This window comes from Anser anser (assembly GCF_964211835.1).
Source record: "Anser anser genome assembly, chromosome: 2".
NCBI classification, from domain to species: Eukaryota; Metazoa; Chordata; class Aves; order Anseriformes; family Anatidae; genus Anser; species Anser anser.
The window spans coordinates 32,942,656-33,014,744 of NC_139721.1; the positions used below are offsets into that span (position 1 = coordinate 32,942,656).

At 36.5% G+C, this 72,089-nt stretch overlaps 1 protein-coding gene across 3 annotated transcripts; it reads right to left on the bottom strand.

Annotated features, from left to right (window-relative positions):
- Positions 1-3,301: 3,301 nt before the first annotated feature.
- CRISPLD1 (cysteine rich secretory protein LCCL domain containing 1) lies at positions 3,302-46,812 on the bottom strand. 3 transcript variants are annotated; one of them, XM_083823850.1, is made up of 15 exons: positions 46,613-46,812; positions 45,085-45,407; positions 24,618-24,736; positions 24,352-24,484; positions 22,576-22,691; positions 21,875-21,975; positions 20,573-20,752; positions 20,420-20,480; positions 20,201-20,267; positions 19,376-19,506; positions 16,114-16,157; positions 15,947-16,019; positions 13,756-13,831; positions 6,716-6,846; positions 3,302-4,889 (listed from the first exon to the last, which is right to left on the bottom strand). In XM_083823850.1, exons 2-15 carry the CDS (start codon positions 45,340-45,342, stop codon positions 4,838-4,840), a joined length of 1,542 nt encoding a protein of 513 aa, XP_083679976.1. In that variant the 5' UTR covers positions 45,343-45,407; positions 46,613-46,812; the 3' UTR covers positions 3,302-4,837. The 3 variants fall into 3 exon arrangements, with proteins under 3 accessions (XP_083679976.1, XP_083679975.1, XP_083679977.1); XM_083823849.1 differs by lacking the exon at positions 46,613-46,812 and adding an exon at positions 46,304-46,535; XM_083823851.1 differs by lacking the exon at positions 46,613-46,812 and having other exon boundaries at positions 45,213-45,356.
- Positions 46,813-72,089: the final 25,277 nt, after the last annotated feature.

Genomic DNA, 72,089 nt, shown 5'->3' on the forward strand with positions numbered 1-72,089 from the left:
GAGCAGGAATCACATTTGATTTCGTTTTCACAGTCCCATAGTACATGGCAAGGACTTGTCATTTAATAAAGGTAATATAAAAATATAAATAGTGACCATATTTAAAATACTAATCATTTATTCCTGACTGCAAAGACAAGCTAAATCTAAGGCTGACAGTATGAGTACTTTTCCCATACGCACAATGTATATCTTTATAAAATCATCATAGAAGCACAGTATCATCACAGAATGGTGATGCATAAAAAAATCATATGCAACTTTCTAAAAACTAAAGAATGCTATCATCTGTATATCTAAAGCCTTGTAAGATGCATATTATACAGTGAATGAAACAAAACTCTCCAGGCTTTTCATTCTTTGTTTAATTCCCTGGAGTTCCACAGATGCTATGAAAAGCCTTAAGACAGAAAGCATGACAGTACAGTATTTCATACAGTATTTATATAAATTTACAAGCAGAATATTGCACTGTATGAATAATCCTTATAACTTCCAAATATTTACATTTCTAAATCTGACCCTTTATATGCCTACAGAAATTGCAGGAAATAAGCCTTCCCTTGTGTATGAACAGGAAGGTGGCTTATCTGAGTTTTAAGTCAAATTCATAACATACTTCAAATGCAATTGCCACACAGAAGACCTTGTTTATATGAGTAACTTGGTTACATATCTGCTATAGGAAATAGTGTGTCGTGCATTTTGCTGAGCATATGCGCCAAAACAGGCAAAAAAAGCAGATGTTATTTTTTCTTCTTTTAAATCAGCTGATAATCCATACACAGCTCTCAGTCTAGCATTGACATAAAACTTGTAACTTTTTATGTTAAGAAAGCACAAACTTAGATAACAAATTATCCTAGCCTGTGTTTCAGGCTTAATTCCAAAAATACTTCATGTATAATTTCTAGATCAGACTGTCTCCTGCACAGAAATAGGACACAGGTAAGTCTGTAAACTCACTAAAATTCTTCACTATCCATAATGTTTAGGAAATGTTTCTTAGTTTCCTCAGTTTATGTCCAGCTAGTACCATGAGCTGTCTGTTGGCATGAGTATGGGTTCCAACTTCCCTTAAACTGAAGTATTCTCATACATCTATCAGAAAGATAAAACTCTTAAAGAATTTTAAATAATTACCTGTTTGGGTTTTTCATACCACCTTGCTTTCATACTAACTGTTGTTTAGTTATGAAATTAGCTACTCCATCCAGAAGTGATGCAGCATAGCAGAGAAATGCCTCAATTGATGCTTACAGAGGTCATCAGACACTTAGCAGGTTTACATTTCTTAATATTTTAGCTCTTTCAAAATCATAAATGGCAGATATCAATGTACTAAAACAGCTTCTTATTTATGTATTTATTTAGTGGTAGAGGATTGTTATGAATCAGTTGTAATTATTCCTGTTGGCTACTTACTTGTCTTTTCTGGGAAGCAAGCTAAAAATTATGAATAGCATGAATTAGGCACTACTTTCTTATAGATTACGCCCTTTTTAAATTTTGATACCATCCTTTTCTAAGTTTCTGATTAACCAATCAATTCTTCAGCATTTAAAATTTTACTTTCTTCTACATTTTTTCATTATGCTATAATGTGTTCTTTAATACTGCTAGTTCCTCATTTGAGCTTTCTGTGAATTAGCTGTGACCATCTGGCATGTAGTTGGTTTGGTGCAGACAAAAATAATGTGCAGCTCTCACTCACTGTACAACTGCTTCAGAATATCTACTTCTTGACCCATTATTTATAGTTCACTTAGTAGAGAATTTCTCAAGAAGCTGGAGTTATCTGGGGATTTATATTTGGATACGTTAGAATCATTGCATGTGGAAAAGTAACAGGGCTCCCAAGTATGTGCAACAGATGTGAGGAGAAAGAATTACTCACCTCCCTTTCTTCTTGTGACTGTGTTTGTTAGCAGAGCTGCTCACAGCAACCACTTACATACACTAAAAGCAGCCCCCAATTCACCAAGTGCTGACTTTGTTGTTTTGGTGTCAAGGGTCCACTCCTGTCCCCCTTGCAAAGAAATTCCGAGCAAATGCAGGTTAGACTTTAAAGATGAGAGAGAGGACAAAAAGCAAAGACATGCAGAAGAGCAAAAAAGACATGAAGAACAAAAAAAGTCTAGGCAAACAAATGGAGGAAAAAAGGCAGAAATTTGGTATGGTAGCCATGTTTCCACCTAGGACCCCCTTCACCCATATACCAAAAGGGAGAAAGCTTTGGTTATGACTGAAAATGTGACTGTTGTCTTTCCCCAGCACCAGGCACTGCTCTGTTCAAAGAAAGAGAAGCATCTTATTTGCCTGATCAGAGAGCAGGGAGCTGGCTTACCACAGAGGCTCTGCAGCACCCAACAGACTTCCCAAGGCATCCTAAGGCAACTGGTGGGGACCATGGACCCCACCAGTAGGAGCTGCTGGCCTGCAAAGCCAAGCCAAGAAAGTGTCCTGCCTGTGAGGAAAGGTTTTTTGAGGAAAACAAAGGATGAGTGTTTTCAGATTATTTTGTTTCAACTGTCTTTCTCAGACGCTTCCCCTTAATTTCAGAAGTGGCCTTATTCCACTTTATGTTCTGATAACTCCAACAGTGTTATTATTTTGCTGTTTTTAATCTCACGGTGGTGCAAGCTTTTGAGTGACTTGGAATCCTAACACAGTCATAGTCTACTTATACTACGTTTTCATTTCTGAACAGTGGTTAATGATAGTACTGCTCAATCTATACAAAACTTCTTACAATGGCTCTCTTCCCTGTCACCACCTTAAAAAAAAAAAAGCGGGGTTTACACAAAGACTTTTTGTCTCCCTCACCAATTAAACGTATATCCCAACCGGAACTTCCAAATTGACCATTAGTCTTATGAGGCAAAATAGGAATGAGCAATATGATAAAGTGCTTGCTTCCAACAAATGTAACTAGAAACACTTTACACTATAAACATTTACCAGAAGAGGAAAGAGCTATATTGAACTGGAAAAAGGTGGCATTTTTTGTTTGTTTGTTTTTTCACAGTCACCTTCTGACAGAGTTGCCCATTAAAATGACAAAGCAATCTGCTCCCAGATACCGTGGCCAGAACTTGAAAAATGACTGGAAGACTTCATAAAACTCCCAATGTAATTAATTGAAGTTGTGTACCTATGCTGCCTCTACAGCTTTCAAAACTTCAGATTATGTCTACTGCTTGGTCCTACAACTTGCAACATTTAATTCGGCAAAAAAGAAAACTTTGTGTTTGCTATTTTTAATTCTTGAGGCAGAGCAAACAATAATGGCTGTCAAATATACTCTTACTATGTAAATTAATTTTATTCAAAACAGATTAAAAAACTAACAGAGCTTGCCTAACTACATGAGGTAGTACATGTAGCAAAACAGAAGGCAGAATATAATATTCTGAAATATGAAGAATATGAATCAGTTTACAAGTTGAAAGGAAATAAATTCAACAACAGAAATAAAAAATAACAAAAATAGTTTAACAGCTTTTCAGTCTTAAAGCACAATACACTTTTCATAGAAAGAAACATAGTATCACCGTTACATGTTCTTCATATACCATAATATGGTAAAATTAATGCACAAGGCTGTTCACCATAAATGAATTTTTAAAAATGGTGAAGCAACAAATGACATTATTGTCACTGGGCTCCGTACCACTATACTTCCTGGCCTGCAGGAGTATTTGCCAGGTCATGAGGAGCAAGGTTACCCTTTGTTACCATTTTCGTTTTCTTAAACATTTACCCTCACAATTTTGTATAGTATACGGATACCATGTACATCTTAAGCCCTCAAGCTTACAAATCATTAAACGTGTGTATAAATCTGTGGTTTTACTGAAACCCAATTTTGGTAAATTGAATGAGTCACATGGTAGAAGTAAAGCACATATGTGCGCAGAACTGTACTGCAGATCTGATGGTTTATTCTTTAATTTCAGGTAACTTGACTTCTCAATATGAAAATTCTCTTTTAGACTCAGATCCTCCAAGGTTATACATGCCTCACTCAATCTCCCATCTCAAGGTAGGTGAATACATGTGAAGGACTGGGTCATAAATGAATTGGGTACTTGAACTAAAGAGCTTACCAGCATCCAATAAATGTTTTATTTAAAGTATTTAAGAAATAACAAACATGAATGGCCCACTCTCATAGAAATATTTCTTTAGAGGAAAACATACTAATATGACCCAGGACTTCTCCATATTTTCTATTTTATTTTAAAATAGGTATTTGTACTTGTTACGATTAGTGTGAAATTGAAAACAGTCTAGCTCTTCATTTAAGCTTGCATGGCTAATGCTACTGTAAATCATCAAAAAGTTATATATATTTTCATTTCACTTTAAGGCATGATTTATTATATTGAATTACTGGGATGGCTTCTTTTATGTACATTGGAAATAAAAACTCAGGCCTCTCTATGGTATAGTTTTAAGGTTACTGTTAGTGGCATATATAAAGCACCATACAATATCATATTCAGATAAAGAGAACAGAACATTTATGAGCTTTGAATTAACTGTATAGGAGTAACTGCTAAGAAAATATAGCAATAATTAACACAGGATTCAAAATACTGTTATATATCAATATAGATTTTCAAATGAATTTTTCTCCCATGTTTACTTTTACAGATTTTTTTCATTAAGATATATATGTAATTTAAACTTTTTTGGTGGAAAGCAGTATATATATTCTGTACAAGAATGTTACAGCTTTATACAAATTTTAGAAATTATAAGAAATGGCCTCTATTATTCTCTTCCAAGTGCTCTGGTTTCACTTGCCTGTTTTACATTTTTCTCGCTAGACTCAAACAACAGCAAATACTCTGAATGCCTTGCTTCCTGGAGGATTCTGTAAACTGAAACACAAAAAACATTCCTGGAGTTATTTTTAAGACTGACACTACAAAGACTTTTCTTTTAGAATTGTTAAATACAGCTCTAGGGTCCTGCAACATTTCCTGTAGCTACTACCCATAACTTTTCTCATAACTTTTACTACTTTTTTTTTTTTTAAATTACAGAACTTTCAGATTAATTTTTCTTCCAAGAAACTTATTGAGAACAAATTGTAACACAAAAATTTCAAGAAATCCTGAGTTGATTCTAATTAAATGAATAAAGCAAAACTCTTAAAAATTTTTTTGGGGGGAAAAAAGAGAAAGCGTGCATCTTATGTTGGCCATTCTAATAGCTATATTCAGATATAATTTCTAGACCCAGGAGATTACTTGATCACTGGTTGCATGTATTTCTAAAGAGAATTCATATTTTGCAAATCACAGGAAATATATTTAAAATACTGATAGCCTTCTGAATGGCTAAATATCTAGCTTTAAAAGAAATATAACAACAAAAACTGCAAGGAAATTTTGGTAGAATATAGTTTAGTTTATAAGACAAAAATATAACACTTCATATTTAATGGTCTCATTATTTTCTATTTTGCAAAACATATCTGAGACATACCTAAGAAAGGAAAACAGAACAAAAATAAAGAAGTGCATAATGAAATACGATGTCTGCACTGGCATTACAATCTTCATAACAATTTTTCAGCTTCACAGAAAACTTGCATTGAACTGCTCTCCTAACCATTGACTTTGACTTCACTAGAATGGTAAAGTACAAAAAATGATTAAACCTGCAATATTTTTTTCTGATTCCTTTTCTTCTCAGTGAGGAGATTTAGATGGAGAACATAAGTGTCAGTAAGGAACCACTCTTTCTGAGGGAAATGGACATTAATTGGGAAAAGGGGGTTATTAATGAAGAAAATGAAAGATGTATTTTAAAAGATTCCAAATTTACTCAAAGGTTTATGAAGTAAAGGGGTAAGGCCTCCCAAAAAAAAAAAAAAAAATCCTTTTTCTCCTACTTCCAAGTTCTTTAAAGATACTTTTTGAGATTTTTCCTACACAAACTTTTTGGTTTTAGAGGTAACAAACATTCTTAGCTTTGCAGGACAGAAAGAGTGGCACAAGGTTTTTTTTTGTTTTGTTTTGTTTTGTTTTTTTCCAGGCCATTTATTTTCTTCCTATAGAAACTGGAGAGTTCTTTAAAGAATTGGATTTGAATTGCAACATGCAGCCATGTGTTATCATCATAGAAGATGCTAATACACCGAGTATAAGTAAATGAACTTTCACACCACCTCCACGTCTTTCAGAAAAATACTGATTAAAACAGTAAAACCATTAAAAATGTAAAATAAAAAAAAATGTTTAATGTTTTGTGAATATCATTTATGAACCAGGTTCACTGGTTTGATTCTATGTAAATCTGTAATGATCTGTTACTGCAGATCCTCTCAGACGGAATAGATCACTAAAGTTAACGTAAACATTCTTTGGTGTTTTACCAAAGGAACCAGAAGTAGTTTTCTTATCAAATATTAGTTGCAACATAAGCAGAAGAATAAACAAGAGGGCTTTTTTTGATTTGTTTGTTTTTTATAAGAAGCTTTTTAGAGTAAAGATTTACAAGCTTAGAAGAGGCAAACAGTTCTTGTACCACAGCTTCTCCAAAGTCACCACAGCTGTTACACAAGCTCTGTAAATCACCCAAGTTGGCCTATTTGTTGGGTTTCTAGCAGCACCCCAGGTACAAAGAGACATAATATAATACTTTGTAAACCTTATTGAGGTGAAGGGTAAACAGTAATCTTTGAAAATGGGCTCTGTACCTTTCTGAAAATATCCCATTTTGAAAGGAAGCAACGTACACCTTTCTTTTGTCTACAGGCATAACATCAACGTAACCACCTTGGTTGCGGACTACACCAGCATGTACAGCTGCTCGGCAGATACTGGATATCTAAGAAAGAAAGAGGATAAGTTTAGTTTTCATTCATCCTTTTATTTCAAAATTATTTAGAAGAAAACAAATAAGGATGCCTAAACTAAATTATAGCAAATGTAAAACAATTACACTCATCACATGACTGATTTTATTAATGTTTATGGTACTTAAATCAGATTCAAAGACCAGTTTATAGGAATATACCACTGTCTCTTCAATGATCTTCCACAGTGTGATTCAAAAATCATTTATTTCAGCCTATTTCAGTTCAAGGACCTGTTCAAATTCTTGAGCTTTTCAAAATGAAAGGCTTTATCCACCATCACTTCAACAGCAGAGAGGTAGTAAAAACCAAACCTATAAATTATTATAGATCCTATAGATTATTATAGATTCAGTTTAATCTCCAGCCAGAGTCATGTACTGGAACAGCAGAACAGCAAAAGCACACTGCAGTTGTATGTTTCCAGGAAGAGATGTCCTCCCTAAAATTTGACTGTATTAATTCTATCTCCAGCTCGAGAATCTCAAACAGCAGTGAAATGATCCATAATATTCAAGGGAACATTAGAATTTCTTACCGAGACACGGGCCAATATTAAAAGCTAATTATATTTCAATTATTATATTAAAATTATAATGTAAGCATCAGACAAAACAAATAGATCTAAAATAATCCTTAGCTATTATTCCTTAGTTTTACTCAGGCAAAACTCTGTGAAATTAACAGCAGTTTCATCTATATGAAACCTAAAATCTGTCCGCTAATGTCTTGTCATGAAAGCGTGTAGCATAAATAATATTTATAGAAGGATAGTTCAGTGACAATCTTGAGAATGATTAAAATAATTGATTTAAACTTGTAGAGCTCCATTACTCTTTAAGCATGCAAAAAATCAATTGCCAGAAGTATGAAACTTCTTAGTGTAGAATGTATGTCCCAATCTACTTCAATACTCAGCACTACGAAACGTAGCTCCAGCTACAGTGAATGTCCACTTAAAACCAAGTTGTTCTGTGGAAAAAAAAGAAAAGCCTTCACTGCAATAGGTCTCTCCTCTCCTCAAACAACCTTAAAAACTAAGCCAATACAAATATCAATAGCTGGTTACACAGACAGCTATTTAAACAAGAGTTGCATTTCTTCCAGTTATAATTGGAATAATTTATATCTGTTCCTGTAGCTATTTTGTAATCTCAATGCTATATAAAATCAGGAACTTAAAATAGCAATGGTTTTCCTACTCCTACTTCAACCACAGAAGCTGCCAGCTTTGATGTTATATAGTTTGTCTTTTAGTGATACAATATTTCTGGGAGTAATGATTTGAAACTGTTTTATGCAAAGAATCTTTAGCAAAGGCACTTTAGAGTTTTTCCTCTTTATCCTGCTGGCTGCTGCTTTTGAACATGCCAGAAAGGATACCATTTATGCTCCTTTGTACTTTATCTCTTCCTCCCTAATCTGCCAGACTTTCATTATATCCTGAACAGTAGTAGTCACCTTATTTTTAGGATTACAGCATCCTTTATGTACTCATGGGAGTACCTAAAGATAATGTTGCTTGTGTACAATTTCTAATATACAGGGATATAAATAGTCCCTGCAAATAGAGGATTACAGTCTACAGAAACAAAAGACAAGATTTACAAGCAATTAACTACAGTGAAGAACTAGAAGAACACTATTAATTGCTAGTACTATAATATTGTAGCAATTCAGTTTTCAATTCACATTGGAGATATAAAACAAGCTAGAGGTACAATTGAGTAAAATAAAAATCAGAGTTTGTCACCTCTGTAATACTAACCAATAGACTGCACTTGGTGTATATTACTAGAAAGGAGGATACCTTCATAATTACATTTGAGGGTGGCTAAGATAATGACTACTTCAGTGCTATTTGGAAGTTTCTGATCAAGTGAATAAGAAAGTAAAGATAAAACAATGGAAGCAGAATGACAAAAGAGGCTGACTTCTTGTTGGAAACTATTTCCAGTATAGGATGGAGTCATTGCTAGAGTTGGTACCACAATTGATTACTGGATGGTTCGGCTAATGTAAAACATTTTAAACCTAAAGGCAAGATGGTTACACGGGATATGTGAAAAAGATGAGGTCAGAAGAATGGGGTTGAAGAGGTCAAATCAAGAGATGATCATCAGACGAAAAATAAACTGATATTCTAATGCTGCTTTACAGATGAGCCTGGAGCCTGGCTCATCTGCTCATAAGGTATCCACAAACATGCATAACTTATGAATATATGAACAATTAAATGAGTACAAATTCATAAATATGAATTATATGTATACTGATGAATAAATCTATATAGTTTTATCACATTTTTTGAGGAAGTTTTATCTGTTTTGAGCTTTCAAGAACTTTTCATTGACTTGGCGTTCTTCATCTAAATCGAATCAGATCCCAATACTGATGCCATAACATTTCCTACTCAATAATGTTTCACCACCCTGATCACACTTCCCAGAACTGTTAAGGTAAAATTTCTGTTAATTTAAACTCAATAGGATATCAAATCTCTGTCTATCACAAAATTCAGTATATTATTGATAATTTTACATTAGCAGCCTCATAACACTTTCTGGAAGTCTTCTCAGAGATTTGGGTCTGTTTGTATAATTTTCATGAACTCACCCTGAAGGATATGTAAGGCAGTACTTTACGGTAACATAAACATTTCATGCAGCATTATACGACCCTGCTTTATTGCTGTGCTGTGAACCCTCTGACATTCATTAGTATTTAACAGGTCATAGAATCTGAATACCAAGCTGCTTAATTATCTTCCTTCTTAGCTACTCAGCAAAATACCAAATATCTACCACACCATAGCAGTACTCTGCAAACCACAAGCCTTTCTCCCTCACCTTTGAAGAACTATAGGACTATTTAATAGTATTTTTATATCATATTTCACTACAGCAGAGAATTATGAGTTTTCACACAAGAGTTAGGGAAATATTTCCGTATATGGTTATTGAAACCAAAATTCAAAATCCTCAGATGGTATGAGCTGATAAAACTCCATAAATTTTTTTAGATAAGACTTTTGCTGATATGTAACCACCAAATGTAGATTCAATTTTTTTGTAGAATTGCTCAATCGACTCTCATAACACAGAGCTACTGCTACTAGAAAGAGGTTGTCTTTGGGAAAATGCTGCTTACTATGAAAACAGCACAATAAATACATACAATATAAATCTTAACCTCTTAAGAAATTATTGTATGTTTTTTTAAAAATCTACAAGCAAAATAATATATATATATATTTATTTAACTATTACAGCTATTTCAAAAAGCCTCTATTCTTTTGTGTAAAAATATTTTGGTACTTTGTTAGTCTAAGGACTAACAGCAACAAAGGACTTTCTCTTTAAATGTAGGTGCTGCAAGAGCATCTCCAGCAGAGTTTGGACAACTAATATAATCAGTATCAGTCGAGCCTGATATAATTCAGTTCTTGGGAAGGTTTTTATCTTATTTCACAAATGAAGTCAATTGAAAAGTGCTTTAAAAATAAATATTAATAAAATGCTCATTGGCACGACTCTAGTCCAGAAATAAGACTCAAAGTTTTAGAAAAAATGGATTAAACAAAGTTGAAAATTGTAACCAACTCCTCAGCACAAGAGAACAGGAAACTTTTCCCATCTCCCACCATGACAAAGAATTGGTATGTGGAAACTCTTAGGAGTAGGGCCAGGAGGGACACAAGACACAAAGGTGGTGATACGTTTGGGCCATATGAAGAATGAGTAATTTGTACTTCTGTTTGCTAAGAACTAGCCATACTACAGTTCTTATTTATACCATAATAGCACTATTCAGAAGAGAAACTCATTGTACCATAGACATAGAATACGAGATGCTTTTGCTTTAAGGAACTTGCAGACTACCTCAAGAGAAGTGAAAACAAAAGGAGACCATCAAACAAACAAAAAGGTGTAGAACACGGGGGATCAGTATTACATGAAAACTCTTCACACACTTAAGTTATAGACACTGGCTATATAAAACACGGCTGTGATTGATCTGCCACAAAGAGACAAGAGCTAGCACACTGGAAGAAGGGAGGATGAAGTAATGGAGAGTTTTGTTTCAAGCAAGTTAGGAACAATCACTGCAATCTCAAAGCTAAAAGAAAAAGATGGGAGAACCAACAGGGTAAAAGTTCTGTGGGGCACTATTGACAAATCAGAGAACAGAAAAAGGAGTAGCAGGAGTAGCATATTAATGAATATAAGAATGTATGACTGGCCATACCAAAGCTAGAAATGGAAATGCTTAACTAGATTCTCATGAATACTACAGAAATGGTTTTGTAAACATATGTTTTTGATGTGACATCTGTTATTTGTTTTTAATTAATAAATATTCTTGTACATTTACCGAATGCGAGTGGCCTAAGTACTAGTGCAAATAAATAGCCATGTGCATGTTATTTGTACATACATACATATATATGTTGGTTTTTGTTTGTTTTTTAATGAAATAACATCACGAAAAATCCACCATAGATTTTGTGGAATCTACCAAGTAGATCATTGACTGCAATTTGCAATATGCGTGCTATGACAAGTGGGCAAATGAATTCCCTGTATCTGCAGACAAATCTATAAATACATGAAAAGCTGAAAAAGAGGATACATTTGTTAAATATTCTCTATAAACACTTCACCTGAAACTAGTTCAGTCATAAATTAGAATGAACAAAATATACAGTCATATTGCATAGTGAAAATTCCAATAAAAAGTATCTTTAAAATAATTTAAATGGTAGAAACAAAAACTGTAGAAAATCACATAAAGCTATCAATGGGAATATATGTACACATATCAAGAGGATGTGTCTGTCTACATCTTATCTAGATGCCCTAGGACCCTTCTGTAGGAAATGGAAAGAAATTGACAGATCTAGTAGTCTATTCATCCCATACTGAAGGAGACACTCAGAAAAGGTCAAATGAATTCTGCTTTGCCTATTCATCTCTTTCACCACTGCTACTACAAACTGCTATAAACATAACCCAGATGTCCAGCTTCAGTGTGGATATCTACCCTCTCAACATCTGAAGTTAATAGGAAGACTCCCATCCCTCTTTTCTTACCTGTATTTACGTCCATTTTTTTCCTAAAAGCAGTATGGCTGCACACATTTCTATACAATGGACATGAACAATGAGACAGTATATCTAAAATAATTTTAAAGCACAACTCTAATACTAATTAAAGTAAGCTGGGACTTTTCTAGCCAAAGCAAATATATATTCTGAGATTTTTTCCTGTATAAGTTAAACAGAAATGGGTCTTCTTTCTCCCACAACATAATCTCTTCTGTCTCACAGGGAAAATTTGGCTGTTACCTTTCATTGAAACCTCAGAACTGAAATAAAAGTGTGTTTAACAAAATGAACTATCATTAAAACTATTTTCACTCCCCTCTTATGCACATTAAGGACCCAGTCCCAGTTGCACAGGCATAGATCAGTGCTGCTTACTCAACTGGAAGGGCTTCTCATACACGGAGGACAGGGACCCAAATTATACAAGCAATCTACTGAACATTAGTCAGTTTCAAAATAATGATGAACAATTGTTTGCATATTATTTTCACATATTTTGAGGTGGTGAAAAGTAGTGAAAAGCATCATCTGACCCAGCTGGGCACCATACTACTCTGTATGACAGATAAAAGACAGTTACATCATGCAGCTTACTGGTAAAAAATGTGAACTGCTCTCTCTGCCACTACATAGTGGCTTCTCCAAAGAGAGATGACAAAGCAGAGAAAAAGAAAAAAAGAAAAAAAAAATGAATATTCATTTAGCTCTGGCTATCTGTTTGGGAACTAAGCATGATATAGAAAAGACATGGCAGATAAAAAATGTGGACTAGGAATAAGAATGACTGAAAAAAATGCAATATTAGTATCTTACAATAATATAACAATGTGAGATATAATGCGAGATATTTTACTCAAGTATCTCAAAATCCTTCTGCAAATATTTAGCTATCTACAATGATAAGAAATATCCAAAACAATGAGAGTGTTGACATATATTTTCAGAATAATTTTTGGTTAATCAGGAAGAAGCTTTGTTTACATTAGGGTCTAAAAACCAAGGGTTTAAGTCATAGAATGGCTTGGGTTGGAAGGGACCTTAAAGATCATCCAGTTCCAACCCCCTTGCCATAGGCAGGGATGCCACCCACTAGATCAGGTTGCCCAAGGCCCCATCCAGTCTGGCCTTGAACACCTCCAGGGATGGGGCATCCACAACTTCTCTTGGCAACCTGTTCCAGTGCCTCACTACCCTTACAGTGAAGAATTTCCTCCTAATCTCTAATCTAAATCTATCCTCTTTTACTTTAAGACCATTCCCCCTTGTCCTATCATTATCTTCCCCAGTAAAGAGTCCCTCTCCACCCTTTTCATAAGACCCCTTTAAGTATTGAAAGGCTGCAACAAGGTCTCCCTGGAGCCTTCTCTTCTCCAGGCTGAACATCCCCAGCTCTCTCAGTCTTTCTTCATGGGAGAGGTGCTCCAGCCCTCTGATCATTGTATCAGATGGCTGATGAGTATACATTGCCAATACTGAGCAAACCAATGGGAATTTTGATCAAAAATTGAAAACACGTATCCAGAAATTGCTGAAGATTTTTTAATAAAAATTCCATATCATCAGCGGCTGAGTACTTAAATGGAAGCCTCTGACAAAACACTTCATAAAATACACATCTAGAAGATAGCACATCTTTTTTTTTTCTGATATTAGGTCTAAAAAAAAAACTACATGTGGAGGAAAAATGAATATTTATATGATAGTATTATCTTTATAGTTTATCATAGGACTTTATATTTCATTATATAATGCAATGTAAATCACAGTACTTACATCAGAATAAATTCGTGTTCCAATTACTCGAGCATAGTGTGGATTTGCCTGCATACAGTTGCGAGGACAATACACCCTGAAATATTGAAAATAAAGCACACTCAGTTAGGAAAAATGATATTAAAGTATTACTATATATCATATTCAACATCAGCATTATCAATCTATTTGATGACGCATACAGACATACATACTGACATTAAAAGACAATCAGTTTTGGGGCTTTTGTTACTATTGACTGAAAAGCATTGCTGATCCAACTTGTGGTTCACAAAGTGCTTGAAAACATTCTTCAACAGGTCTGGTCTTCTTCCTCCTTTTAGATAAGCAGGTCATCTCTTCATTTAGCATATACGAGGACAGTAGAAAAGCTAATGTATCATTATCTGTTTTGACAGCATTCTATCCAAACAGTACAGCTGAATACCTTCTCAGGAGATGCGTATATGAAAGAAGACCTGGTATGGTGCTGATGAGCTGGTGATTAAAGAAATTTAGCAACTTACAGTGAGGGTGAGCACTTAACAGTTATGGATAAAATGGAAAACCTTGGAAAGTAATGAGATTTTAGGGGATCAGAATGCTACTAAAACACAGACTGCCTTATTCATCTGCATTTTGTTTAACTTTGAGAAAACTTTGTGTTTCATGAATCCTATAGCTTCAATATATACAGGACAACTATGCGGAAAGCTAATAATAGTATAGAAGGTAGCAAGCATTGTGTTTGAAAATTATAATATGCTACAAGGAGGAAATGCTAATAAACCTCAGATCTACTCTGAGAGGGTGTTTTGGTGTTTTATCTAAAATTGGGTCTTGACTTTATAGTTTTAGAGCCTTCCTTTTTGGGGCAGCACTAGGAAAGCATCCTTCACTGGGATACTATCCACACTCTAGTCAATATTTGGCACGTCACAGCCCTTGGGCATGCTATGGTCTTATCAGATGGGTCATTGAAACAAGCTGTTGCAGCTGGAAGGGAGATTTTTGTCTGAAGAAAGCAAGAAAGAAGCTTTAGAAGACTTGATGATTTATGGTTAAGGCATAAGAAGGAAAAAGGAGCTTGTACAATCAGTGCCATTACTGATGATTAGTGCTTGTAGCTCCTTAGACTACATTTTCAGAATTATGTTAAGCACATGCGCAGAATCTTGAACGGATCATTGCTGTTCAGAAGGTTCTTAAATTGATATACCAGAATTAATCATTTTAATGTTATTTTTATTTTTTCTTAAAGACAGACTGTGTTTTTCTCTTAATGAAACTAGTTTTATTTTTCAATTAAGGAAAAAAATAAAGAAGGTAGAAGTATGAGATTTCATCCATCCATTCCTGCATTCCACTCCTTTGCTTGCTTCTCCCCATCTTCCAGCTAGAAAGCTAGGAGTCACAGCCAAACACCAAACAAGTCCATGGACCCAAGTGCTACATGAAGCAATGTTTTCCTAGCAGTTCTGGCTTTGTGCTTACTTCCTGTATTGGCGGTAGGATTGCTATGAAAGTACTCCTGTGGATATCTCCAGCTTAGCTTGTGGTAAATCATGCTACAGTGTATTTACCTTTGACTCATCTATGGTTTTAAGAACTGTTACGGATTTCCTTCCTCAAAATATTGAGGCACAGGCTTCTTTCAATAAGTGAAAACATAAGCTTCAAAGAAATCGTACATATATTTGACTGAAAGCAGTTAACTGACTTGCAGACCACACCTGACCTTAACAATATATACTTCAATCATGTTGCAAATCTATTTGCTCACTCCAAAATTCCCAAACAATTTGATAACTTCTGTGACAAATATTTTTATCAGTTCATTTTATTGTATCTGTTTTACAGGTGAATAAATTGAAATAACATGTATTTTGCTCTAGGTGCATAGATTTAATAGTGGAAAATGAAAAAGATAAATGGATCTTTCTTCACAGTGTTTAGTCTAACCAAATCTTCACTAAGATATGCCAAGAGAGCAAAGAAAGATCGGGAGCTTCTCCTTATGAAAAGAGCCTGAAGATCATCTTCACTTACCTGGCCGTCTGTTTACACCAAAGACAAAAATATCAGTAAAACATTTCTGACTTCACTTTTACAGCTTCTACTGTCACCTTTGTCAATGACAATTACAGACAATTATTATCTGACAGAAGATAAGGCAGCACTTTGTAATAATAAAATATTCAAAGAATTTTACCTTGGACAGTGTGAGGCTGGTTTTTGAAAGGGACACAATTGTTCTACTGTTGTTTCACAAGTGATAGCTTGAACTGAATAAAGTAAAACCAAAAGAAACCAATAAATGTGTGCTATTTAGAAAACCATAATTCAAAGTAACTGAGTTTATAAGAAATAAATACTAACCTGTTACTTTAGAGACTGTGAAGGAATTAGCAGATTGGTATTTTCTAAAGAATAAATAATAGAAATAGTCATTTTTTTATTAGTAAATATAGAAAAAAAAATCAAGACATTGTCTCCAATCAATTTTTACTCACTGTACATGCCCTACCCTGATGTGAATCTGTGTACTGCAATAGCACATTTACTTTGTACTCCCAGTGAATCTGACTGAAAGCCAAGAATGCATATTAAACTCTTTCAGTAATTTGATTTGCTAAGAGATTAAGTGTACTAATAGCAAATTATGCAATCATTGTCCCTCAAAATGCAGTAATCAAAATCTGTGGCTGAGAACTGCACAGAAGCATCCATCTACCAGAAGAAATCATTCACTTCCCCCCAAAAGTTCATTCTTAAAAACAGCTCCAAGCCTGAAGAGTTTCTCTTGACAACCTTTTTGAAAATTTTCATTAAATTTTACTTTTGGATCTTGTGTCTATTTTAAATTATCATTGGTATCACTATAAACCCTGTTTAATACATAAAAGTCTGTTTTTTCAGTAGTTATATGGTAGTCAGATGTATCTGTTTCCTGTTCTTATAGAAACTCAGTATAAACATTCTGTTCCTATATTACAATTCATGAACACTTCTATTTTAGTCCTCTTTACCTCCTATTTTAGTCCTCTTTTACTCCTATTTTAGCCCAGAAGCTATGCCTACGGATTCTAGTGGTTTTATTTGTAACAAAAAAGATGTTGATGGGTTTTGGCATCTATAAAATTATTTAAAATAATAATAATAATAGTGAAGGAAATGACCTTTGTAGCAAATTCCTCCCATGTCACCTACAATTTGTATTTGGAAACTGTTTGCTTGCGTTGGTTCATTCAGTTGCATGGCCCTCCAATTTCACATTTGTTCATTTATTGCCTTCCAATTTGTTCTCACCAAGTTAGCTCATTCTTCTGTTGCCCTAGCACTGTCAAACACTGATGTGAGAATAGTTCACTCTGTTCTATTGTGGCTTAGACAGTAGAGATATTGTTAAAGTTATCTTACACTATGGTGATAAAACAGATAAGAAAATCTGCATTAGCAATCAATAAGTCAAAGCAATCAATAAGTCAAAGGAGAAGATAAGGAAGTTTACTGTATGTTGCATTGAAATTCCATTTTCTCTCTTTTTATGTTTTGGAATATGATCTAGAAATTAGACTGACTTCACTTCCTCTGTTCTTTGAATAGATGTGTAGTTTATGCAAGGCTCCATCTAAAAATGTTGGTGAGAGTCAGGTAGCTGCAAGGTATTCCTTGTCTTTTTGTTTGAAGGTTTCATCTGCTAAGTATAGATATAGACTAGTACAGTAACACTGGCCTTTTGTAGTAAATGTTTTGTAGTAAAAGCACCTTAAAGTCTGAGCAATCAAGAAATAAAGAATTCACACTACAACCTTATAGAAGAGTCATTTACTAGTACTGAAACTTCGGTAAATCTTTATTTATCCCCAAAACTATAATTTATAGACTGGCTTACTAAGCTGATGTTGGAACACAATATTTTCATCACTCTAAAATGTGAAGTCCTAAATATTATATGGACATTAATGAAGAATTATGTACTATAGTGCTACACAGCAGCAGAAGTTTGCTGAAACGTACTTGTTGAAGAGAAGGTATAGGCTTGGTCCTTTAACTGTATTTAATCCATAAGGCCTCTAACACATTTTTTTCCCCAACACCTCAATCACAAAACTAAAACCAAATTAGACATTACTGTTCAGCTGTAATACAATTATTATCTGTGCCCACAGTAAACAAAAATGAGTTTGGATACCTCACTCCTGTGTTCTGATACTCAGAGGATAGTGCCAAACACGCGCTGTAGACCAGACACTTGTATGGCTTTGTCTCAAATGGCACAGAAATAGAGATTTCAAGCGATGGGAAATCAATTCCTTTCACTTTGAAAAATTTCTGTAGTTTAATTACCACTACTTTTGTAAGAAAGTTGACTCCTAATCCATCAGTACTTATTTGCTTATCTCTTTGTCTCAAAGGATTTTAAAAAGAGAAAATCGTATCTTCATTTTAAGGAGGGGTAATTTAAACCTCAATCAAATAATCTGATGACCCAAAGAAACACATTAATTAAAAATTAATTAATTAATCAATTAATGTCAATGCCTTAAACAGTACTTTCTAGGTAACCCAAATTCTAGGCCACTGAACTTAGTCTACCTAGCCAGTGTTTCCTTCTATTCTGAATTACATAAATCTGCTGACAAGAGAAATTATAACAGGTTTTACAGCATGTGAAATCGGTTTGCACAGAACAGAGAGACACAGACACAGCAGAGCCTCTAATGGTTACTCTTACACAAACAAAATACATCATTCAACAAAATTCTGTTTTCTTTCAGTATGGTATTACTCACACCATCTTGCACGTACACTACTATTACACATACGCTAACTACAGACAGCAATGTAGAACTCTCCAGAATACATAAAGATATTGTGAAGTGTAGTTTGCAGATATTAATAATATCGTAGATTCCAACATACGTTATAGTTATCAACGGATAATTATGCATGGTAGCAGTCAAGCAGATAGACTCCACTTCTATGTACTTCTTTTCTGGTTTTGCTTTCAGCATGTATGTGAAAATAGATCCAAATACTCACTGACAAGTCTCTGGACAAATACCTGAACAGTGTAGTACAAAGTCCAAATTAAGTTTCCACAGCATGCAGTATTGTTCTATTATTGGCCAATGCAGAAATTGAGCAAAGTTTTGTGCAAAATATCGTAAGTATATTATGGAATTGTAATGAAACTATCAAAAATGTATGCAGAGATATATTTTTGCTTCTTTCATATTGTTTCTTTGCACAGTACAAGAGGGTCACTTCCAAACACAAACTTGGGAGATTACTGCCTTGTTAGCTGTCATACATTATTGTGTACATGGGCCAACACTGGTTGTATTACCAGCTTTGTAATAACAAATATAATACATGTAAAAACATTTAAAATAATCTAGTTTAATGTCAGTGTGTACTACTTTTTTTTTTACAGTAAATCCATACATTTACAAATTATTATTGTGACACTTTTCTGTACACCATTAAATACTTGCTAAAATTTCGTAATGGATACAATACATGTATTTCCACATGTCCTTTTATGATAGAAGTATGAACAAAATATTATTACTGTGATATATTTTGTATGAAATAACAAAACCTTTCCATACATTTTAATTTTAAGGAAACTTACCCAAGTGACTGAATGCCATTTCTATAAGATTTGATAAAGTAATTTTTCCTTCCTTGCCTAGTGACATCAACCCAACCACCTTCATTGTCTAGGATGCCATAATGTATGGCAGCTTTACAAATACTGGATTGCTGAAAAACAGTGTGAAAAGCAGTTCCATGTCAGACAAAAATCACTATTTTCCATTGTAACTCAATATGAAAAATCCAGTTTTTAATTACAATGTATCATTAATAACTTGGTAGATAGACAACAAACTTAATAGACTATTTAGGTGTTATTTCAAATAAAGAGAACATCCCTTTGCCTTATTCAGAGATAAAATATACTCATTTACAGTATAATTTTTCACAGTATCTGCTTTTTTCCTATACTGTTTTACAGTTCTACATGGTAAATTATATGTTTTCAGCTAGGCATTAAACTTACACAAGTAGAACTGTCTTACTGAAACAGTTCATATGAGTGTACTCACAAATTGCTGTATTTGTCCTTCAGTTGCACCTTAACATCTGGACATGCAAATTTTATTTCTGTGCATGTGTAAGGCATATGAAGTACATATAGACAATACATGCAGAATAGCAGATGCAAACATAGTTTGATGTTACCTTAAATAAAAACCTACATCAAATGTTTATGGTCTTCAAAAATCAAACAATCAGAGAATGGTTTGGCTTGGAAGGGTCCTTAAAGATCATCTAATTCCAACCGCCCTGCCATCCATTCTTAATACAATTTTAATCCATTCTTAATACAATTTTAATTAGCATTCTAATGGAAAATACATTCTATTTGTACAAAATCTGATTTTAAAATGTTTACCATTTCATAATGTACACTTCCAATAACCTTGGCTTTGCTATCCAAACAGCCAGCAGGACATTCATACCTAAGAAAATAAAACACAATTTGGCCTTAGACCCTGGGATTACAAAAAGGGGAAATATTCCAGGTCACACATAAATATGGCCTTTCCTAATAATAATAATAATAATCTGTAACAAAACTGTAGTGTAATGACAATTGTAAAATTTACCTTACCTATTGCAAGTTGTTCCTTTGCACTGGTCTCTTAGACGTACTTCACATGAAACAATCTGAGCTAAAACAAGCAAAAAGCAATTTCACTAGAATGAATTTCATGCTACATAATTCAAATTTGTTGACTACTTGAAAATCAGGTAAATTCCTTACACATTTGCTGTGTGCTTATTACTTCATTTTTCTCACTGTCATCACTGCCTGTAGAGCCTGAAGGTGAATGAGTTCTTGGCCGGCTTTGTGCTGTTGCATCCTGGGCTTTGGACCGTTGCTGTTCAATCTCATTGGTTTCCTCTTCTGGTTCATGGGGAGAATAAGGCCTTTCTGAATCCTCTGTTTCAGAAAATCAAAGAAGATTTCTCAGATTAAATAACTCAGTGTTTGTGGAATGCAACCCCCTTACCATGTTTTGGTAACATGGCTTTGTTTTCATAAAATGGTGGTTGAATATAAATAGGAAAGCAAGGAAAAGTTTCCATTGTTTCATAACAAGAAGAGATCAAGCTTCATAATACAACTCAATTATCTTTCTGATGCTGAAAAAAGCTAGAATTTCTCTAGCAGGAGAAATTTCTCTAGTAGGAAAATGCTCCTAATGCTCCTTTTTTAGTATCTTTTTTTATGCTATCAGGAAACTAAGAGGTTAAAGGTGATATTCTTATTAGATGTTGAAAGAGTTCTACCAGGTTCGTAGATAGCTTGTAATTAAAGAATCCGATTTGGTAAAAAAAAAAAAAATTGACAGCTGAAAATGAGGCCCTTTTACTGATACATAATGTTATTAATTTTGAAATACTCATCAGTAACCTACATTTCTTACTTAAACAAGAAACGTAAGGAATGTACTTGGAAACACTGGTTGTTTCTTTTTTGTACATATGAATAGGTGAGTAACTTTCAAAAGTTATTAACAGAAACAGCTAGGCTACATGCATACAGAGTAAAAAAAGAAATAGCAGTTTCATAATATGTTATGTTCAATGCTATAAAATACAAATAACATTTTGAAAATTTTGAGAAGTTAACAATCAACCTAGCTGTCATTTCGTTTAATTATTAACGTCTTCTTGTCTTGTTCTTGATTTTTCTTACAGTAATGCATATGGCTATGTCACTGAGCTACTGTTTCCCTTTAACAAATCACCGCATAACTTTCACTATAATTTACAGAAAGACCAATAAAAAACATACAGCTGAAGTCTGTATCTTTGTGTACTAAAAGACCTCAGTCAGGACTTAAATTAGCAGGAATTCAGTATACTCCACTCCCTCCTGTGACACTCAGCTTCGCACATCACATAGTACATGATCTCATTTATCACAGTAAAGTAGGTCCCTATCCTGTGTTTGGGTACATGCATAATATATTCTGTTTCACTATGTTACAGCATAATGAGGCAAGAAAGCAAAAGGTTACATTCCAATTATAATTTTAACTGTTGAAATAGTACATACCTCTGTAACAAAGATTTTCTCTGCAACCTCCTCCAAAACTAGGAGGACATGCAGAACAGGGTCGGCCAGGTTTATATGGAGCATGACCCCACCAGTTACCCCTTTAAACAAAAGGAAACAAAAAATTAGAAAAACATGCTATAATGAATTAATGCATTAATATTAAACATCATGTGAAAAAATAAATTATGAAATCCAGCATTCACTTATACCATAGTATTGTTCTGATAAATCAAACACAATGTCATTTAAAAGTACACAAAAATATCAGAAGTACTGCCGTAAACTGCTATAAGATTATTTTATATTGACATAGCATTGTAAGACTAAATTCCTCCTTTACATGAGAACAAGCTCCACTCTCCTAAATGGAATATCCTATAGGATATTAACCATTTACTTACATTCTTTAAGGTCACGATGGGGAGATACATTTCTTTTACAGATCATTATCACAATACAGTGAAGATCTCTGATGTTGTATGCTAAAAGACAGGCCACAAATTTGAAGTCCTACAAAATCACAAGAGTATTTGTGCAGCCAAGGCTGCCTTGGGAACAAAGCTCTATTTAGTAAAAGTACAAAAAAAAAATAGAAAACTCAACTGATTTCCTTTTAGATTATTTCCTGGATTATCATAAAGTATTCACTGCCCCCCCCCCCCCCCCCCAAGATATTTATGGGTGTCAGCCCAACTTACTTAGGAGAATAATTGCATACAAGATAGACTGCTTTTGGCCAAATCTGTCCCCAGATGTTCATGTTATGACACAAATTAATTGCACAACCTATTCTGCTACTTGTTGCCCAAACAACCTATGGAAAAGAAAAGAGAAATGTATGTGAAAACCAAAACTAATTAACATGAAACTAAAACTATCTCCAAACTTCAACATACAGAACTCAAAACAGAAGCAATGCTATATCTATTCCCCTCTGTTATAAAAGTCTTAGCAACCTAATTAAAACTGACAAAAATCCACTAGGTTCTATCCCTATTAGAAAGAGAAGTTTTACATTGATACAAGAGATACGGCTCTCATTTTAAAATATATATATATATATGTATAAATGCTCTAAACATGTATTTGAAATGGCAGCAAATGTTTACAACACATTATCTGAAGAAATAATTCTTGGAATTAAAAAAAATAGAAAACATTGCAGTACAAGATGTCAGGTTCCTGTGTCCTCACTGTGTCCTGAGTTCTCACTAAAACCTAAGAATCCAAAAGGATCTGGATTGCTTGGACTGACAGAATAGGTACTTGTCAGCAGTGAGAGAATGCAACATAAAGCTATTCACAGAACAACTCATACATCGAAATGATTCAAGTCACAGATTTTAAATAAACATGCTTTCATGTCATTGCAATCTAATGTGGCTGTGCTCCTTTATTCATCCATTTAGACAATTTTAATTGCAGATCCCAAAATAATCTGAAAGACAAAGGTGGGGATGTTTAAAGTAGACAAATACAACAGGTGCTAAACTAATTAATACAAGAGAAGCCAACTGTGTAATTCCTTCAGAACTTTAGAAGTTGAAAGGGATAGGGACTGTGAAGAAATAGTAACACAAAGAAGTATATCTATGTATTGTAGGTCTTGCACGTGATAGAGTAGTGTAATTATAGTTATTTTTACAGAAATGGTAATTAAGAATATGGAGGTAGTTCTGTCTTAAAATTTGACACAGTGGTCAATTATGATAGTAAACAAACAGAAAAAAAATCTTTTAAAATAATCATTTTGAATGTTTTTAATAACATATCAAATGTTTTATTATTTTATATGAGTTTTAGTATAAGACCAAGACCAGGCTGGATGAGGCCCTGGCAAACCTGATCTAGTGGGTGGCATCCCTGCCTATGGCAGGGGGGTTGGAACTGGATGATCTTTAAGGTCCCTTCCAACTCAAGCCATTCTATGATAATCTGAAGATTATGTATTTCCCATTCACTGAAAACATGACCGGCTCCCCACAGAAAAAAAATCCAGGTTATATACATAGACTTAAGAAGTACCAAATAAATTAGTACTTATGCGATTTCAAAATCCTGCTGAAGTACAAGCAACATGTTATAACTGCTTAACTGTTGTTTGACTTGACAAATTCAATGAGGAAATTTTTTCTTCTTTTTAAACATGCTGTTTCTTCAACAAATTCCAGAAAGGAGTACCAACATGCCAGCCGGCACAGAGATGAGATTATACAAAGCACACTGAGCAGACACACTCAGTACTGAGTATTGTGAGATTTTTCCTCGATCCTGTTAAGGAACTGATAACTATGTTGTACAGATGTTACATTTCTTCCACAACTCTACTCTATGTCACCAGTACCCAATGCTTTTAACTATGGAGTCTCATAAAAACAAGCCCCTCTCCTGTTTTCCTGTGTCATACAGTCACCTAACTGGAGGTCTTGACTGTTCTTTTCCATAGCTGACAAAACCCAAACCCACCTACATACCTGTGTGTAATGTGTACAAACAGGACCAGAGCATTTGTAAGGACAATATGGGTTGCACTCATGAGGATGTGGATACGTGAAATCTCTCACTTCATCATACCACGCTTGGACATGAAACGTTGGAGGCCTGTACCTATGAAAGCCAGCAGTAGTCTATTAGATCACTAAACAGCTGTAAAGTCTATAATTCTTCCTTAAAGTAACAAGCACATTTTGTTAGATTTCAAAAAAGTGATAATATACTATTAAACAGTGTCTTAAACTACCTTCCCCAGTGTGCCCCCAGATTCTGTCCAATTGACGGAAGAAGGCTTGCAGGTCCATGCTCCCATAGGCAGGTTTCAGCCCATGACTCTGCAGATCTCTCCAGTTCTACATCCCATGTCTGAAATTTGAAATAAAAGAAAGGGACACCTTCTTAAAAATACTTGATGGCTACCTAATACACTTTAAAAACAGAACAAGACAAACAAATTAAAAAAAAAAATAGGAAGATTGTCCATTTTCAAACCATCTGTTTCTGGAGCAGAAGACTAAAGAAAAAAAAGCAACACTTTAGGATTGTATGCCCTATTTTTGTTACATAAGTAATAGAAATGTTTCCACCAAGAGGAAGGAAAAAAAAAAAAAAAGCTTTAATCCCTTCACAGCTTTCCCTTTAGAAAGCATGTGCAGGCATGCTGCAATGAATAAAAGACAAATAGGAAACAGAAAGGCTTAGTTCAGCTTTCCAAGTTAAATCAAGTGCATTTTCTGTCTTGTGAGGTTTCTTTTTAGTAACAAGCACTTTCCTTAGCCAAAAGAGTATTATCCAACACACTTTCAGCATAAGGCTTTATTTCCTCTAAACCAAGTTCATTTGAAATGAAAATGATTTTCTCTCCCTTTTCTGTAATCAGCTTTCGTTGAAATAATACAGTTCAAAGAAAATATAAAAACTAAAGTAACATTGTCAGTTGCTGTTTTTCTGGCTAGGTTGGTAAAAAAAAGGCATTCATGTTAGCAAGAGGCATGTTTAGGATAAGTTAAAGAAAAATACTATGTATGATTGTTTATCACAAATGTTTACCTTTTCTGTTCTTTAGAGGGATATGGAAGAATAAGTTTGTAGCTGAAAGACGGATGCAAGTTTTTCTCTTTCAAAAACATACTAAAATACACTCATCTTGAAAAAAAATTAAACCATACGCTGTATGCTTAACATATTAACCTGGAGTTCACTCAAAGTGGTTCTTGTTAAGCAAAGTAGCCATACTGCGGATTGGCTTTTTAAATCTCTTTATAATTGCAGACAAAGTTTCCAGGTATCTCATTAACTGATACCAATAGTCAGGTTAAGAAACTAAAATAAATGTAAGAAGGAAACATATTGCTTGAAAAAAGCACAGCTATTGCATCATGTGTTCAGACTAAATTTCTTAGCATGAGACTGGGTTATCTAAGTAACAATAATTCAGTATTTCCAAACTGAAAATTCCATGCAGACACTGTAGATCATGTCTACAAATTTTTGGCACAAGTTGAAGGTAAAAAAACTTCCTCTATAAAGAGAAAGAATACAGAAACATAACAGAAATTCCATGTGCTATAGTTTGTTTTTCTACTGATTTTGACAGGCGGTATTCATCTTATTAATTAGGTTACTTATTTAAAAATATATGCTTTTGGTTATGCAATATCACGATTATGGAGAGACTAATATCATTCAAATTAATCCTAGAATATCTATTTTACTGATATATACTCTTCTTCAGAAGTCTCTAATGCAGTGATTTCTCTTTTGCCTGTTATTATTCATAGTAAATGTACTGGGTACATTTTGACTCCCAAAATGCAACATTTATTTTTGACAGAATTCTCTAACAGTATAAAAATGACAGAACAAAGCTTTTAGCCTACATATTGATACAAAATCCACTGACTCTAGCAAACAGTAGAAAACTTCTGTTCACCTTATTGGGCCAGTATTTCAATGTCATAAACTATAGAATTCCAGTCTTAAGTCAGAAAGTTTTATGACAGTTTGTATAAATGTTTTCCCTTTCCTCATCACACCATTGTAAATAGTTCTTTTATCCTATTGTGCCCATTGTTAAAAAAACAAAGATTAAAACATTTCTTCCACATACAGACTTATTTTTAATAAACTGCAGTACAACGGCTTCATGCTGGAATCACGACTCCATAACATTTTAAAATAAACGCCAGTATAGTTTGTCCTTGCTTATATTATACAACATGAAGACAACTCAAAATCTTATATTACTCAAGATTTAGCCCTGTATATGAACAAGTCCAAACATAAAGCTAACATACATCCCAAGTAATTAATTACTGTTAAGAATGGTTTTACCAAATACAGAATTAAGCTAGACCAAAATGTTTGTACCTGCACACTTTTAGAACGTCATGTCTCCAAAGCCAGATAAAATTTTCTTACAGCTTTTATGAGCCTCAGAACTTGAAAATATTTTCTCTTGTAAAGCATCCTCTCACAATTTCAACTCTAAAAGCAGCAGTGACATATACAGGAGTTGTACTGCTTTGTTTACTGCTTTAGGTATTCGTTTGTTTGTTTGTTGTTGTTGTTTTCTCCACGCAAGTTTCAAAATATTTTATGCAGCTATTTTAACTTAAACAATGACTTTTCGGTAGTCAATAGTAGCTGCTTGAAGCAATTCCTCAAGCTTGTGAGCAAGTTATCTTTAAAAAACAAATCTTTTAAAGACTGATGGTAACTACACATGACAGAGCCATCCAAAACTCTGCAAGAAAAGCCTTTTGAAGAAAAACTTAAATTCATCATTAATCCTCCTGACAGATGAACAAGCATACTCCTATATACTTTTGTGATTGGATATTGTCTTCAAAAAGTTTACTCAATATTTTTGTTCTTTTTTGTTAACTGTTTCTTGCCTTCAGCCACAGTATAAAATATTATATATACCTCTGCTTGCCTAGCCAGAGATAGGCACACTTTCCAGTTTCCAGGCCACAACCTTAGCAGCAGCAAAGAAATAATTTTCAAGAATGGGTTCAAAGTGAAACTCTTCGCAGGAAGCACGGTGCAGAAGATTATATCAACAATGAGGACCTTGGGGCACTTGTATATTTTTGTCCTTTGCAGAGTCATTCCTGACTCCAGAAAAGGTTTGTATATGAGCCAAGAAAGCAATTCCACTCTTCCCAAAAATATGTGCACAAGATTGTCTCAGACAGGAATCTGCACAATTAACTAAGGGCAAGAGGTCCTAGCTTATGGTTCATCATGAAGTAATCACCCTATTTCTTTACATCTTACAGAGCTTAAATCTATCCCACTGGTGCTTTCCAAGGTTTTTATTTACTACCACAGCTAGGTGAACCTCATCATAGTGCACTTCCCTTGGAGCAACTTCATTTATGATTCTGCTCTGGACTCCTCTAAGACAGTGACTCCTCTATCAGCCTTCCCTGGTCACTGCCCTTCCGTGTTAATCACAATGACAGGTCTAATGACAGGAACCTTGCAGACTCTTCAGTTTGTGACATATGTGAAAGTGGGAAAGGATAGAACAAAATAATGAGGAAGTTGGAACTGAGCTAATCACAATTTTTGCCAGCCTTCACTGAAAGCCAATAATTAGAGGATTAAACACAACTTTTATTTCAACTTTTTTTTTTTCCAAATTTCCATTCTCTGATAAAAAATAAAAAGTATGCTAATTAGCACTAACAGGCTAGACAATTGCCATTTATTAATGCATCAAAAAAAATCTTAACTTACCAAGCAAGTCATTATTTGGCCTAATTAGATGCACTATTTTAACATTGTTAATATTATTTACAGCAATGTTGTAACTTTATATATGTATACACATTTTTATGTTAGTTATCAATTGGCCTTTTTATCAACAAACAGTGCTTTGACATTGTTTTACAACACTGGAAAAAGAAAAGTTTTTAACACTTGCACAATTCTTATTTCAGTACCCTTTGTAAAATGACTGTGATACTGTCTCATGGGAACTGTCTCATATATCAGAATTTAAATACAAGCATAAAAAGACAGGTATCTTTTTATCAGAATATAGTACAAAATTTAACCACATACATTTTATACACAATAATTTCAACTACTAAAACTTTTATAAGTGTTGATAAGAATTCTTATGACAAAATCACCAGAAATCTGACAGTAAGTAGTTGGTGCTACGTTAGGATTGAATTCACCAAATTATACTGCATACCCAAATGCATAGTAGGCTGACCAATCAACAGATAATCCCAACTTCAAAGTATTGTGAGATCTGAAATGAATCAGATGTCAAAAAGCCTACATCTATGTTATAGTTTCACAACAAACAATACCACGTCTTATTTTTCTCTCTGTGTGTACCACACAATGAAGTCACTTCAGAACAGTCAGCTGCTCAGGAAATTCTCTGTGTGCCAGAGAAGAAAGGACTTATTCATTTGTTTCTCAGCCTTTAACACCTAAATCCCTTATTTCTAAAGCCAGATATAAAAACTACCTTGCATGGATATAGTGCACATATAGCTAGCACAGTTTATTTTCAGAAAACACTGCCCATTGTCCTGCCAGACAATGTTAATTAGATCTAGGAATTGTTTTTCTTTTTGTTTGTTTTGGGTAGAAGGTCATGAATAAATATCCACCCACAGTACAATTAACATTGCTTCTTCTTAATCAAGACTATATTTGAGTTCAAATATGTTTAAATATACAATAATTAATATTGTTAACAGAGCCAGTTATTTCAAAGCTAGTTCAGCTATCTCAAGGTTAAATCGCAGTCCGCAGTACGTAGGTATATATTACATAGGTTACCATGTGGTAACCATATAGCTTTATTTCTTTTTCATCTTAATTAAGCATTGTTATTGGTTGGGATGGAGTAAGTTTCAAAACCATAGTGTATTCAGATGTAAAAAGATATATACATGCTTTCATGGTTCATATAATTAAAATGGCTTTTGTTCTCCTAGTGTTCCCTTCCTCCTTAAAACAGTTTAGAAAAAAATAAAAAATAAAAAGCAGGAAATAAAATGTTTGAAGAAAGGTTTCCAAAAGCACCTAAAAAGGTCGATTCCAAGCAAGTTACACAACCAAGAACTTCAAACAACCAATATATAACTGATCAGTGAATCTTTACATAAAAAGATGCTTGGCATTAAAAAAGCCAGAGTAAGAACATATGAACGGCCATGGCAACACAGACAAACTACATCATAACAGAAGTAGGCATTTTTCACATTTTAACCATAATGTCAGTGATATTAAAATCTAGATACTGAAATATATTCTTAGCTGGCACAAATGTGATCCTTTAAATCAAATTAAAAATTTAAATCAAAAAGTTCTTCCAGAATACTCCTCATTATCAGCTGATATTTTAAAGATTTGTCAAAATACACTTCTAGAACAACTTTGAATCAATTGGTACAGAAAAAAAAAAATTAAAAGAAATCTCTGCATAGCTATAGGTTGAATTCTTTTGCTTAGTGAAGGATGGATAAAGCCTTCAATCAAAAAATCTTAAAAAAAAAAACAGAAGTTGTTTTTTTCCATAAAAAGGGTGACCATGGGGTCTTTTTAAAAAGGGTCTTCTTGAAATGTAGGTGTGAATCCACCTGATGCCTCATCCACTAGTTCCCTCATTCATGCTCTAACATGACCAAGTTTCAATGAGTTTGCACTATCAGATTTCTTTGGTAAGTACTGGGTACTGACGGGAGCACATGAAAATGGAAGTGTAACTAGGCAGCCGATTCCCAGGTCTGACAAGCATATTGACAGGCAATTCTTTTGATAATACATGCAATGTAATTCAACCTGTTTATCAAGAAAAAATATTTTTCATGTTGTGGAAAAACTACATGTAGTCTACCTTCTGGATAAGGAATCATCAGAGGAGGCAGCTTTCCACATTGAAGTGTTCAGTGTCTACCTGTCATCAACACAAACCTACCTGAAGTTCTTTCGTTTCACAGAACTCTGCTGGAGTAGCAACAAACGTAAAAGGTGTTGCTAACATGTCTTAAATGGAAAAATGTCCTTTTACTTTCCAAATGTTTCTTGTATTTTTTAATTCCACAAGAACATTCAGTAATGCTAATTATAAAGACCAAAAGAGGGTACCTTAGCAATGGGAATATACAGTACTACTGCAGAGATGAGGAGAAACTAAAGAGGGTTTTTTGCCCTCGTCCATCAGTACTCATTATGTCAAAAAGGTTTTAACTACCAAGTTATGTACCTTTTTCCTTTCCTCTCGTATAAATCAAGTTTACATCTAACTTTAGAAATATATGTTGTATTTCTCTGCCTTATACTTACGAGGACAAGACAGATGTAAAACACTATATATTAAAGACCAAGACAACAGCATATGCTGTGCCATTTTGTGGTACACAGTCTCATCAGTGACATAGTTCCTTTCATGATATTATTGAATCTAGGGTTATCACAACAATTACAGTATTCTGTCCCATAAATTACATTTTTCTCAGGCCAAAAATTTTGAAAATTACAATTTTCAAGATGGCTTTTTTTTTTCCCCCCAGTGCTTTCTAACATTCTGCATGCGTAAGTATTGTGCACCAGAACTCCAGGAAATAAGTGATCAATTTTTGACATATGAAAATTCAGTCTGTGAAAGCTAGATCCCATTATCTTACCCTATTGTTGTAGTATATGTAGGCACTGAATTGTTCTTAATTCCAACTTTCACAGAAAACTATTTGAATCTAACAAATTAACATGTTGCAGTCCTGCAGACTTGGACTTTATCAACTTTAACAAGTCACATACATGGCTTTTACAAGTCATGTACCAGTTTTACAAGTTCACAACCTCACAAGTTTACAACCTCAACTAGAGAAATATTAATCTTATATTACAGGCTGTATCTGATGTTTCATCTCTGAAATTTTTCTTCCATTTTTGTGCACATCTATTTTAGGATGAACTATATCGTTAAAAAATACTATTTTAATTCATGTAGAGATGATGGTACTACCACAAGTCTACATTTGCTCTGTGAACATAAAGCTAATAGCCAAAGGGTTTTGTGTACTGTTATGCTGGAACACTCAGTACACACATATTCCTGAGGACTGCAGTTACAACCAACATCAGACATGCCAGTTCTTATGAAGGCAAAGGATGATGTTCCTCCCTCATTCCTCCTCCCATTCTGGACAAGAATTTACTGCCTATTGATCTAGTTCCAAGTGATGAACACATTTATGAATCTAGCCCTTCCTCTACAGAAACAAATCATGCTATTTTTATCTTATTTTATTGGTGGCATAGTAGATTGATTAAGTTTAGGTTGTTCATGACAGGATGTCCGTGTTTCACTGAAATATTTGGCAGTTTTCTGAGTGGTAGGACAGTGATGCTGATCATAATGTTAGATGTGCTCAGTATGCTTCAGTTGTTGATAGAAGTGCAAAATTCAGAAGTATATAAGAAAGATAACAACAACAAAACAGGCATAGCAGAGTTTGCTGCTATTCAAGATCAACATCTTGCAAGGCAGACTCCCCCAAGCAAGTGCTTGTTTGAAACTTAATCAAAATACTATGTTTTAGCTTTTAACCTTGCCAAATTTACTCTTCCTAAAACCCCTAGTCATACAGACATGACTAAGTTCACAAGTAATCCACCTCCTTACAATACAATCTTTTCTTCTAATTAGATACGTACACTCAGAACAGGAGATTCCAAATGCTGGAAAATAGCTTTTTAATCATCCAAGAGAAAATGTTTCTCTGCAGAAAGTTACCGGCATAACCACTTCCCTTTTACTCTTGTATCCTCCTGCATGACAGAGAAAGTCTATATTAACTTTTTAGGTATCACTGCTGTGAAGCATAGTCCTCTCACAGTATAATTCATCCACATACAAAAACCCTTAGCTGAAGGTTCAGTGGTGCTCTAGACTTGATTTCATTATCTATTCTGAATAGTCTACCACTGACAAGATGGCATGGTCTATAGCTCAGATGCTTCTGCTATCCAAATCAGTGTACTCATACATTAAAACTGCTATTGCAAACATATGTGAGCTAGTAGGGACAACAGGGGCATTGGCTAAACTTCCAGCCCATGCAAGAGTCAACTTTTCAAGTAAGAGGAAAAAACACTTAGGTCTACATACTTCTGTCCCACGGTCTCAATTGGCTTGTTTATTTTACTGTCTTCCTGTTTCAGCCTTGGAAGACAACTTATGTATCATGTGAGCATCATGATTGTTTATACCATTTCTGCTGCATCTCTTAGCATTCACATAGATTTGCTACCTAAAATATTCCCTTCCACGAAGTCAGGAAATTATGCTGATTTTTTAGACTGCCATACCATCACATACACCATGACAGAACTCAGGCTGGCTTACGTTTTTTCTACGGCAGCATTTTAATCTAGATCAGGAAAGAGATTTTGATGCAAAGCTATTATCATACATCGCATTTACACTTACTGTACGTCACAAAGCACTCCTAAAGTACAAACTGGTTTCCTTCTAGACAAAATGCCAGGAGTTATGTTCCTGGAGCACATCTAATGCTTTGCAGTTGTTAATGGGAGTTCATTCCACACAAACAGGTAAGACCTATCTCAAAATGACCCCTGAAATGCAGAGAACATGAATGGTACTCAACACCAACTCTCTTGCTCTACAAGACTGCTTGTATTGTACCACAACACTCACTAACACAAGCCTTGCCTTTGTAAGTATCTTGTTAAAACCTAGAGTATCGATAGTCCTTCACAAAACTTATGCTAGGCTAACTGAGGGTAAAACCAGGGTGGTAGATTAAACTAAATGGTGACAGCAGTTCCTGACTACAGCTGCTGACTCGTCTTCCCCCGGAAAGTTAAAGGCTTTGCAGCAGGGATGTTGCATGCAAATACAGATCTTCTGAATTCTCCTGGTTTACAACATATCACCTTAAAATAAACCACAACTAACAGATTAATTTTACAGACTGGACTACAAATTGTGTTATTCAACCTGTGTCAACAAGGTGTTCAAACAGCATGTAAACTGAAACCAATGCTCTGCTTGTGGAAAAGCTCTTTCAGTGAGGAAGGATATCACAGCTTAAAGTACAACTCATCAACAGCCAAACTAATCACATCAGCTGGGATTAACCTCCCTTGAATTTAAACAGCCTCAAAGCAGATACCTACACCTGAGCTAATTACCTAAGTTACCTTTGCAGTTACATAGACAAATAAGCATCTACAGAGGCAGATAGCTTTAGCTACACACCTTTAATTGAGATGAATTGTGTGTCGGAAATTCTCATTTCCTTTGACTAGTAACAAAGGAGACCATCTCAGATGCAGACATCTACATCAGACAATAAAAACTTGTTAAGATGAATCCCACCATTTACATTGTGTGAGTGTTAAGTCAAAAGAGTAAATTCTCACCCAAGGCTAGACCAGCATAAGTGAGTCCACTAACTATACCAACAGGTATTGCAACAGAACTGAGAAGCCCAGAAGCTCAAATAATTACCATTTAAAAAAAAAAAAAAGTAACGTTTTAATTGGAGAGATTTTCATGGATATAGGAAAATGGGGGAAAAAAATCATATAGAATGGGACTGTATGGAAAGAAAAAGAGAGCTAAAATTTAAGCTTAGTAAAGATGGAAAAGTAAGTACAGTGGGCACCACTGAAAGTAAACATTTACCATGGCATAGTATAAATACCTCATTGCTGTATACATTCTAAATATAGGGAGAGAGTAGTAAAGTAAATACCACAGTACAGTATGGGTATTTATTTATTTTTTGATAGAAGATAGAATTCACTGTATTCTTTAAGACTAATGAGAAGGGGAAAAAAAAAAAAGGAAAGATGAAACATTGATTAAGAAATACCATGAGCAAATAAACCAGAAATACACTTAAGAACTAGAAATCAGCTGCATGGTACCAGCACAGAATAACAAAAAGCTACATCTGAAAATGACTTCAGGAGACTGATCTTGACTGCTCTTCCACTGAGCCAGAGTCAAATATATGTATATTATCTACTTTTATTACTAAAAGTAATAATAGTAGTTTCAGAATAATTTTTATTGTATTTTTCTTCTGGAGTTTTATGACTGTAAGAGTAAAGATAATCTTCTTGGTATCCAACATAAACCTCCTTCCCTGCAATGCTAGCTGATTTAAAAAAAAAAAATCACTTTCCTGTAACAACCTTTATTTAGTTCCCAGATTAAACAAACTCAGCTGCTTCACTCCCTCAGTCCTCATCATAAATCACACATGAGTTTATAATCAGTCCCATTAATGTCTTTCTTTCACTCTGGAGTGACTAGACCATTCCTAAAAAAAATGACCAAAAGTGGGCACCACACCTCAGACAAGGTCTCACCAGTTTCACACAAAGAAGTCACCTTCTTTCACATATTCTTGCTTCATATTATTTTGTAACTAAGAGCAATTCATGCATCTATTTACTGTAGTGTTACCTCTACATATTACTCTTTGTATTCCACCTGTTCCATTTCCTACTTACTCTATATCTTGCAGTTAAATTTACTGCACTTTGTCATGTTGATTCTAGGCCATTACCACTGCTTATCAAGTTCTTACAATTTGATTGTGCTCTCTACACCAATTCCAACGCGTGCCCTGATTAACGTATTCTTTGCTCATCCAAGTCATAACCTACGTGCTTAACAGAAAGAGGATAGGCTTAATGCTTTTGATCCTCCGCCAGTTCAACAGTGAGTTTCTGTCACTTTCAACTCATTAAAATCTCAGGTGGAGGGTGTTAAAACCTTTCCAGAGTCAAAAATATGACACCTACTACTTCCCCGAGTACACTACGCTAGTTAATTACTGGGTCAAAAAAGTGAAATAGATTGGTTTGATATGATCTTTTCTTGGCAGACATTGACAGTTCTTTGGCTTCACTTTCAGTTAAGTTTAGGTGAGGCATTTTCATCCATACTTAGGCTTCTGAGGGAAGTCTGTAGAAACTAATGACTTTTCAACACATCTGAAAAGTCACTTACTAGCACACAACTGAAATGCTTACCTTCAGTCATTTGAGTTTGAAAATACCAAACTCCATGCTAGCTTGCAGCCATTTAGTTAGTACACAGAGTGAGCACAAAAGCTCAAGAGTATTGACAATTCTCCTTGAAAATACAAAAACAACCATTCTAACAAGTTCCCCTAAACACAAGGAAAGGGAAAAGTAAATTAAACTTTCCACTAGAAGGAAAGGCATCCATTTTCTGTTAGAGGAAGACAGTATCTAGAAATGAAATGTAAGAACCTGACATGCTACTATGTGGTAGACTGGAGTTTATAGAGCTTTAAACTGGGCAGAGATCCCTGAATAGACCTTGAGGTTTCAGCTACTCTTCTGGAAAAGAGTAAAAAGCAGGAAAACTGCGGCTTTTGCCTGGAAACAGGAAAGCAGTATGAGGCCAAAAATATTGTTCCTGAACGCTGAATAAATTACACTAATATTTAGAAGTATCTCTCTATTACAGTTTCATGTGTTTGAGCTTTTTGTGTTCAAAAAGTAAAAACCAGGAATAGGAATGCGCAGACATGACTAATCACATTTAATTCTGTGTGTACTCTAAGTGTGTTAAAAAAACCTTGCTGGAATATTCAGGTTTCCAAGGTGTTCTGACACAGTACATTTACTTGGCTACTTTTTAAATGCAGTGCATAAAGACTTTCTATTAGAAGATGACTAAAAATCATCTATTCACTTCTATATTATGACATGAATGAAAGAGAAGCAATAGCGATGTGCAAACTGATCTTGACTTCTGCATTTTGTCCATTGTCAACATATGAATTACATACATTCATTACAAGTAGTATTCATAAATATGTATAGCTAATTATAAATTGACCACAGCACAGCTCCTTACCTCAAATCCTAGTACTCATTACCACTATAAACTAGCTGTAACTGATTGCTTTCATGCAGCAGTTTTAGTGATGCTACAGAATTTCCTGGACTTTGAGCAAAAGTTAGCTGCAGTATGTCAAATATGTCACAATTAATGTTGGCTTTTAAAAGGTGACCACCATGATTTGACATTAGTAGAGCAGAAGTGAATTGAACTTACTGTCAGAGATCACACAGTGATCATATATGACTTGGCCCCACCGTTAGAAATGTTTAAATAAAATCTAAAAGAAGGGAGTTGGAAAATGTCTTATAGAAAGAGTACCTAGCCATTCAGAAAGCCAACATGGAATTCACCTATACTGCAATATGTATTAGGCATCATTCTTTCTTGAAACCTAGTCAAAATTCTGGATTTAATGCTATCTTACTTCATAAAAAAGCCATCATAATAAAGTAAAAGTTGTCCAGACACAAGATAGTCTTCTTAATGAATCATGCTTTTCTATTATAGTCACTCTAGTTCATGTCAAATCTAAGGTTGACAACTATTTTAATAGATAATGTGTTAAATTCATATCTAGCTTTTCAATAACATAAGAAATAATATCTTCTTATCTTCTTTTTTCCCAATTAAAAAATCTTAAGTTAAAGCAGATGCCCAGACAGAGGTCATGAAGATGACAGGGCTACGTGGAGTTACCTTCATAATCTCATTGATTCTTTCTGTGTTCAGTCTAGACTTTATATTTAAGCTCTGATTCTGTTACTGCTGATTAATATATAATAATCTTTTCGATCAAGGAGGTGAAGAAGTTCTCTAACAGCAAAATAAAGGATGAACAGTATCTATTCTATGTTGCTAATTATTTTTATTATGGGAAGGTTCCTATAAACTTTGAGACAGTAAGCCTTTCTGGTACTTTCCACTTTCAGTTTCTTTACTTGGAGTTGCTTAGTTGTTGTTGGCATTACATCAATAAAATTTATAGCATGGACTTACCCGCTTGCTTTCTTGGCCACTTCACATTGCACAATCCTTTGCTAAAATTGCCAGAGAGAATAAAACGGTAAGTCAATGTCACTGTGCTCTTTGATGCAGTGTCAGTAGGCTCTGAGCATAGGCAAAGAAGCTGAAGCACTTCTAACAACCTTTGAAGTGGAGGAGGAAAGTAGAAAACCAGAGTGAAAGCAGACAGGTTCACACTGAAAAGGGCTGCTCTGTTTTTGGCACCCAAAGTGTCTCCGGCCACTTACGGGATTCCACAAACCAATGTTTTCTGCTCAAGAGGAATAGGAATTGTTTTTAACCAAGCATCCCTGCAGGGTTTTTGGCAAAATGGACAAGACAAACTAGACAGAGACACATAAGAGTTTCACCAGAAATGCCCAGGAATTTTAACAGGGTACTATCATTAAGCAAATAAAAATTCATCAAAATCTGTATGTTCACTACAAGGCCTCTAGGTTTCCTAATGCTATTTCAATTCTCCATGTGCTGAAGCACCGAGACTGACTCCAGAGCAAATTTCAGTCCTGTAGTTAAGTATGTTATAGACAGGAAATGTCATCTGAGAGCTGATAGATACATGCAGAGAAACTGCTAAATCCAGACTTATGCAGATCATGATTTAAATGCAGCATAAGATAGCTGAAATTCCAATCCCTATTGAAACAGGGATTGAAATCAGCCACTATGATATGAATGATATTTAACTAATACCCACACAAGAGTTCTATGGGCCAGTGTGTTCATATGATCGATGACATCTCTAGCATGTATTGGCAGGATCTTGCTAAAAGACGACTAAAAAATAATGAAATAAGAAAAAAATTCCTTGCTTGATGTTCTCCAATTACAGTAATTACAAAATTAAACGTGTGGCTAGGTGCCAAGAAATGCCAGGTTGAAATACAGTGCCTACCAATCTGGAAACCTAAACATTTTTCAGTACAGCAAAGGCATACGCATGAAACGAGGATTTTGCATGAGCTATTCAACTTTTTCATTTGTTTGGGAAAATATGTATATTCATATGAAATTAAGGACTGAGCACCAAAAGAATGGTTTAAAATAGAATGTATCATAAATTCATTAATCAAAAGTGCTTTTATAAATTTTACTCTTGGTGGGTCCTAGTTTGCAGAGTACAGCTGATCAAAATAAAAGGAACAAACAACTTACCTTATCCAACCAATGATGACTATTTTTAAAGTGTTGACCATAACCGTGGAAAAAAAAAAAATGCAGTTTTCATGAATGTGTTTAAATTTATTAAAGGCATAATCTCACCACTGAAATTGCCAAAAAAAATAAAAAATAAAGGTTTTGTAAATTTAGACCATGATATACAAATACTACTTACAAAAGTGTAGTTAGAAAGACCAAGTGGTCAGGAAATTATATAATGACAGTGTCTAAAATAAGTATTTCAAGTTTTATTAACACTTTACAAATCAGTAATAATTTATTAACAATGAAATAAAACTTAGTCTGATTAAGGTAGAATAAGGCCTTCCATGTCGACACAGTTTGAAAGGACAAACAATACTGATTTCCTAATTTGGTAACATTCTCTTCCATATTTATTTAAGGGTGGGACTGATAGCAGGAGAGTGCAGAACACTGTCTAAAAATCAATTTACCAAATAAGGATTTTAACCACAGAAAAAATGTACTGCCTTATATATTCCAAGATTATTGGCGAGTGTACAACAGATCATGACATTTCCCTTTTTTGTCTTAAAGGGCAGGTCTTTGCCAAGGGAGGCCAGGAAGTAGCAGACAGCCCAAGCACAGTACAGGAATTGGCAGGGACACCAGATCAGCCTCCAAGCAGAAGAGCATCAATAGCACACTGCTCTGGTCAGACTGATGACTGCCATCAGCAGTTTGCTTCAGTTCTCAGTGCTAGTACAAACATCTTTTCCATTGTTACCCAAGAGGCTGAAGTGAAGGCCATGCTGGGTCAATGGCCTGGGATGGGAAATGTTGAAAGCATGGTATAATTTTGCTCGCATGCCTTGGAACATCATCAGGGAAATGTCATCCCTCTCTGCTCCCTTTGAAGTGCTGTTAATCCTTGTGCACACCATGAAGAAAAATGTTCCTTATTCCTTTCTTTACTAGGGAGCACTTGTTAACTGCACAGAGCAGGATAAACATCAATACAGCATGGACCTGCCATACATTTTCATAACAAGCTGATCATCATAACCTCAAGAATTTTTATTCCCATTGAAGTTGTAATGTTGACAATTCAAAAACTCTCAGCATTGAAGGAAGAGTTCTAGGAAAGAATGATCTAACATGCAATCATAAGCTCATATAAGGCCACTGCAGAGGAGCTAACTGAACTTGTTGGACTGCTGTTGGCTACAGAGGAGCTTACGCAGATTCTCACACCAAAGTATTTCTATACAGAGAAAGAGACAGAAGGTGAATTGGAGCACCCACAGACTTATGCAGAAGCAGCATTAAATGACATTGATAACATTATCAAGTCACCAGGACTGGCGATATCATTCAAGAATTTGGAAGAACTTGATTATGAAACTGCTGAATTACTGTGTGGCACACAACCTCTTTTTTAAAATGGTCTCAGTACCATGCTAACAAAAGCCATTACATGGGTGTCAGTATTTTAAAAGGCTTCCAATGGATCCTGAGAAACTGCAGACTAGAAACTGGGATGATTTGATAGAACAAGTTATATAAAAAAAAGTTATATAAAAAAAGATAAATATATGAATAATGTGAATTCCTTTCAAATCTATTAGACTTCTTTGAAGGTGTCAACAGGAAGTAAAAAAAAGGGGATAAGTATAGTTAAGCTTTTTTTTTTTTTATAAAGTTCCTCACTAAGTTCTTTTAAAAAAAATGCTATCATGAAATGAAGAATGCAATAAAAAGACAGAAAACAAATTGAAGAATAAGCAATCGCTTTGTAAAATTCTGAAAGATGTATCCTTGTTCCTCTGCCATATACATTTTCCATTACAGCCCAAGACAATGAAATGCAAGATGGTATTAACTACTTATGGTAGTTAAAAAAAGGGGGAGAGGGGAAAATAAAAGATCGAGATGATCACTAAGTGACTGGAAGTATTAGTGATTAGAATCATTAATACTAGGTGATAGGAAGACAAAATAGTAGATAACACTCAATGTCAATGCATGTGAAACAATGAGGACAGGAGAGTCATCTGTACATACATGTCATCACATGTATGTAATATAATATAGTAAATAACATATTTGGAATAGCATGTTGAAAAGATCTTGGAACCATCACAAATAGCACTATGAAAGTGATACCTTTAGCTTAGCCAAGGTCATAAAGCAAAGGAATGTTAGAAATTAATAAGCAAATAAAGAAGAAAAAGAAAAACATACAACTATATCAATCTGCAGTGTGCCTTAACTACTAACAGTCTGTGTTGTGTTCAAATTAAAATAGTAGAACCATAGCAGATAGAGAAGCAAAACAAAATGAAACAGATTTTTCAAATGGAACGGTTTTCAAGAGAAGTAGATATGAGATGTGACCACTGAGGATATGTTAAAAGGCTACTAATTTTGCATTATTTCTCACAATGAAGGAAAAAAAAGTATCAAATAAAAGGACAGGTTTAAAGGAAAAAAGTACTTGTTCATGTAGTATAGTGCATAGTTTATGGAGCTGTGCAATTTGATATCAGAGACACAAAGAATACAAACGGACTCAAAAGCATTTAGATTCATAGAAGAAAATCCCTTCTGGGACTATTGGAAACCAAAAGTGCAGATTTAGAAAAGTCCCTAAGCTGCTGTTTGCTGGAAATTGAAAGCTTTCACTGCATAAGTTTTCCTGCTTGCATGCTCTATTCTTATCCTTTTACCCTAGGAATCTGTTACTGCTCACCACCAGAGCCATGATACTTGGGAAGATGAACTTTTCATCCAGTAAGTTCAGCCAGACAACCATGGGAACGTTCTGTTCATTACACACATCCACTGTGAAATCTACTGCACTTAGTAACTTTAGGTCTCTGAATTATGATAATCTCATGCTCTTTTCCTTTTTCAAGGCAAAAGGGGAGAGTTTACAGCCGTACAGAAAAAAATCAGTAATTCAACGTTTTCTTTAAAAGAATCAAGATCTAATATGCTGCAGACTGTCCTCAACTACAAGGGAAGGCACTGGCATGCCCAACGACTACAGAAGTCTATACTAGAGTATCATCACATAGATATTATTTCGTATCACATATCTCTACCACCAAAGCTAAATCAAAACTGCAGAGTGCTGTATGACACAGAATATCATGTTATGGTTTATTCTTTTCAGTCTCTAGGCTGTATTCAGTGAGTAGATGATACATTGTACAGAAGTATGTTAGAAAGTATAGGATGTAAAAAGGTTTTTTTCCTCTACACAGCTTAAACTAAAATGTGGTGTTAGCCCTGCAGTTCTCTCAAAGAGATGGCCAGACTTTGCAAGCAAAGCATATGACCAGTAGGTTCTACTCAAAGTGTGGCTCTTCAACCCTCTCAATCCTTAGTGCTATACACTCCCACCCTCTTCTTTTATCAGTACTTGTACTCATCTGATTCAGCCATATAGGGAGCAAGTTCCATAACTCACATTGGCAGAAAATTAACACCACAGGGAAGAAAGGAAAAAAAAAGTTTTCCGATTCTTTACGTAGTTGAATCAACCTCATCATCAACTCAGATACGTTACCAGTGGCAGGAGTGGGACTGAGTCATTTTCAGCCAGAGTTGCCTGCTAGGTTAGCTTAGTTGCAACATACAAACAGTACAAGGAGAACACACAGCTCCCACCTACTTTTTCCACAGCTCCAAGCACACTGGAAGATTTTAAACTATATGGGAGACTTGTAGAGAGATAAGATTCAGGCATAGTGCCTGAACCTTGATCACCTCCACTCAGATTCATAAGACTGCTAAAATTTCCACAAGCAGAGCTAGCTCTGTTTACAAGGAGAGGTTGTATGAGTACAAAGGGCTACTTATAATAATGCGGCTGTGCCCATAGCAGGATTTTTTTTTTTCCAGGATATATACTAATAAAGCATCCCAAAAGTAGACAAAAGTGTTTCATCTGTACTTATCTAGCTTACTAAACAGAGGGAAAAAATTTAGAGGGTTTTTTTTCTTTATTCTGGGACACTGGGACTTGACTTCATAAGATCTGATGTATCCTAATCAAACTGAAAAAAAAGAAGTCATACAGGTATACTTTTTTTTTTTTAAATAAAAAAATAAAGATACCAAATAATGTCCATCCTTTATTAAAAAAAAAAAGAAAGAAAGAAAGAAAAGTGCAGCTAAGTACAGTTTTAATTTCATCAATACTTGCCTGTTTGGTTTTTCTGTCATCCACAAAACTGACTTAGAGGTCATAGAACCTTGTAAAAATCAGATCTAAGAGAAATCTACTATGATAACGACCAGACATTAGCTTTTCCAGGTAATTTTTTTTTTAATTGAATGCACAAAACAGATCAGGCTTCCTCAATGAACTTTCACTTATTGCTGCTTCTTTGTTATTCAGTCTTTGACTTCGCACCCTGTTTATAATTTTGTACTTGAAATTTTGAGTTATTAAACAATAAAACAGCCCTGATTCCTTTATGACATCTAATGTAGAAAAGAAGGCAGACAACCATGCAATCACAAACTGGATCATGAAGTATATGTACAAACAACCATTCTGTTCAAGCAGCAGAGCTGTAGTGTCTTCAGCCATCCTCATGGTTCACAATGCTGGCTTCCTCCAGGAACAAACCCCCTTCCCACTCCCTCCCATCCTTAGTCTTTATAAGTGGTCTCTTACCAAATATGTGTGCCCTAAAAATCCCTCCACAAACTCCTACTCCCAATTTTTCTCTGCCCCAACAGTCCCAGTTCTTCCCCAGCTACAACTGTTCAAACTCTCCATGCTACCGACTCCTCAACATCTCCTTGAGGAGATTCTCAGCCTCCTTCCAGGTTCTTCTCATAGCTTGAGCAGCATGTTCTTAGCCCCTGAACACATCTCCATCCCTTTGGCCAGCCAGTCACAGACCTTTTTTCTTCACAAATCCCAAATTCCTGCCTATCATAATCACAGATTGCCTCGGAAACTGTGCCTACAATTGACTCCCACTCTCCTGAAAGTGGCTGCCCTGTTCTTCTGCTGTTTCCCCATTCCTTCTCCCTTTCTCCACAAGAATATCTCTACATTAAAGTCAGGTAATGTTTTCTCTTTACTTTTACTCTGGGTCAGGGGTCATTGGGGAGCATGGAAAGAAAAAGCTTGCTTCAGATACAGTCCTAACACAAAATTTAGGACAAACTGTATGCAGTGCAGAAGGAATCTTTCAAGAATACAGCCACTAATAAATAAATAAAATCTAACTCCAATGATGAAAATCCACATTCTTCTTTTCAAGATATATATATATATATCAGTTAAATATAGAATGGCATTAGGAATGGAAAAAGATGCTTAACTAAAAAATAAAAATAAATCAAAGCTACCCTTTTTTATAATCTCAGGAACTATTTTAACATGGGAAAACAGTACAGTCTTCCCTATTCTCATTTTACAAAGAGGCTGGAGAGCTTTTTTGTAAGTTAACCAGAAACAAATCAACCTGTGTTTTTGGGAACAAAAATATAACCCACATTATAGAAAGGTCTGAGAGTCACAACAAAAAATAAAGTTTAAGGATATGTGTAGACAAATGTAACTGAAAGTGTTAAAGGGTTTTAAGATATTATCCTTCCTTTCTTTGGAGATAATATGTAGTAACTTTTCACCTAATATAATAATATTCATAAAGGTAAACTCTAGTTAAACTACCTTTATTGATGATTTAAGCAAGCACGTTTTTTCCAGGACATATACATGCTCACATCTCCAAGCTGAGAGACGTTCCTCCAAGCTGGGAAAGACATTTAAATCTTGAAGTGTGTTAATATGATCCCCTGTCATGATCTTACAACACAAAGTGCTAGGAAACCTTATTAAAAACCTTGCCTATAGTCACACTATTTTCTTATGCATGGAGAGATAAACAAATACACGCCGTGGACATATGAAGATTTGAGTTTTTCCTGCAGAAACAAGAAAAGATGCCCATCCTTGTCAGAACTCTGAACTTCTTAAAAGCTCTAATGACCTGTTCTGATCTAATTAGCAAGGAGAGATATAGTTATTCTTAAACCATAGCATAAAATTAAAGTTCAAAAATGTGGGAGATTTAAGTCTACAAATAACAAAACAAAACAGAGGTTTCTTAAAGGAAAAACACACAAATAGAAATTATGTATTACATTATTAATCTATGAAATAAGGAACATACGGAACTCCAGTCTAGTAGTACATGTCAACTCAAATAGAAGATTTTCTTGTTTATAGGAGCCTCTTTTTGCTCAGAAACTCCATCCTAGAAGCATGGGAGAGAATCCATGTTATTTTGAAGCTTCATAGTTCAGTACTTTTCTCAGATGGCAACTTCATAGGTCATAATCAACTATTTTGAATAAAGCAATTTTGGAAATTGGTCCCTTATGCTGAGGAATTGATAGTTAAATTCAGGAGAGCTAGGATAGTTTAAACCCACTGATATCAGTAGAATATGACAGGATCCACAAACAACCATTTTTCTTACAGTTCACCCCTGTACAATAAACAAATAAAACAAAAAACGAACAAGCACTTCATAGGTGCAATGAAGCAAGCTAAGACTGAAAGTATGTTGCTTTATAAAACGACAGTAACTATTCTATGAACATTTCTTTCTGCATGTCACTATCAGTTTTTCCTTACCATATATTCCATATTGGAAGCTGGTGGATACACCTGACCCCGTAATTTATTATGAAGATCCAAGATACTTTGCATATCACTGTCTGTGATAGCCCTTTTCCCTCTCTGCTTGGCGATCCACCACTCACCATCTTCATCCATGTACTTTTCCAAAAGTTCCTCTAAGAGCGTGGCATTGGGAAGAACCATTGCAGAAATTGCTTGAGCTATGAATAGTAAGGCAGTTACTCTGAGCCATTCCTGTACTACATACTTCATGATGAATGATCTTGGAATGCTCAGGAGTTAGCTCCACGACAAAGTCTTTCTTCCAGGTCTGTTGGCTGCAAATGCAGAAGACAGAGAGTAACGTAATTTGGAGGTTGAAGCACTGGCCTGTATGAATTTATTAAGCAACAAAAGTCAAACTGTAGTTTGTATAGAGTTTGCCACTCTTGTTTTAAAGGAAGAAACCAGAACTCTATATGTCATTTACAGTTATCAGTACACACTGCTGTTTGCTTAGATAACTTATCTTCTAGCATATGGACTTCAGTTTGTTCAAGCGCTTCTGTATACCACACTGGCATTCACATTTCAATGTCTGCATACAAAAAAGTATGCTTTTTCTATTTACTTAAAAGAACCTAGACTTCAATGAAGATTAGACAGTAGATAAGCAGCCATCCAGTATTGGAATTTATAAACAAAAAAGCTAAAAGGCTTGCATTCCATGCCAAAATGCAAAATGAAAACACAATTAAGTTGACATAAAATATCCCCTCTTGGTGCATTCCAAAATACAACTGTGATTACAGCTTTTATTTTATGATTCCAAAGTACCTAATATAACTAGAGTCATTCAACTCTGCCAAGGAAATGTGGGGGGCGCTGGGGTTATTCTATTCACCAAACAAAGAAAAAGCGCGGACAACTCTTTGGAGAAAAAAAAAAAAAAAGAAGCAGCACTACAACCGAGAACGCAATATGCCAGCGCCGCCTGTTACGCGACCGAGCGATTCGGGCCGGAAAGCCACGGTGCCTTCCTCACTTTGGGTGGCAAAAAAAAAAAATATATATATATATATAAATAAAAGCGAGAATTCCGCTGGGCAGAAAACAAAAAGAGGGGAGGGGGCAGCGCGGGGCTCTCCTTCCCCGCCGCCGCCGCCCCGGCCCTGCACCCCCGGGGTGGGTGCTGCGGGAGCCCCCGGGCGCCCCCCGCCACCGCCGCCCTTACCCCTCCGGCGGTGGCCGCCTCCTCGCTCCGCCGGGCCCGCGTCGGAGCCAGGGAGCCGGCTGGGGACCGCTCGGGCACGGCTGGGGACCGCTCGGTGCCACTGAGCGCCCTCACGCCTCACTCCCCCTCCACCGGCCTCCCCCAGGAGCTCCGCGACGCTTCCTCCCGGCTCCCGGCCCGCCGGGCATTTATCGCGGGCGGCGTTGACGCGCGGCGGCCACCCCTCCCCGGCACCCCGCGGGGCGGGCCGCGCTCCGCGCCCCGGGCTCCGCGCCCGCCCCCGGCTCCCGCACCCGCAGCCGGCCTCACCTGGGCGGCCGGGAGCTCTGCCTCCCGCCAGGAGCTGGCCTCCGTCCCGCCAAAGCTGTCTCCCAGAAAAGGTCGAGAGGGGCCCCCCCGGCCCCTGCCGTCTCCATCCGTCGGCGGCTGGCGAGAGGATGCTGAGCCTCTTCGCTCCTGCTGAAGTAGGGCAAGGAGGAAAAGCTGGATGCTCACACGAGCTCGGATTGTGTGAATGTGGCAGGAGGTTTCGGGGCAGAAATTCTGCTGCAGCCTCAGACCAACTGCGTGAGGCATCTCTTTATGAAGTAGAACTCAAAAGCTTGTAACCACTCATTTCTGTTTCCACCAAGGCTAGGCATCAGAGGTGTATTTTTGCATTGTATTTATCAAAGTCTTACATCCTAATTTATTTTTTATTTTTTTAGCTAGCTACTAGGGACAATGTTTCATTTATTTAGTATAATCTGTTGCATTTTGCTAACAGTGGGATTGATCAGCTTCCAGTCTTCACAGGGCTGCTGTACCAGCTTATGAAAGTTTTCTGTATTTTCATTTTCAGCAATTGAGAGGCTGAGGTTAAAATTCATCAGAATCCAGCTGGCTTCAGACCGTCTCTATAAATGATTCCAAAATTCATGGGCCCAAGAGAAACAATGCTGTGCAAGTAACGCAGTGCTTCTCACTGTACTCTTTATTTCTCAGTTTTAGTTATAATTTCCACTAAAACTTTGAATGTAACCTGTGTTGCAAGGTGCTATAAATACAACAATACACAATATTGTTATGCTCTATATTGGTTGCTCTTTATGACTCTTTTTTTAATGTTGAGGTGCACATCACCAGAGTATCAGGAGCTAAACTTTTTCAAAGCTAGCAAAGCTGCCCAAGGTAAAATGCCACCACACAGCTGAATACACAATGGTTTTTGAGGGTTTATGCACGAGGATGCCTTAATATTGCTGGCTGGTTGAGGGAAGGGATTATCCCACTCTTCTCTGAGCTGGTGAGGCCTCACCTCGAGCACTGTGTGCAGTTTTGGGTGATGCAGCATAAGAAGATAGTAAAACTATCAGAGAGTGTCCAAAGGAAGGCAATGAAGATGGTGAGGGGTCTAGGGGCAAGACGTATGAGGAGCAGCTGAGGTCCCTTGGTTTGCTCAGCCCAGAGCAGAGGAGACTGAAGGGGGGCCTCCTGGTGGCCTGCGGCTTCCTCACGAGGGGAGCAGGGGGGCAGGCGCTGAGCTCTGCTCTCTGGGGACAGCGACAGGACCCGAGGGAACGGCATGGAGCTGGGACAGGGGAGGGTCAGGCTGGGGGTTAGGGAAAGGTTCTGCACCAAGAGGGTGGTTGGCACGGGGACAGGCTCCCTAGGGCCGCGGTCACAGCAGCGAGCCTGTCAGAGTTCAAGAAGTGTTTGGACAATGTTCTCAGAAATTTTGTTTGATTTTAGGATTTTTTTTTTGTGGACCTAGGAGTTGGACTTGATAATCTTTGTGAGTCCCATCCAATTCAAGATATTCTATGATTCTGTGAACATCTGTCATTTTTGGTACAGAAGAACGAGCCTTATTACAGTCTGTTCATCAAAAAAAAAAAAAAATTTTGAAAGATGATGGAAACCAGAAATTAAAAGAACTTGATAAAGTCTACAAAACAGTTCTGGATTTCTGTAATATTTAACATCTTATTTGTCTTCTTTGTTGTAGTTACTTAGATCTCTGGAGGCCAAGACATAGCCTCTATACCATTGCGGCACAATTTCACTATCAACATTTAATAAAGAATATGTACCCTATTACGCTGTTTATTCTTTGTACCAGTACAAGTGCTATTTCATTAGAAAGCAGCAGAAAAAGTTTACGTTTGTATCTGATTGTGGTTACATATTATCACATCCAAGAAACTGAATTAAATATATATATATATATCTAAGGGAATGAGGATATTTATGGGGTTCCCATCAATTGCTGGGAAGTGCAGTAGTTGCCCCTGTATGTCAACACTGGACACCTGCTGAACCTGTTATAGAATATACCTCAAACATCATCTTCTGTCTTTTATTCTGATTATTCATAACACTTTTTAGAAAGCATGTGATCATATTTGTTCCTTGTCAGACTGAGGATCTTATCATTATATCATAATGCAGGTTTTAGAATGAATTAAATAAGTACTAATTCAAAAAAGAAATACGTCTCATTTAAACTGATTTTTTTGGGGGGATCAGTTAATTTATTAGTCAGTGAATAAACCCTTTACATTCTGTGATTATGACCTTTATATTTAGTTTATGGCAGTATGGTTTGTGACCACATTAAAATGTTGTGACTTTGGCAAATGAGATTTTAACCTATCCACTAATTTTGTGTATATGCAAATAATAAATGTGATTGCCTAAATCTGTTGTCTTAATCCACTTGGGGGAGACCATTTTCTCCATTTGCATTATTCTGGATTGGTTTAAACCTCTTAACACTGAGGGTATAGCTACCATCCATAATTTAAAATTGTTATAATAAACAGTTGGGCACCATTACATCTCCTGAAATGAAAACTAACCATCCTCCCTGCCCAAAGGCACATGCAGACAGGGTATATGCAGACTGATTGAGTAACTGTTTCCTGAATAGATGCACCAGAAACATTAAAAAAAATAAAAATAAATAAAAATAAAAATAAAAGAAAGAAATCAATAAGGAGGCACTATGTACATGCTGGATTAGCACTGAGAATATGGTACTGAGAAAATCCTAGAAGGGATGATTTGTAGCATAAACTTTGGCTAAAATGCTTTCAGTTTTGAGGGGAAGAGTATCTTCTGATGTTTGAGCCTTTCTGGGTTTGAGGAGACAGAATTCCAGCAGTCACTGTAAATAAACAAAGGACTGAATGAAAGATATTTTACTTCATCATCAATTTGTTTTCCTAATAGAAATAACAGACAGGACCCCCAAATGTGTTTAATTAGGTTAAGGAAGAGTGACAACAACAATTAAGAAGGACAGTGAGAAAGACTCTACTACATATAAGCATATATTTAGCAAATCTGCTAAATTATAAGAGCTAGACTTTTAATTAAAAAGAGAAGGAAGAAACAAAAGCCAGACCATCTTTCTGTTGCTTTTAAACATCTTTACTCAATAATATACCTTTGATTTTCTACTTGATATAAAAAAAAAAAAAAAAAAAAGCTGGCTAATCCTGTGGTAAATTGCTCCAGACTTCCACAAAAGCGGCTAAGCGGGAGACTTCAGGAGACATGCCTGTAAGGTCAGAGACCCATTTTCAAATTTCAGTCTCTGATGTGGAGCAGGTTCTTGAATGCTCCCTTGCTGGGGTATGCCCACCATAATCCTGCGTGGTCTGATAGGATTTTGTTTTTTGTGGCTCTGTTTCCTTTGCAATTAAATATAGGTAGAGATAGAAATATACATATATTCATCTGTAAGTTGGTGGTTAAAATGGAGACAGTGTGCTCAGACCCTTAAGCTTTTGTCCAAAATGCCCCTACAGTTTTTCGATTTTCTGTGTGGTCAGGTGTCCTGATTTTGACTAGGATAGAGTTAATTTTCCTCCCAGTAGCTGGTATGGTGCTGTGTTTTGGATTTAGGATGAGAATAATGTTGACAACATGCCGATGTTATAAATGTTGCAGAGCAGTGCTTACACAGACGCAAGGACTTTTCAGCTTCTCACACCGCCCTGCCAGCGAGGGGGCTAGGGGTGCACAAAGAGCGGGGAGGGGGCTGAAACAGGACAGCTGACCCAGACTGGCCAAAGAAACAATAGAACTGGGAGGGCTGGCTGGGTGCAGGGACTTCCACTGCTGGGAGATGGGCATCAGTCAGTGGGTGGTACACAATTGCATTGTGCTTTGTTTGTTTTGCAAACTTTATTATTTTTTTTCCTACTTGCCTTTTTCATCCTATTAAACAGTCTTTATCTCAACCCGCAAGTTTTACCTTTTTTCCGATTCTCTCTCCCATCCAAATGGGTGAGAGTAAGAAAATGGCTGTGTGGTGCTTAGCTGTCTGATGGGTTAAACCACAACATCAGGTTTTAAAAACTGCCACAAAAGGCTTCTGGCAAGGACAATGAAAGAAGTAAAGAGAGGATGGGTGGCAGTATTTGTGCCATTCTCTGTGTGCTGGGAAACCTTTATCCAGAACAAAATTATTCTAATGTTGCAATATCTTTTGATAGCTGCTTTCCTTCAGCTGAAAATAAAATGTCTTGGTCACATCCATTGTTGAGGACCTTATGAACTGTTTTATTCTCAAAGACCAGAGTTAAATTGGTAATTCAGAGGCACAACTCAAAAAAAAAAAAAAAAAAAAGGACATAGCTTTCCTATGGCTGGATTTACCAGGTAGAAAGATGTATAAAGATCCCATATAATCTAGCATATCAGAAACCACAGAAGTGCCTGGGCACTTTCCATGCACCAGGTAACATTGTAAAACATTTCCTTTTATTGACAAGCATTACTATGCATTCTCTAGTACAGTTTGTGCAACGTTCTGTTCGGTAGTTCACCAGCAGAATTCACAAAGATTATGGTTTCCCATTGTCTCTCAGAGAAGTTTGAAAAATATTTAAAAGATCAGCAATAAACAAAGATACTCATAGCACGTCACTGTTAGTGGCCTTTGGGAAAGAGCCATATCTGTTATCATGTATTATCCATTACTATGATGGAGAGCAAAAATTGGCAAGAAAATAAAAAAATAAAAAAACCTGCATAGTCTTCATCAGCTATTTCATATAAGTGACTAAAAAGAAATGACAGTTGTCTGTGAGAGTAAATGGACTAGTCAAATCTAAACTGGATTTTAAGTTATATGAAAGTCACAGAATGATTTTAAGAACAACTATTTGAACATAACTTTTTATAGTTAGGTTGTGAATAGGTAGCATGAAGATTTTACTTTTACGCTACTAGTTTTAAATGTTTCATTTTAAAATTTGGATGCAATGTTTGCATGAAAGTCGTTATCATAGAATCATAGAATTGCTTGGGTTGGAAGGGACCTCAAAGATCACCTAGTTCCAACCCCCCTGCCATGCTCAGGGACGCCACCCACTAGATTGGATTGCTCGGGGCTTCATCTAACCTGGTCTTGAACACCTCCAGGGATGGGGCATCCACAACATCTGGGCAACCTGTTCCAGTGCCTCACCACCCTCTGAGTGAAGAATTTCCTCCTAACCTCTAATCTAAATCTCCCCTCTTTTAGTTTAAAATCATCCCCCCTTGTTCTGTCCTTGTCTGACTGAGCAAAGAGCTGCTCTCCGTCTTTTTTATAAGTCCACTTTAAGTACTGAAAGGTTGCAATGAGTTCTCCCTGGAGCCTTCTCTTCTGTAGGCTGAACAGGCCCAGCTCTCTCAGCCTTTCTTCGTAGGAGAGGTGTTCCAGCCCCCTGATAAACTTTGTGGCCCTCCTCAGGACCTATTCTAACACATCCACATCCTTCTTGTGGGGTCCCCAGACCTGGATGCAGCACTCCAAGTGGGGCCTCACATGGGCAGAGCAGAGGGGAACAATCACCTCCCTTGCCCTGCTGGCCACTCCTCTGTTGATGCAGCCCAGGATGCAGTTGGCCTTTTGGGCTGCAAGCGTGCACTGCCAGCTCACGTCGAACTTTCATCCACCAGAACCCCTAAGTCCTTCTCTGCATGGCTACTCTCAATAAGTTCTTCTCCCAGTCTGTACTCATGTTCAGGATTGCCCTGGCCCAGGTGCAGCACCTTGCAATTTGATTTGTTGAACCTCATTAGGTTCACATGGCCCAGTTCTTAAGCTTGTCCAGGTCCATTATTGCCTATTCACAGTGGTTGGAAGCAATTATTTCTTCTTAGGGGAGCTTCTACTTTGTATCTAATTGAGATTAAGAACAGTTTATTTTTTGTTTTATTTTGTCCAAGATCAACAATAAACAAAAGGTATCAGTAATTAACATTCTGTAACTAAGAAGAAATCTAAGAAAGTTTTCAGTCAATGGAGAAATCACAGAATCACGGACTGGTTGAGGTTGGAAGGGCCTCTGCAGGCCATCTGGTCCAATCACCTGCTCAAGCAGGGCCACCTAGAGCTGGTCATCCTGGACCATGTCCAGGCAGTTTTAGAAGATCTCCAAGGAGGGAAACTCCACAACCTCTTTGGGCAGCCTATGCCTGTGTTCCATCAATCACACAGTAAAGTGCTTCTTGATGCCAGAGCTACAGGTCACTGGGGAGCTGGGGTAAGTGGAAGGCAAGCTATCATTAAGAAAACAAATATTAATAATATTTTTAAAAGGTCATGATTTAAATTTCTTTAATAATACATATTAGAAGAAAGAAACAAGAAATTGTTCTGATTTCAGAACTTTTGTTTATTACAAAACTAGTTAATTTACTCCCCCCTTGGCTGTTAAGGATCAAAAAGTAATTTGTTTACCAAACAGAAAAACTCCTGAAATGAAGAACAATTGCACTCTTGCAGAAATAGTGTCTTACTATTTAGATATTAACCGATATACTTCTGTTTTCAATATGATTGTTCATTTAATAATAAAAAAAAAAAAGATAAATACACACTCCCTTTTCTTTTACACAGTACACAGAAGATAATCAGTCAGCATCTGAAACAGCAGATTTCAATTTCCACCCCTCTCTAAAACTATTTGTATCTGATTGTACTTGATTAATTCTGCCAAAGTGTACTTTACAGTGTGTCAGGATGGCATTCGCTCTGTCACTTCTGTTTCACAAAATAATCAAGTATGCGTGGAGCCAGGAAAATGTGTAGTAATGCTTTTGTAACCCAGTGATGAGGGCACTTTTGGTAAAAGAAACCACACTGAAAACCAATATTTGCATTTAATGTATTTGAAATAAAAACTAATTGGGGCAGGTATATGATATCTTGTGGATTTAGTCTCCTGTTTCTGCTCAGTCTCAAGCAGTGTTTCTCTCTCTCTGTTTGTTTGTTTTGCTAAGGGGGTTATAAGCTTGCTGTTCTTTCCTGCCTTAACAGATATACCCAGAGAGCTCCAACAAATTCAGGCCTTCAGGATAGTTTTTGCAGTTCTGTCTCAGAAACATACTGTTCCAAGTCCTTTGCTGCTGATTGATTTGGAATAGGACTGGGAACTTTGTTGGTGGTTTTTATTGTCTCCAGCTCTTTGCCCCATAAAATGACTTAACTGAAATAAATGTAGCTCTTGTATCCACAGTATTGCTTCAGAGGCAGGATTGGAGAATTTTCTCCAAAAACATCTTTTAATCTAAGATGGGTAGATCTGTTCTGATAAATTTTGAACAGAATCACAGAACAAAACCTAGTGCTAAACTGCATGTACTTATGCATTTTTTTTGTTTGTTTATATATATATATATATATAATGTAGCTGGGAGTTTAGTTATAAATTTATTTGTATGAGTTAGTTGAACTGTGTGTTTGAGGGAACAACCGAAGTTTGCATCCCTTCTTGACAGAACAGAGCATTTAATTTAACTGTGTAATTGCAATGGCACAGTCCTGTTTACAGTCTGATGCTGTGAAAGTCATTGATTCTTTCTTTACTCTCTGGAAAAGAAATGGCTTGACTTAGCCATCCCCAGAACATATCAGCTTTTCTAAAGTGAGATGGGAATCTCAGGGTTTTTCAGGATTATTCTTAAAAGTAGCATCTTTATCAATATATGAATTACAGCAAGCAGTCAAGATAAAAAGAGAGAAAGATTTTTGAAAATGAGAATCTGTCTAGAAGTATTTCCCTGGACAAAGACCTTTTCAATGACAATGATCTGAGACATCTAGTTTTGTTTTTCATTTTGTTCCACTTCCCAAATACACCCCCAGCCTTGGTGTAAATTCCATCTTGCTTGTCTCAATTGAACGGCACCAAATCACAGATGTGCTATGAAGTTTAGGTAGTTTAAAGCATTTATTTTTTCTGAACATCTAAACCTAAGCATAGGAAGTACTTGAATGATGAGAATAGATGAAGAACATAAAGAGTCCCCTACTGGCTCAGACCAATGGTCCATCTAGTCCAGTGCTCTTTCTCCCAACACCAGCAATGGAGGATGTTGTGCAAGGGGCACAGGTGATGCACTTTCTGCTGTCTGTTCCCCTTAGAGGCTGAGCTGCAGCCCAGCAGTGGTCAGCTAGGGGAGGACAAGCCCTGCCCCACTTCCTGTGTTCATTGTGGGGCATGCTGGCCACAACAGCTCTGGAACTGGAGATCCCCACTGCCCCATCTGGTGCTGAGTAAAAGAATCAAACATTGACCATCTGAACTGCTGCAACCACTGCCTCTGCTGACAACACAAACTTTACCCCCAGAGATTCCCATTCTCGGCCTGGAGTAGCACCCCGGCACCATCCCACACAGCAGGATCCAAGGACTCTCCTTACAGTTGCATTTTCACCATGTCAGTGCAGCAAGGCCTCCTCTTTTCCAGGAATGATTTCTTCTGCTACACCAAGAGTTCTCAGTTAATCCCATCTTGCAAAAGAAAGGGCAGAGAAAAGTCCCCTCTGTTGGCTTCTATCCTATTCCTTTCTTGCTTCACCTTTCTCTTTGCTTCTCCTGAGTGCGTAGGGGTTTTTATGTTTCTTTTTTAAGGCAAGTTTTTACCTTCCTCGATCAGGTTGTCTTGCACAAACCTGAGACACAGACATATGGATAAACTGAGGGATCCTTTCTCTTTATATATTCCCAGTGGCTTTGTGTCCAAATCCTCTAGCCTGATATCTCAGCGAGAGAGATAAAAACATTGAGTTTAAATCCTGGGCCTAGCACCTTCTCAATAAGGAGGGAAAAAAATCTTGAATCACCAGGGAAGGTAACTGTGGGCCTGTGACTATGGCTCAATGAAGGCCCAGGAGATAGAGTTGGCTACAGAGGCACAGAGTGCTGCAGGAAACAACTCCTATCCTGTTCTTTCATTTGTGGATCTCTTATCTGGAAAGGCCTCACTGGCATTTTTGTCACCACTGTGTCACCAACACCTCCACTCACCACTGAGGCATTTATTCACTGGCCACCAGGAATCTCTGTTCTTAGGTGGGGGGGGACTTGGCCTCTTGGCAGTGACTGGGGCTCTGTAAAACACACAGAAGCAATCAATCTCTTTCCAGTGTGCCTCTATCTGTGCACTGTTTCATCTTTGCCTAGAGCAGCAAACTCATCACAAAACCTGGGTGTGATGCCAGCATGGGGCCCCAGCATCACTATTTATTGTCCTCCAACACCTGTACTGTTTCAGCAACATATAGGTACAGAGGTTCCCATGCTCCTGACCTATAAATGGCCAACCTTAGCTGCGATACATAGTCAGAACCCACTTCCACCTCATGAAGATTAGCTATCCTGTTACCTACAGACCTACACCCTTACATGCTGAAGGTTACCCAAGCCGTCTATGCCACAAGACCCACAGAGATGTATCTATTATTAATTTGGTGGTGATCATTTTGTAAACTTTGTAGGTGCTCAGCTTAAAGTGTTCACAGCTGTAGCATGTGCAATCTGCAAGTATCAGCCTAATACCTTTTAACAGTGATGACATCTGGAGGGCCTGCAATTCTACTCCCCGCTAAAAACATTTGAAAATATAAGAAGAGCAATGACTGGTGAAATAGTTCACCCTGCCAAGATGAATAGATGATTACTGGCTGGGGAAGGTGATACAGACATCTGTGCTGAGCTCTCTTAGCCACTGAACAAACTAGAAGTCCCATTGGCAGAGAGTAAGGTACTGTAGGTATCTAGAAGCCACCAAGTCTAGATCCAGACATTATATTGCCAGCAAATTCCAGACTGGCTTTGGTTGCATGATGATACGTGAAAACTGCGTTTTGCTTAATGGAAGGAAAGTGGAGAACCACTTCTGTCAGACCTGATGTCTTTTTAATGATTGCCTGCTTTATCCTTCATAGCTGCAGTAAGGCAGATGGTGACAGAATGTAATTTCAAGTGGTATTGTCAGATGGAATTGGCAGCACTACCATTCTGCTAGAACTGAAGGCTCCTTTCTGTGGGAAACAGCAGCTCAGAACTGCTGTGAGTTACATAGCGCTGGTATGACCAGGGCTGTGAGGTACTTTGAACTAATACTAACACAGTGATCCAAATCCTGCGAGTTCAGATGTGTTATAAGTGAGCAGGGAGAGACACATGACAGGTTAAGAGGATGAGAAGTATAGCAGGCAGGAATGTCCTGACCCCAGAGCTAGAAGTGGTGAAAGGCATAGACGTTTGACTTTCCTGCTGACAGAAATGCTTGGGTCTGTTTTGTCCTTGTTATGTGTTTGTTTGTGTTCTAAATCAAACATCACACACACAGACACACACACACACACACACACACGCACGCACCGTACCCTGGGGTGAATCAAGCATGGCATTACTAGACAGTTGAGGGAAGGGATTGTCCCACTCTGCCCTGTGCTGGTGAGGCCTCACCTCGAGCACTGTGTGCAGTTTTGGGTGATGCAGTATAAGAAGAACGCAAAACTGTTAGAGAATGTCCAAAAGAAGGCAATGAAGTTGGTGAGGGGTCTAGGGGCAAGACGTATGAGGAGCAGCTGAGGTCCCTTGGTTTGCTCAGCCCAGAGCAGAGGAGACTGAAGGGGGGCCTCCTGGTGGCCTGCGGCTTCCTCACGAGGGGAGCAGGGGGGCAGGCGCTGAGCTCTGCTCTCTGGGGACAGCGACAGGACCCGAGGGAACGGCATGGAGCTGGGACAGGGGAGGGTCAGGCTGGGGGTTAGGGAAAGGTTCTGCACCCAGAGGGTGGTTGGCACTTGAACAGGCTCCCTAGGGCCGTGGTCACAGCAGCGAGCCTGTCAGAGCTCAAGAAGCGTTTGGACAATGCTCTCAGACACATGGTCTGGTTTTTGGGTGTGGTCCTTTGAGGACCCAGGAGTTGGACTCCGTGATCCTTGTGGGTCCCTTCCAACTCGGGATATTCTATGATTCTATGATTCTTATGACTGGAACAAAACAACAAACGGGGCTCACAGTGACACCAGTCTGTGAAACACATTCAGGTGTCAATACTGAATCATCTGCATCAATATCTGCAATATCTTACACTACCCATGCCTGCGTAGTAAGTAGCTTCTTGGATGCAACCTTTCTCCTAGAGATCCAGTGCATCCAGCACTTCTGCTTAGGTCAGACTATACATCCAACGTCTGTTTTCTTAGATAATAGATCTGAAAGTGAAATGCATAATGATGTATTGGGCCTTGCTTCATTTCAATCCTGTATTTTTAATTTGAGCAAAACCAGAGAAAGGCATCGTAATTCCACTGATCGTAGGAACACTGATCTGGTGTTCCACTGATCCCCCAGGAACACCAGAATCCAAAGGAATGAAGGAAGTAATGAAGGTCATGTTTGTGATACAGCTAGTACATCTAGAGCACAGAATAGTTTTAGATGATACAGCACATTTATTGCAATTTATTTTTTTTTCCATACAAATCTGAACTTGTACAGGGATATGGGTCACACAGGAAATTTTTAGTATTTAGTTATTACAGTTCTGAATTAGTGTCGGAGTCCTTTTCTATCTCATGATACCACAGTCTAGAGGTCAGGTGAAATTATATTTCCCCACATCCCGATAATGCAACTTGAATACTCTGTATAGAACTATTCAAAGATCAGTAAGCATATTTAGTTCTGATTTTATTTTGGTATGTCTGAGCATGCTAATTCTTCTGTTATAGGTTGTTAGTAATTTATTTTTCTTCTATGTAAATTGCTCATATCCTGCTGTGCAAGAACAGGGCCTTTATAAATTATACCAGCATGGACAGATATGTTCCACTTATTAAGAATTAATTTATGTCTTCCTACATATCACCTTGTTTTTTTATAGCAACACATTTTAGTTGGAAAAATCAACACAGTGTTTAAGACAAAGATGTTAGGATTGTTATGCTTTATTATTATTATATTTCCAGATAAGAGTAATTAAATATATAATTCCACCAGCTCATGAAAGGAAGGAATGGTTTAAAAATTGATTAATAAAGAAAGATTTAATTAGAATCACAAAGGACAACTAAACCAATGAACTTTGTCAGTTGGAATATGGCTTTTTCATAAGCAGATCTTTGAAGAAGGTACTCGTTAACATATTTCTATATTTTGCCCTGGAGCACTCCAGCCAGACTTATTCAAGTTTCATTAATATTTTAAAATTTGTGACAAAAATGTAACTTTAATTATAGGGTTGGATTATTTGAAAATTAAAATACTGCCTTTAGCTGTACTAAAAGAACACTCAGAAGAGACCTAGTGAGAATCTTATTTCTCCTTAAATCCCACAAGATGGAATCAATTTCTATTTTAATTAATAGCTTATTTGCCAGTCATTTAGAATTCAGTGCATAGCCTTCAATGTTAGTACCTCTAAATACTTATTCCTCACACTGGGTAAATTATTTTCGTGTATCAGGAAAAGGTCTGTGACTGTGTCTGGTTTTGAGGCAATGATAGCTTTGGGAACCATTCCATGTAGCACATTTGGTTGTATCAAGGGGAGAAGGATATGATCATAAGTGTAAGAATGGCAGTTCTGCCTGCTGCAGGCAGTGCAGGAAGAAGTGTTCTTCCCTCATTTCTTCTTTAAACTTAACAGGGTCAAATGTTGATTTAAGGAGATCAGCCAAGCACCAAATTCTCTTCTCCACTTCTTTCTGTCCCAGTCTTATGCTTCCCTGCTTCCTCCACACTTCTGTGGTGTCCTTCCAACAGCAGTCAGACAGACCCCTATTCTCACTTCCTCACAGCAAGACCCAGCCCATTATTTTCTGCCTCTTCAACTTTGCTATTGCATAATACCTACCTGATATTGAAAACTCCAACTCTTCTCTTCCTCAGGAGCTCTCTCTCCATAATTTCCCTAACTTCCTACCTCAACTCTCAGAATAACTGGGCATATTTTTCTAAGCAGATATACAGTTCATTTCCACCTTTTTGCTTGTGTAGTGTGGGTTATGCAATAAAAAAATCTTATATTTGGCAGCAGTATGGGTATACAGGTGGCTGGAAAATATAAAGGGATGTTTATTAGAGAACTCCTTTTTTCCTAGGAATCTCCCATTTCATGAGTACTCTGTACTCCAGTTTTCTGCACCCAGTAATTCCACCTCTGCATCCATAGTTGTTGCGGAGAACTGCAAGCCCACACAACCCCAGCTACAGCAGGAAGGTACGTGAGGATTCAAGTTGCTACTCTGAAGGCACAGAACCTTTAACAGAGTACAGGTTATATGCATCAAGACACTGACCTGTCCTCTGAATATATATGTTATAAAACAAAATTAATTGCTTACAGAATGTGAAGCTCCAGAAAAGGAAGTTCAAGCAAACCATATAGTAAATGTCTTGCAAAGGAGCTTTCAGATTTGCAAAGTCCATTGGCACTTTCGTAAATGGTGTCGCCAACGTCAGCCAGGTGGGTGCCATTGAAAACACCACCAGGGTAAACACTGAAAGGTCAGCTTCCCTTTTGTGCCAGTTGTGTGTGCCTGTTCTCCAGCCTTCTCACTCTAAACAGACTGATATCTGTATGTGTGCAAATACTAAAATGTACATTCTTACACTGCTGCCAGTGTCTGTTTTTCTTAAAGAAGCAATATTTATATATGCAAACAAGACAGTTACAGAGGGTATGGACTGTAATATTTTCACACCAGAGTCCCTCCTTGCCTAAAAAAAAAAAAAAAAAAAAAAAAAAAAGGAGAGAGAGAGAGAAAGATAGAAAAAGAAGGAAAAGGAGCAGATCTCTGTTGATATAGATGATAAGAGCTTTGAGGTCTTGGCATCTTTGCAGCAGTATGGTACCTGACCAATATGAGGATAAGCTTTATGAGACATATAGCCTTTTGTGACTGGTCCTACTGAGGCAGTTTAGTGCAAACCAAGTGAAAGCAACAGCATTTACTCAAGATTTGTTTCCTTTGGAAAAGAAATCTGATGTGGCTTCATTTTAATCAGTTTGTACCATGCACTGACTACAGAGGAGCTGTGAAATGTACAAAATGCAGTGGAGTTCCTGGAATTACAGTCTATATCTTGTGGGGGACAGGGATCTAGAAGGCTTCCTCAGCTTTCTGGCATTTATCATGCAAAGGACCCCATGGATTGTACAGCATGATTGCACAATTGAGACATATATTTAGTAGGATTGTTGAGAGGAACAATTGTGTCAACCCCTAAGTGCTAAAAAGGAAAGATACCACTGTCTGCTTCTATTATTACTAATGAACGAGAACTGTAACTTCCCCACATGCTAATGCAAGGTTAAAAAGGGGAGATAACAAGTCCTTCTAATTTCCCCTGTGCAAATCATATTGGTTTAATAATAAAAGAAAAAAAGGAGCTAGTCCTCAAATATTACTGATTTTATGTCCTTTGAAGTTAGTAAACCAGAATTCTGCTGTTTGTTGTCATAGGTCATTGTTTTGACTGGGATAGAGCTTTTTGTTTGGTTGGTTGGTTGTTTTTTGTTTGTTTGTTTGTTTGTTTGCTTTTTTATAGAGGCTTGTAGCATGCCATATCTTGGATTTTTGATTAAAATAGTGGTGATAACACACCGGTGATAACACACCGATGTTACAGTTGTTGCAGAGCAGTGCTTATGCAAAGAGTCAAGTACTCTTTTCTCCTAAATATTTCATATCACATGAATTTACAACCGAATTACTACATATAAATGATAATAGATCATATACTCAAAATAATATTATCATAATAAAATGCCACACAGCATTAATGTGGTGACCCACCTGACACTGGTCAAATTTTAACTCTAATTCCTCTCAGCCAGGTTTTCCCTTCACAATCACTTCCTGACATCAGGACCACCCATTAAATGACATATGATAAGGTTTTGAAAAATAACCTGTCAGCAAGGCTCACATCTATACTTAACTAATCATGATAAAAATAACTGAAATTTCTAAGGTTCCCAAAACATACATTAGAAAAAATTATCTGAGAGATCTATATAATGCATTATTTCCAGATGTGTAATAAAAAATGCATTTATTTTAAAAATGCTAGGAAAGCAGTTTCTTCTAATATTTAGGACAGTTTAAGAGACAATGGCACATAAGAGAAAGAACGTTAAGTGCAGGAAAGGTGGTTTGACATTGGTAGTATGTAGAATGATTGCTGTAAGGAAACTGAAGGTAAAAGTCCTTCTAATTTTTAAGATTTTTTAATAAGAATCTTAAACTATAATGTATATATTTCCATATGTAGAAGAATGATCTAGAAAACATAAGTGATTTTTTCTTCTATATTTCACAATTCCCATACCCAACTGCTTATCCAACTTCCATACTTCACCAGACTGCTGCTCTCAATACAGTATTTTCATCAGTTCTGAGAGATCTGTGCCTACTCACAGCCTTTCCTTCTATATGAGATGCTATTCCCAAATCTGTTTGTTAAGCTTGTATTCTTTCTTGACCTACAGACATTCTTCAACTAAATCAGCTTTTGGACCTCTGGCGATTCATGCCTAATCTAATGCTGCATTTGGTAACACAAGCCAAGGAGCGTTGCACGTCTCCTTGCTGAATGGAAGGTATCTTTTTGTCAAGGGGAATCGTCAGGAATACCAGCCGGTGGTTCAGATCTGGTGAACAGCTATTTGTGATAGAACATCTTATATGTATGCAGATACAGTTTCAAAGATATACTTACTTTTTAAGAATTGATTGTAATTATCAGGAAACTAATAACAGTATCTGGATGTATAATTTGCCATTTCTTTAAGCAATCTAACAGAACTCTGATTTTACATCATTATCTTTTCAAATATAAAAGAACGTTGTCCTCTAGATCATGGCTATGCTACAGTTGGTAATTCTTTGTGGTTCAAAATAAGATAAACACTCTTGTGTCTGTCACTGTTCCTTCCTGAAGTGCTGAATATGGCACCTCATTTGCACTTATTAGTTAGTGTTACTTCTCTGCCTTTTTATTCCGTACTTCTGTCTTCTTTTATATGACTTTTTAATTAAATCTTGTCTGTTAAATTCTGTTCTTTCATTACTTATTAATATTCCCATTGAAGAAGTGTGGTTTTCACTCTCCACATGAAAGCAGAGTCAATTTATTTCAATAACATCATTTAGACCTAGTTATCAGTAATAAAAGAAATAATCTATTTGTTAGTTATGCAAATTGAAATGACAGTCTCAGAACACACATTCCTAATATAATGTCAAGTGGTCACATCTGGAATTTGGCTTTTGCTTCATGAGCAAACTGTTGAGTATCAGATGTTACAGCATCTGATAGAGGATATTCACAACTTCTGACCGTGAACAGTTGAGATAGGTAGCTAAGTGAGAATGATCTCCCTTTTTAATCAATGATGACAAATATGCCCATTATGAAGATGACTTTGAACATCAAAGTTAAATTCCTTATCGTGGTCAGATCTCTGAAGAAGCCTTCACTGACTATACAGGAGTTCAGACTCCTAATTTATGTGCCTGAAGCTAGGCAGTGTGAATAACCTCTTCTTTATGTTTCTACAAATAACCAGATCTCATTAAAGTATGTATTCACAAAGGCGCTTTAACTGTAGCTCATTTTAGCCACATTCCCATGGAGCAGTTTCCTGGTGACACATCTGAATTTCTGTTACATGCAAACCTCTGTACACATTTGATCCTGACTGCTACATTTCTTGTAAATTGGCCTTCATTGAATAATGGTTTTAAGAGAACACCAAAATTTTTTTGAACTTTGTCAGATATTTGTCTCAATTTTTCATCTTCTGTACATTGCCATTGGACTAAATTCTAGCACTTCTGGTGCTACCATCATAATAATATAGCAGCTTCTACAATTTCCTTCAGAATATATTTTGCAAATAAAATACGAAATCACCTCATTCTGCATAGTCTTTGTTTTGTCTGATAACATCCTATATGCAGGTAGCAATTTAAGCAACATAATTTCTTCTAGTAATGACAAAGACCTAGCTTGCTTCTGGTTCTTCATAGAGCTATAGCAAAGGAGAGTACTGGTGAAGGATTGTTATATTTTTCTTGTCTGGGATCATATGGCATAGCTCAAGGTTATAGTAAATCTGAACAGCCTGACATCCCTCACATAGCTACTGATGATCTACAATTCTAACTACTGCCAGGTTCATCGTGGCTTTCTGGCACACCAATCTGAAAGGTAAAAGTGCACACAAGATAATTTGCAAGTAAAAATCTCTTGCTTTCAGAGACACTGCAACAGAGCCCCAAAGGTCTGAGTGTGGAAAGGGTGTACGCAGTTTTCCTACCCAGAGTTTGAACTCAAGTATCATCAGCAGTTTTACAATTCTAATGTAAACTAAAACCATCTGTAGAGAGAAGTACAAAAGTAGCTTATGCCAGTAAAATGTTGCTAAGTATTGTTGAAGTACGAAAGTGGATGCATAGACAGGAAGAAATGATTTGCAAAACAAAACGTTTCAGTGCTTGCATGAAGGGAAAGGTGAACTTCTTCAGAGAGGTTATTGGAGCAACAAACTATCCTTTCCATATGACTCAATGCTCTGTTTCAAGCCTCTCCTCTTCCTTAGCTTACTGTCTCTTGTCTAATTATAGGTTAATATGTTAAGAAGCGGTCACACAGAATTGCCTTCTGTATATTGGATTTTGCATGCTAGACTTTGGCTGCTATCCTCACCACAACATCAGGCTGCTTGTATAAGTGGTAAAAGAGACACACTGGGCAGTGAAGACAAACAGTAATCACTGCTGCAGCCACAGCCCCACAGTGGCACAACCACAGAACTAGTATTCATAAAATAAGGAACTACATACAAGAAGCTGCCTTCGCTGGAAAAATAAAATAAAATAAAATGGACTTTTTGGATGCTAAAGGTGTTAAATATAAGCGTAAGCAAGTTTTCACCATGGTTCCATAGATGGTGGTGATATCTCTCTCAATGGCTAAGGTACTGTGACAATGTTGTGTTACAAGACAACTCTTTGAATTTACTGGGTGTAGCTCAGAAATGATGTTGAAAAGTGAATATCGAGAAGACAAGTTTCATTTAATTACAGTATCTGAGGAAAAAAAAAAAAAAAGAAAGAAAAAAAAGAAAAAAGAAAAAAAAGTTTCCCTGAGAAGTAACTGCACTCAGAAGTAACTGCACTATTGAATGCTCTCATTTTCCCAGAGGGCCTCTGTAAAAGATTGTTCATGCTGGGTCACATATCAGTACAACCATGTGAACACAGGGTCCCCCAAGGCCTTTGGCAGTGCACAGCATCACACAAGATCTAGCACCACTCTCTTGCACTGGGGCACTACATCTCAGGTGGAATTAGCAGCAGATGACAGAGCTGGCCAGGCAACCACACCAGGATGTGGTATTGTGGAGCACGAGAGGAACTGTGACTCCTTACTGTCATGGTGCAAAGTCGGATGTGATATGGACATTGCAGAAGAAAAGCACAAGGAGAAAATTGGATAAGCATGTCTCACAGACAATTTTGCAGTTAAGAGCTTTCTGTCAGTTTCTTTGTATCTGATGTAGCATCTGTGAATGTTCTAGTTTTGTTAAAGGGTGGGTCTGTTTTCAGGTATGTGTTACTCTGTGTTGGTACTGGTAAATAGAAAAAAAATACTTATGACTGACCTTTTTTCACTTTTTTTTTTCTCCTTTTCATCTTGCAGTATCTAAATGCAGTCTGCATGAACTGACATTGTTCAGTGTTGTTCTGATATTATCCATTAACATGGTGTGTATGTTTTTCAATAAGGTGATATAAGCCACATTTTTAAGCACAGACTTAGATTTTCAATGCAAGTTTTGTTGTTGCTGTTTTTGTTGTTGTTGGTTTTTTTTTTCTTATACCTGAAACATGCCATACAGTCACTAAGAATACCAGTAAGCAAACAACAGATTTCTTCCTATCTCATTTCTGTTTCTGTAGTACGTATCACATCCACATGGAGTACTTTTGAGCAAGGGAAAAGAAGAAAGCACCTTTGAGAAAAAGCCCAATATTTTGGTAAAATTTTCATCACTATGTCTATTCTTCTGCTGTTTTAATTTGTGGTTATAAAAATAGTCTTTTGCTGAGAACAGTTTTCTGTATTATTTTGGTATTTTGTTCACTTAATCTGCTAATTTACAAGACATTTAACCTGAACTTTAAAAGATGTTGTGTGGGTATAGTAGGAAATATTGAGGGTACTGAAGTAATTGTACATATATAACTATTAGTTTTTGCTTGTTCGTTCACATCAACATCTGTCGCTGATCCACAGTTTTAACCTTTCGTGATTTTTAAGGGAAAAATACATTTCACCAAAATAAATATTTCAGTGATGAAAAAACAGTTCAAATAGATGAAAAAAAAATCTTAAGAGACCATAATAGTTGTCAGTCAACATCACACAGATTATATTCCTGTTTATTAGGTTCTTAATAGAAATGCAAGTACAAATACAAAATTACTTCAGATTTGTAAATATTTGTAAATATTTTTAACTTGCCTTTAGCAGAGCTATCAAGTCATAGATTTGCTGGAATACCTTAAACAAATTTCCTCATTTGCTGATGTGGCTAGTTTTTGGTTTTTTTTTAAGCTTAAACTATTAACTATTAAACTATTAAACTTAAACTATTTTTAAATATTATCTTTTATTCATAAAAACATACCTCTTTCTGATATTATACAGATTTTTTCTCACATTTTAAACCATCCAATAAGCTCAAATTTGAATATATATACATAGATTCTTTGTATATATATACGAAGTCAGGAGAGAATGGCAGCCTCCACTCAAAAAAACAAACAAACAAAAAAACACCACAATAATGAACAAACAATTGACAAACAAACAAACAAACCAAACAAACAAATAAAAAAAACAGCAAAACAAACAACCACCACCACCAAAAACCACCACCACCACCAAAGAAAAGAAAACTGTTCAGCGATCTTTATAGATAGCATCAGTTACAGTATCCAGGCAATCGGCCAGATATTTTGCTAATTTTCCCCCTAAAAACAAACAAACAAAAAAGAAAACAAAAACAAACAGGTCTGAAACATACATTTAGAGTAACACATATATAGCATGCAGACTTCATAATATTATGCATCCCTCAGTTGTAAACCTACTAGGTGAATGCGCTTATTTCCTTTTTCCTTTGAGCTCTGACTGAAGCACCTGACACATGGTAAAAATTTGGAACCTGCAACCATGAAGAGAAATCCTTGTACAGCCTCAGAACAGATGAGGTACTATGTGTTGTAAGTACCAACCATCATTTCTACTTAATCCTGGAACTTCTACCTGACCCAACTCAATGTGCAGCAACTCAGGCATCAACTAAGATCCAAAGCTTTTCCCTTCTGCTTTTCATGCTTTTCCAGTCTTTCAAAATTGCAAGCATACACTTCTCTGCTGCAAATTAACTCAATGACACCTGTGACCAGACAGTAGCTCTCTCACAACACTGTAAGAAGGGGGGTGGGGGAGGGGGAGCGAGAGAGAGAGAGAGGTTGACAGAGGTCATATTTAAATTATAAAATTCACCACCAAATGGCAGTTCAGATGATTAGACGACAAGAAAACAAAACATCGAAAGTTGTCACACACAAAGTTCTCTTCCCATTCCTGAAGACTATATGCCAGATTGCCAAAAGCTAGAAGATTGTACCAGAAGGATATATGGCTACTTTGTTCTTATGTTACTTCTAGAGCTCCCATGCTGTCATTTTACACAGATGTTGTAATGAGCAAGATATGTATATCTATTCCTTATGTTCTGTACCTTATGCAGCAAAGTTTAGATACACAAAACATCAGAGAGAAAACCAGAGAAGAAAGTAATTGTATCATAAAAATATATTGTCATGCTAATTTCTGGAAAACACTCCAGGGATCACACAACAAGGCAATGAGACATATGGTACTCACTGCTTGAGATCAAAACCCACTCCCTGAAAAGCTAAAAGCTAATCATGTACATTATTTACTGTTAGCTTTTGATGGCAATTTGGCATTTGACCAGTAAGTAATTCTGCACATCAGGAGGCAAGTTTGCTTCCTGATTAGATGGATAACAAACATTTTAAGCAGATGCTCAACATGAATACAAACCAATAATGGACTTCCACTGTGAACTTTTGAAATTTATGGGTAATTTGACAAACACTGTATGGCAGCCCAAATACTTAATAGCAATAACTGATTAGGTCTCATAGATAAGGTGGAGTAACTGTTCTGTATTTTATTGTAAAGAGTGTACTTTCATTGTCAGGGTCCTCATGAGTCCCTTTCTGCTCTGGAAGAAGCAGAAAACATTGCAAAAACCATAGCCATAAACTTAGCCCTGAGTTATACTCAGTTTTCACTGAGAAAAGCTACTAATTTTCTAGACAGTGTTTCCAATTTGTCTTTCAAAGAATAACATTTGGTCTTTGAAAAAGCTCTTAAAGAAATCATGGCTGAATTAAGAAAGTCAATGTATCTCAGCACCAGTATTTTAGGGCTCCTCTTGTGTTTTGAAAGATTGTGACTGAGATGTGGCTTGTGACTTCATAGCAGAGCATTCAAGCTACATAATCCATGAACTCTCTATACTTTTTGTCTGTGTTAAATCTCACAATTTACCACATAATTAATATTTTTCTCATAACTGGACTTGACTACAGAATTTCTAAAATTCAATTTATATTTATATAAGAACATCTAAAAATTTTTAAAAGAATGTTACTTGTAAAAATAATAATGAGGAGAATGTGTTAACAGTCACAGTTGTGTAAGTATTTCTCCTGGACCACACCACAGCCCAATCTAACCACTTGCCATGGAGCAGTACTGCAAACCGTGGGCCTGGCCTCATGGACTTTGGGAACCACCCACCTGCACACAAACTGTGCAACTCACTGGCATGAGGTGTTATGGAGCAGAGCAGTGCTTTAAGGAGGATTCAGCATCTTTATTCCTGTTAAGAATGTCTCCAATTCAGCTCAATAAAATACATACCATATGTATTAAAGCAAGATGTATACTGTCATGCTTCAAGATAATATCACTGCCTTTCTACACTGGAAAAAGCTACCCAATAGCATGCAATTGCAAGCCATTATGTGATCATTTTATTATTATTATTACTATTACTATTATTATTATTATTATTTATTATTATTATTATTATAGAGATTTTGGTATTTTCTGCACTCAAAGAAAATGCAATGGGAAAAAAAAATAGACCACTGTTTTGATCTGCCGGGTCTGTTCATAAGTTACTTGATTGGTGTTTTATCAGATGAAAGACCACTGGTGTTTTGGCTGCTGTAGGAATATCTTTGTGATTAAGGTAAAAGAGGAAATATGCAGTGTTGGAAAGACAGATAAGTAAAGACTGTGATAAAACAAAACATGTGTCATGTGGGATTAAAATGCCTAAAACTACCTGGGAAACAATAGTTGGCAAGGAAATAAAGATAATGTTGCTTTCTTTAACACAGTCAAATCAATTCATGAGGAATTCCATGCCTAATACCTTCTCTGAGTCAGCCAGAAAAGAAAATTGGATTGGTGCTGGAGTCTTAGTCATTCAAGTAAATTTAAAATGCTGATTTTAAAAAGTGTGTGATAAGTATCAATAAAGAACTACTGAAGTTCTAAAAAAGAACTTTTTTTAAACAATTTAAACAAAATTGATTGCAATTAAAAATAATGATAAATATATCAAGAAAAGTAAAGTTACTCAGCAAGGCAGAAAAAAAAAGATAATAAAATAGAAAGGAATATTATTATACAAGAAACATGAATGGAAATGTTAGAATAGCTATAACGAATGCAACTGAGAAAATTCTGAAAATTTTCTAAATAATGTGTAGGAATGCAACAGGAATAACAAATATTTTTAGGGACAGTTAAGGAAAGGTCATGGAAAGGTGAATAGGAGGTATTCACAGGACATGAAATTTTATCTACCTGAGTACTTGCAGAGTGGACCTTCAGTATTGAGTACGAAGCTATTGATAAAAAAGATCTTTAAGAGTGATGAGATGCATTTGGAAGAAACTGGTACAAATTCACACACAGATTTAGTGTACAGCTGGAGGAAAATCAGACAGATGAGGATGTAACAACAGAAAAAGAAATACTGAGGAATAAAAGAGAAAACATGGTGAAAATATGTTGTAATACTAATGAGAAAAGGAGTAACCCATTTATTGAGAGGATAGTATATTACCCACCGTAATAAATGAGGTCAGGAACAGGAAATATATATATATATATATATATATATATATAACATTAAGCCCTACCACTCTCAAACTTACACATCAGATGAAAGTGAATACAACAGCAATAACAGAAATCTGAGTTGTTTACTGTTTTTAATGCCTTACCCTGTATGATGCTAAGAACTTGTGATTTGCAATTCAGTAGCCTGCCTTTCACTTGCAGCTCTGCAACATTTCACTCAGGGTATCTCAGCCAGTGATTTCCAACACTTCTCTAGTAGTATTTTTCCCTTGTTCTTGGTCTGTTGTTCTTACAATCTTATATCTTCAAATCCCAGAACTGTTGTTACGGCATGGTATTATGTGAAGTTACACTGCAAATGCATCTCAACATCCCTTGTTCACCACCCGTTCTCTCACGACTCTCAGGAAGGTCTCTGTATGTAGCAGCCATGAATGGTGCCCAAGGTTTGTGTCGAACTGGAACTCTGATGAACCAAGAAATGAAGGAAACTGGTAAGAAGAACTAAAAGTATTGTGTTTGCCTGTGTGGAAGATTTCTGGAACTTCCAGATAAAAAATTGAAGAAGGGTCTTGACATATTAAGATTAATCATACAGCAAAGAGATCAGTAAAGAGAGCTGTGCATAGAAGGTCAAGGTCAAGATACAGAGAAGTAAAAGGAGGATTTTTGAAAGCTCAATTGAACTGTAACAGAAAGGGAAGGGAAGGGAAGGGAAGGGAAGGGAAGGGAAGGGAAGGGAAGGGAAGGGAAGGGAAGGGAAGGGAAGGGAAGGGAAGGGAAGGGAAGGGAAGGGAAGGGAAGGGAAGGGAAGGGAAGGGAAGGGAAGGGAAGGGAAGGGAAGGGAAGGGAAGGGAAGGGAAGGGAAGGGAAGGGAAGGGAAGGGAAGGGAAGGGAAGGGAAGGGAAGGGAAGGGAAGGGAAGGGAAGGGAAGGGAAGGGAAGGGAAGGGAAGGGAAGGGAAGGGAAGGGAAGGGAAGGGAAGGGAAGGGAAGGGAAGGGGAGGGGAGGGGAGGGGAGGGGAGGGGAGGGGAGGGGAGGGGAGGGGAGGGGAGGAAAAAGTTAAAACAAATAGCAGATTTGCCAGATGTGTCTGTGTGGGAGATCAAGGAACAAAAAACACTATACCGTGTAGTGTTAACTAGGTAGAGTTTAAAGATAATCAAAATATAGTTCCAGACCAAATTAATATTTTACCTTCCTTCCTGGTAAGAGTAATTAAATGGAACATAAGGGACAAGAGAACATGGCTAATGGGAAATGGAAAAAAAAAAAGAGCACAGAAATGAATAGGACTTCAACCAAAGTATAATCAAACAGCTTGCTCTGTTCCAGTGTGCCTTACAGAAAAATTGTATTTTGACTGGATAAGGAGGGAATTAGCTAAAAAGTTGAATGACCTTGTGGACCAAAGCAATAGAAAAGGAAAGAAATTCAAGAGTGCAAATTATAAGGTCATGCACTTGGGGACTAATAACAAGAATCTCTGCTATAATATTGGGAGTTCATTCACTGAGAATGACAGAGGAGGAGGAAAACTTGTGTGTGATAGTCAGTCACAGGAAGCCTGGATGATGTGCTGTGTCTGTGAAAAAGGGAAGGAAGGATATATCCGCTAAAAGAGACTGAAATAATAGTGCCTTTATATTCATCGTTGGTAGGGCTCCATGCATAACAGTAGCTGTTTGTGTCCAGGCAAGATAGGTTCAGAATGGGACAAAGATACAGAAAATCTGTTAGGAAGATCACAAGATTAAAAACCTTTTCTATAAAAAGTGACAGCAACAAGATTTTTGATTTTTAACAAATCAAAGGTTGAGGTATTTGCTGTAAAAAATGTATTGAGGGTGTTCTTAGTTTCAATATCAGTAAGATAACACAGCTGTTTAAGCTAAAGGACAGTGAGGAATCAAGACAAAGTGATAAATTAATTATGAGAATATTGAAGCTGGAAATTAGAAGATAGTTTTAACCACAAACATGAGGTTACCAGGTAGAGTTTTAGTAAAAGACTAAAAGTTTTAAGGCAAACATTTCAGTGACTTATAAAAGGAATTATATGACCATGCATTATCCTGGGCATTGGAGTTTATCAGCCTGGAGGTATCTTTCAGTCTTTTTTAGGTAAGATCAACATTATCTGTTCTAAGGGCAAAACTATCACCAACCCTCACTGCCTTCGGTGAAAGCTACCAGTTAATCATATAATGAGAGAAATTCTGTCAGAAC

What these genes read in the sequence shown, in the direction of transcription:
- CRISPLD1 (XM_083823850.1), bottom strand. Translation starts at nt 45,342, where the DNA reads ATGAAGTATGTAGTACAGGAATGGCTCAGAGTAACTGCCTTACTATTC. An exon ending in CTGGGGGCACACTGGGGAAG is followed by an intron (nt 24,485 to 24,617) that starts GTAGTTTAAGAC and finishes TGGCTTTCATAG; the next exon opens with GTACAGGCCTCCAACGTTTC. An exon ending in TTTGTACACATTACACACAG is followed by an intron (nt 22,692 to 24,351) that starts GTATGTAGGTGG and finishes TCTTTTCCATAG; the next exon opens with GTTGTTTGGGCAACAAGTAG.